At 43.2% G+C, this 72,089-nt stretch overlaps 1 protein-coding gene across 1 annotated transcript; it reads right to left on the reverse strand.

Moving 5' to 3' along the window:
* Window positions 1–10,766: 10,766 nt before the first annotated feature.
* On the reverse strand, window positions 10,767–28,010 carry lyplal1 (lysophospholipase like 1). The gene is made up of 5 exons (XM_084336287.1): window positions 27,909–28,010; window positions 23,746–23,845; window positions 22,308–22,477; window positions 17,212–17,327; window positions 10,767–13,537 (listed from the first exon to the last, which is right to left on the reverse strand). The coding sequence occupies exons 1-5, from the start codon at window positions 27,991–27,993 to the stop codon at window positions 13,307–13,309; spliced, it is 702 nt and encodes a 233-aa protein (XP_084192413.1). The 5' UTR covers window positions 27,994–28,010; the 3' UTR covers window positions 10,767–13,306.
* Between the last annotated feature and the right edge of the window lie 44,079 nt (window positions 28,011–72,089).

The following is a 72,089-nucleotide window of genomic DNA, read 5'->3' on the forward strand; positions in this document are numbered from 1 at the left end:
TAGAAGTACAGTATATTATCTTTTTACAGTAGAAGTACAGTATCTGTTTACAGTAGAAGTACAGTATATTATCTTTTTACAGTAGAAGTACAGTATAGTATCTTTTTACAGTAGAAGTACAGTATAGTATCTTTTTACAGTAGACATACAGTATAGTATCTGTTTACAGTAGAAGTATAGTATAGCATCTGTTTACAGTCAAAGTACAGTATGGTATCTGTTTACTAACCAAGCTAACCTGAACCAAGCTAACCTGAACCAAGCTAAACTTACCTGAAATAGTCACTGCAGTCACACAGGAGGGCCTTGTGGGCATTCAACTCAGTGCTGTTGACTTTAATAACCACATCACAGAACCTTCCCTCCAGACGCAGCTCATTAAGGATTGTACAGGACATTGTTTCCTTTACCATGTGGGGATTTTAAATTGTATCTACAGAATATACTCAAGCTTACAGACAAGTAGCCGGAAACACCAAGTGAGAGAGATCTGAGATCTGCTGAGAGAATTGTTGAATATATACTGTACACAAATGTTCTAGAATGTTCTATTATGACATCATACTGTGACATAACAAAAGTTCTAGAATGTTCCATTATGACATCATACTGTGACATCACAAATGTTCTAGAATGTTTGATTATGACATCATACTGTGATATCACAAAATAATGTTCTAGAATGTTTGATTATGACATCATACTGTGACATCACAAATGTTCTAGAATGTTTGATTATGACATCATAATGTGACATCACAAATGTTCTAGAATGTTCTATTATGACATCATAATGTGCCATCACAAATGTTCTAGAATGTTCTATTATGACATCATACTGTGACATCACAAATGTTCTAGAATGTTTGATTATGACATCATACTGTGACATCACAAATGTTCTAGAATGTTTGATTATGACATCATACTGTGACATCCAGTTATTATTAACGGCGTTAGTTTTTTCAGTAACGAGTAATCTCGTATTTAATGTTGCCCAGTTGTGGCCTGTTGAGGGGCAATACATATCAAAAGTTCCAAAACATCTATTGTGTTTGTATTTGTATGATCCACATACATGGCATTTGATTGGAGGCTAGTCTCACTTTGTCCCACAGCAACATTAAAATAGTTTAGATTTGTGTATCTTGTTTATGTAAAACATTTACTTGAAAGTAACGCAATAGGGGGCGCCCTCGTGGCGCATACCATAGTGCCTCGCGCACCTACGCGGCCGACCCGGGTTCGATCCCAGCTCCTGTTGTTATTTGTCGCATGTCCTCCCCACATCTCCTCCCGTTCGCCCTCTCCTCTGTCGGTCCTGCGTGACCAATAAAGCTGTAAAAATGCTAAAAATTATAAAAAAAATTTAATAAAAAAAGTAATGCAATAGTTACTTTCTGAAGTAACTAGTTACTTTTATCATTTGTAACTGAGTAAGTAATTTAGTTACTTTTAGGAAGAAGTAACTAGTAACTGTAACTAGTTACTTTTTAAAAGTAACTTGCCCAACACTGGTGACATCACAAGTACATTATATTATCTTTTTAGAGTATAAGTACAGTATAGTATATTTTTACAGTAGACACACAGTATAGTATCTGTTTACAGTAGAAGTACAGTATAGTATCGGTTTACAGTATAAGTACAGTATCTGTTTACAGTAGAAGTACATGATAGTATATTTTTACATTAGAAGTACAGTCTAGTATCTGTTTACAGTAGAAGTACAGTATAGTATCTGTTTACAGTAGAAGTACAGTATATTATCTTTTTACAGTAGAAGTACAGTATATAATCTTTTTACAGTAGACATGCAGTCTAGTATCTGTTTACAGTAGAAGTATAGTATAGCATCTGTTTACAGTAAAAGTACAGTATGGTATCTGTTTACTAACCAAGCTAACCTGAACCAAGCTAACCTGAACCAAGCTAAACTTACCTGAAATAGTCACTGCAGTCACACAGGAGGGCCTTGTGGGCATTAAACTCAGTGCTGTTGACTTTAATAACCACATCACAGAACCTTCCCTCCAGACGCAGCTCATTAAGGATTGTACAGGACATTGTTTCCTTTACCATGTGGGGATTTTAAAATGTATCTACAGAATATACTTTTTGGAAGAAGTAACTAGTAACTGTAACTAGTTACTTTTTAAAAGTAACTTGCCCAACACTGGTGACATCACAACGGAACATGTTTGAGTTCCATTTGAATAATTTAAATAATATGTTCACATTCAAAAAGAACAAATAAAATGATAACAAAAACTACATAAAACAATGATACAAATTATAATAAAATATTTAAGTAAAATGTATAGAAATAAAGAAAAATAAGACAATGAAATAAAGATGATAATTAATATAAAAGCTATTTTAAAAAGGTACGTTTTGAGCACTGCCAACCGAGTCTGATGTCCTAACAGACTTGGGGTCTGTAGGGTAAGCACTTATTCCCTCCGCCCTGAACATTTATGGAGATGTATGGGCCTTTTAAGTCAGTGATAAAAGTGTCTTTCAAGGATAAGTGAGCTCCTGCACTGATTATTATTAATATTCAATATTTGATCACCAAAACCCCCGCAAAAGCATAAAAAGGCCCCTCCCAGCCCAAAAATGGCCCCCAAAAATAGCACAGGCCGAGTGCCCTTTTCAGCCTTTGAGCACCTGCCCCTCTAAAGTCCTGTGCACGTCCCTGCTTAGCGTTGCTAAGATGTAATTCGGTCAACATGATTTTTTTCCGTAGTCGTTCAGCAGGAACTAGAGACGTCTGCAGGACAGGAGACAAACTAGAGACGTCTGCAGGACAGGAGACAAACTAGAGACGTCTGCAGGACAGGAGGTAAACTAGAGACGTCTGCAGGACAGGAGGTAAACTAGAGACGTCTGCAGGACAGGAGACAAACTAGAGACATCTGCAGGACAGGAGACAAACTAGAGACGTCTGCAGGACAGGAGGTAAACTAGAGACGTCTGCAGGACAGGAGACAAACTAGAGACATCTGCAGGACAGGAGACAAACTAGAGACGTCTGCAGGACAGGAGGTAAACGAGAGACGTCTGCAGGACAGACAGGAGGTAAACTAGAGACGTCTGCAGGACAGGAGACAAACTAGAGACGTCTGCAGGACAGACAGGAGGTAAACGAGAGACGTCTGCAGGACAGGAGGTAAACTAGAGACGTCTGCAGGACAGGAGGTAAACTAGAGACGTCTGCAGGACAGGAGACAAACTAGAGACGTCTGCAGGACAGGAGGTAAACTAGAGACGTCTGCAGGACAGACAGGAGGTAAACTAGAGACGTCTGCAGGACAGGAGGTAAACTAGAGACGTCTGCAGGACAGGAGACAAACTAGAGACATCTGCAGGACAGGAGGTAAACTAGAGACGTCTGCAGGACAGGAGACAAACTAGAGACGTCTGCAGGACAGGAGACAAACTAGAGACGTCTGCAGGACAGACAGGAGGTAAACGAGAGACGTCTGCAGGACAGACAGGAGGTAAACTAGAGACGTCTGCAGGACAGGAGGTAAACTAGAGACGTCTGCAGGACAGGAGACAAACTAGAGACGTCTGCAGGACAGGAGGTAAACTAGAGACGTCTGCAGGACAGGAGACAAACTAGAGACGTCTGCAGGACAGGAGACAAACTAGAGACGTCTGCAGGACAGACAGGAGGTAAACGAGAGACGTCTGCAGGACAGACAGGAGGTAAACGAGAGACTTCTGCAGGACAGGAGGTAAACTAGAGACGTCTGCAGGACAGGAGACAAACTAGAGACATCTGCAGGACAGGAGACAAACTAGAGACGTCTGCAGGACAGGAGGTAAACTAGAGACGTCTGCAGGACAGGAGGTAAACTAGAGACGTCTGCAGGACAGGAGACAAACTAGAAACGTCTGCAGGACAGGAGACAAACTAGAGACATCTGCAGGACAGGAGGTAAACTAGAGACGTCTGCAGGACAGGAGACAAACTAGAGACATCTGCAGGACAGGAGGTAAACTAGAGACGTCTGCAGGACACGAGACAAACTAGAGACGTCTGCAGGACAGGAGACAAACTAGAGACATCTGCAGGACAGGAGGTAAACTAGAGACGTCTGCAGGACAAGAGGTAAACTAGAGACGTCTGCAGGACAGGAGGCGTGCTAGGAAATAACGCTTAGCAAATATCTTCACTAGGGATGTTCAATATTGGCTTTTTTACCGATATCCGATATACCGATATTGTCCAACTCTTAATTTCCGATACCGATATCAACCGATACCGTTATGCAGGGTTCCCCCCCCCCCCCCCCCCCCCCCCCCCCAAAACACAACATTATGCATACTTTTCACAATAAATAAAATACGAATTTGTTCTTACTTGCTTGCCTGGGTAAACAAAGCTTAAATAAATGTAAACAAAAATTAATAAAAAGATTTTTTATTTTTTTTAAACCAATACCGATCATTTCCGATATTACATTTTAATGCCAATATCGGACATCCCTAATCTTCACACATCCACTGAAGAAATGGTCACAGGCTGTTATTATGTCCAATCACGGGGTGTGGTGGTGGTGTCCCATACCAAAAACAACTAGTGGAACTACACACACACACACGCACCAATTATTATTATATACTTATTGTTATGTGTCGAATCGTTACACCCCTAATTGGTAGGGATGGTCAAAACCAGGGGCGGATTTTGGATTGTAGAAGATCTGGGGCTTAGGATTCTTTTTACTTCGACATCACAACCTTTAACTTATACCACCACCTTAAAGCAGACAAAAGGCACTAGAGAACACTTAAATTCACACCCTTTAATTAATGAAGCAAACTATAATAATTTATAATAATAATAATAATAATAATAATAATAATAATAATAATAATAATAATAATAATAATAATAATAATAATAATAATAATAATAATAATAATACACTGTGTTTGTATAGCACCTTTCATACAAGAATTGCAGCTGAAAGTGCTTCACAGCAGTACATAATATGAGCACAACATTGGCAGATCAAGAGCAATGCATAAAGTGCAGACATAAAGCATAAAATAGATAGCAGTAAAATAGACAAAGTCAAGGTAAGATATAGAACATTAAATCACATCGTTTTTCATATTAGGATCTAAGATCTAGGGTTAACTCGCCGAACGTTGAGCGGCAGGACCCCCGAAAACCAGAGTATAGTCGGGTTTTCTTCGTTGTTTCTTTTATTTGATATTTCCATTCATAAAGACATGCCGGCAGCCTGTGTTATCACATATCTCAAAAGCTATGTTTCTAAGGTGGAAGAATTATGTTTTTGTCAACTTGTTGATTGTGATTTAAAGCTTAGGTCTGAGTCTACCATAACACCAAGACTTAACTCACTCAAATACAGTTAGCAGCTGGATAGACTACAGATGGAAATTAGCTTCTGCTAAATCTGGTGCAAACATATTTTCATGTAACAATGATTAATTGTCAAAAAAAAAAAAAAAAAAAAAAAATAGATTCTGGGCTTTTCAGAAAACATTCGGGGCTTGAGCCCAAGTAGCCACCCCCTAGCCCCGCCCCTGGGGTCGGGATTAATGAAGCTGATAGGAGACTGCGTCTCGGCTATACGAATTAAAGCAACGATTGAAAATAATGTACTTCCTTCTTGACAATAGCATATACTATAAGAATAATACGAGAGTAGAACAATGAATCTCACTGCCATGTAGCCTATGTATAGCCTGCCTATGTGATCAATAAAAACACGCACTTGAATTCCATCATCATATTTATATGTTGTGTCTGTCCACTATGTTTGTTACTTTGTTATTTTTTCCCCCTATGTAAAGCGACCTTGGGTCTCTTGAAAAGCGCTATATAAAATGAAGCTATTATTATTATTATTATTATTATTATTATTATTATTATTATTATTATTATTATTATTATTATTATTATTATTATTATTATTATTATCACGTCTGTGCGGGAGCTCACAAATAGACTGTCTTAGTCTCAGTGAAGTTTCAACGGAGGTCATCTATTCTATTCTAACAAATTGAAGTAGAAAGTAGACCAATCTTATTTGGAAACATGACACACAAAATAATAGTATTTCGCTTTTTATTTTAAACAATATTTGATCGCGTTTGGAGGTGGGTGTTCTGCGTCTGCCCCCCCCCCCCCCCCCCCCCGTGCCAAACAAGCAGGCCAACCTCTTGTTCGCGCGTGAGCCCGTTATAATTACACTACTTGTGAGGGCTGGGTAGGACTGCATGCTGCCCAACGAGGGGGCGTGCCAAAGTGTCTTCCTCGCGCACCTGAGAGTGGTTGGCATTTAGCTCGTCGGGAGACTACAAATACTGCCCACTGCCTTCCACTCATTGCCAGGTCGTTCTGTATCTACCATCAACTGCCGCGCTCCTGGTGAGACATCGTCTTCGCTCTCCCACGGGAGGATTTCCTATGTTCTCACTGGGATACGTCGTGCCATCCGTTGCTACCATCTAGGGTGAGACGTCGTGCCATCTACTGCCTCCAACTCTCTCTCCGTGGGCCTCGTTCCTGGTGTGAGACATCGTCATCGCTCTCAATGTTTCCACGAGAGGATTCCTATGATCACACTCCGTTTCGGTGGGTCCCGTTTGCTGAGTTGCACGTCGGCAGTGTTCGGTGGTGTGAGGCATCGTCATCGCTCTCTAGGCTTCCACGGGAGGATGCCTATGTTCTCACTCCTTTTTCATGGACTCCGTTTGCTGTGTTGCCCGTTGGCAAGTGTTCTGGTGAGTCTGAACAGGACCAGACCCAGAGCTTTCATTTCAGTCATGGACTCTAGAAGATGCACCTGTGTATTTTGAGTTCTCCCTTAAAGGGACAGTGCCGCTTTTTTGTTGTGAATAAATTATGCCCTTGTTTTGGCTAACTCTGATTACCTGTCTGTGTCGTGCGATTGGGGTCGCATTACAATCCCTAACACTACTGTCACTATTTTACAATTAACTATAATGAATTACGGGTCATACCGCTGGGCGCCAGGTACGCATGCCCTGAGCTGTGCGTAAATATACGCACAAAGTCAAGCACACGTTCAAATTGATAAGTCACACACTTTGCTTAGAAATGATCGTAGTACGCACGGGTTACGCACATATCTGTGCGTACGCACCATTGATAAATGAGGGCCCAGGTCTCTCTCTCTCTCTCTCTGTGTATGTGTCTCTCTCTCTGTGTGTCTCTCTCTCTGTGTGTCTCTCTCTCTCTTTGTGCATGTGTGTCTCTCTCTCTCTGTGTGTCTCTCTCTCTCTCTGTGTGTGTCTCTCTCTGTGTGTGTCTCTCTCTCTGTGTGTGTTTCTCTCTCTGTGTGTGTCTCTCTCTCTCTCTGCATGTCTCGCTCTCTGTGTATGTGTCTCTGTGTGTCTCTCTCTCTCATGCTCTCTCTCTCTCTTTGTGTGTCTCTCTCTCTCATGCTCTCTCTCTCTCTGTGTGTGTCTTTCTGTCTCTCTGTCTGTCTGTTTGTCTGTTTGTCACTCTCTCTGTCTCTCCCCCAATGAAACTGTCCTACTCTACATCACCAGCATGTTTCGCAGCAAGTCACTTGTTCCTTCCTCTACTAAACAGGTCTGTAATTTTCAAATATTGTTCTGCGTCTTTTACTAGCAATTTTTGTTTTTTTAATTCTAGCTTTTTCAGCTCCACCATTTTTTTTACAGGGGCCAATTTCGAATTGCATATCATTCTTGGTTGACACTGAAGTTAGTAAAATGCCATCTGAATTATGAAAAAGCTTTCTTGATGGAGAAACAGTGTATCAAAAATCTGAAAGAAGGAAAGATAGCCTACTGTTTGAAATTCTCACAGTTGTTAGATTACTGCTTCCCTCTGCTGATCAGCTCTTCCACCTTAGAGCTATATCTCCAGGCAGCCTCACGTTGTTCACTAAGCACAACATTTGACGACACAGAAACTAATCTTAGTGGCCCACACACCGACTCACACACTGGCCCACACACCGGCCCACACACTGGCCCACATTAGTGGCCCACACACCGACTCACACTGGCCCACACACCGACTCACACTGGCCCACACCGGCCCGCCGTACAGACCATGTAGCCTGGGAGATGACTGAAATCACTGCAAGAGCTAGTAGGCTATTTTTAAGCATCTTTCTGTGGCCATTTTCATTTTTACATCTAACTTTTTCACTTGGATTATGTAATTGGTTTGTCATGACAAACTAATAAAAAATCGTGATTTACCCGGTGGCTACAACAACACACAGTGACTACATGCATCATTGTTTACAATGAACGGTGGGGCTAATCTAAAGGACTGGACACGGACGCGTTAAACTAACCTAAAGTTAGTTGTTCACCAACAATCTACAGACACAAACAAACACAGAACCGGACTGTTATATTAAATTAATTGATTGCTGTTTAACGCGTCCGTGTCCAGTCCTTTAGATTAGCCCCACCGTTCATTGTAAACAATGATGCATGTAGTCACTGTGTGTTGTTGTAGCCACCGGGTAAATCGCGCTTTTTTTATTAGTTTGTCATGACAAACCAATTACATAATCCAAGTGAAAAAGATAGATGTAAAAATGAAAATGGCCACAGAAAGATGCTTAAAAATAGCCTACTAGCTCTTGCAGTGATTTCAGTCATCTCCCAGGCTACATGGTCTGTACGGCGGGCCGGTGTGGGCCAGTGTGAGTCGGTGTGTGGGCCAGTGTGAGTCGGTGTGTGGGCCAGTGTGAGTCGGTGTGTGGGCCAGTGTGAGTCGGTGTGGGCCACTAATGTCTTTACCATGCTTTTTGTAAACTTTATGTACATTATACCTGTTATGTCTCATTCTATGTCTTATTCTTATTTTTATTACTTGTATTATTGCACAAACCCGCATTTCACTGTATGCTTGTATGCCGTGACAAATAAAACTCTTGACTTGACTGACGTGGCAGCGCCTCCCTGACCTCCTCCTGCTGTTCCTCCCTGACCTCCTCCTACTCCCTGACCTCCTCCTCCCTGACCTGCTCCTCCCTGACCTCCTCCTCCTGCTCCTCCCTGACCTCCTCCTCCTGCTCCTCCCTGACCTCCTCCTCCTCCCTGACCTCCCCCTCCTCCTCTCTGACCTCCTCCTCCTGCTCCTCCCTGACCTCCTCCTGCTGCTCCTCCCTGACCTCCTCCTACTCCCTGACCTCCTCCTGCTGCTCCTCCCTGACCTCCTCCTACTCCCTGACCTCCTCCTCCCTGACCTCCTCCTCCTGCTCCTCCCTGACCTCCTCCTCCTCCCTGACCTCCTCCTCCTGCTCCTCCCTGACCTCCTCCTCCTCCCTGACCTCCCCCTCCTCCTCTCAGGGATCTACTAGTTCATTAGATGGGGCGGGTGTCTCCAGGAATGCAAGAGTGACAGACAACAAGGGACATTTATCAAGTCAGCGCTTCATCAATAACCTCCGTAGGGTCTCTCTCATGTCGACAGACAACAAGGGACATTTATCAAGTCAGCGCTTCATCAATAACCTCCGTAGGGTCTCTCTCATGTCGACAGAGAACAAGGGACATTTATCCAGTCAGTGCTTCATCAATAACCTCCGTAGGGTCTCTCTCATGTCGACAGAGAACAAGGGACATTTATCCAGTCAGTGCTTCATCAATAACCTCCGTAGGGTCTCTCTCATGTCGACAGACAACAAGGGACATTTATCCAGTCAGTGCTTCATCAATAACCTCCGTAGGGTCTCTCTCATGTCGACAGACAACAAGGGACATTTATCAAGTCAGCGCTTCATCAATAACCTCCGTAGGGTCTCTCTCATGTCGACAGAGAACAAGGGACATTTATCAAGTCAGCGCTTCATCAATAACCTTCGTAGGGTCTCTCTCATGTCGACAGACAACAAGGGACATTTATCAAGTCAGTGCTTCATCAATAACCTTCGTAGGGTCTCTCTCATGTCGACAGAGAACAAGGGACATTTATCAAGTCAGCGCTTCATCAATAAACCTTCGTAGGGTCTCTCTCATGTCGACAGAGAACAAGGGACATTTATCAAGTCAGCGCTTCATCAATAAACCTTCGTAGGGTGACCTCTCTCATGTTTATCTAACTTTCAGATCATCGTTAACAATTGTCACTCATAAGAAGCCCCCGGCACCCAGAGAGAAGCATCCTGAACACCAACGCTAACAAACCACTTCCTTCCAATAACCATTAATGATGTGATGTGTGTTGGGGAGCAGAGCCACTGAGCAAACACAGCACACCTCCGTCCAGAACACATGGTCAACACATTTCCAGCAAAAAACCTAATGGAGTATGAAAAAAAAGGACATAGGGAAAGAGAGAGAGAGAGAGAATAGCAGTACTTCCCAACTCCAGCCAATGAGTTGGTGCCAAAGTGGACCAATTAAATGTACCCCTGCTACTGGGGCAGCGTTGACTCTGGTGCTGTTAACCTACTCTCAGTCCCCCCCCCCCTCCTCTCTGGTTCAGAACAACAGTCTATGGCTACGTTCACACTGCAAGCCATAGTGCTCAATTCTGATTTATAGCTCAGATCAGATTTATTTCGTTTGGCTGTTCACATTCTTTAAAAAAATTAAATTATTTTTTAAATGTGGCCAATATCAGATTCCAGTGTGAACTGATCACGCTCCTGAACTGACCCGCATGCGCAAATGAACAATAACGATCATGGACGTGAAAACATGAAGGACATTGAAGTCACAGTTTAATTTATTAAGTTCAATGCAAAAAAATCTGACCTGTATCGGATTTAGGACCACATCCGAAAGTGGCCCAAATCATAATAGAAAACATCTGATTTGTGCCGTGATCTGAGTCACATATGATTTGTGCCGTGATCTGAGTCACATATGATTTGTGCCGTGATCGGAGTTGCATGATTTGTGCCGTGATCTGAGTCACATATGATTCGTGCCGTGATCTGAGTCACATATGATTCGTGCCGTGATCGGAGTCACATATGATTCGTGCCGTGATCGGAGTCACATATGATTTGTGCCGTGATCTGAGTCACATATGATTTGTGCCGTGATCTGAGTCACATATGATTTGTGCCATGATCGGAGTCGCATATGATTTGTGCCGTGATCGGAGTCGCATATGATTTGTGCCGTGATCTGAGTCACATTATGAGCAAAATAACATCTGATTTGTGCCACTTCTACCTGCAGCTACAATGGTTTTACCTGCTCCACAGAAACCCAGCGCTGTTCCGAGACTGAAACATAGGCTTCTTTTGTTGAAACCAAGAAACAATGAACCCTAACAACTAGGGATGTCCGATATCATCGGCCTACCGATATTATCGGCCGATATTGGCATTAAAATGTGATATCGGAAAATATCGGTATCGGTTTTCAAATTTTTTTATTATTTTCTTTTAAATTTCTATAACCTTTATTTACCCAGGCAAGCAAGTAAGAACAAATTCTGATTTTATTTATTGTGAAAAGTATGCATAATGTTGTGTTAATTCCACAACAAGAGATATGTAATGTTAATTACCTGAAATTATTCCGTTTTTTGGGGGGGGGAAACCCTGCATATATCGGTATCGGAAATTAAGAGTTGGACAATATCGGTATCGGTAAAAAAGCCAATATCGAGCATCCCTACTAACAACCAATCGTCACTATGTCACTTTTTTTTTTTATTATTATTTTTACAGCTTTATTGGTCACGCAGGACCGACAGAGGAGAGGGCGAACGGGAGGAGATGTGGGGAAGACATGCGACAAATAACGACGGGAGCTGGGATCGAACCCAGGTCGGCCGCGTAGGTGCGCGAGGCACTATGGTATGCGCCACGAGGGCGCCCCCTATGTCACTTTTATATCGAATCTATACGGCTGCTTTACAGCCTTAGTGTTGTATATTAACTATATAGTGATGTATAGATCAGCAGAGGCCGACTGCTGCAGAGAAGGTACTTGTGGAAGCAGAGGGGGGGGGGGGGGGGTGCTGTCATAACTGACACTGTGGAGCTTGGAGAGTGTGAGTGGGGGGGCCTGCGCTGCTCAGGGGGGGGGGAGAGCGGTTTGGACGCACTCCTCTGTCACATTCTGATTCCGGAGGAGGTCGGACCGCACACAGCTGTTTCGTGAGCGAGCGCAAAATGCCATATATATTACACAAACATGACACATTTATTGACAAACTCAAAAGGGGGTATTGCGCCCCAAAGCAAGGTCTATAAATTACAGAGGTTAACAACAACCCCTGGGGTCGTCATGGGAACTGTGTGTTCTACAGCGGTAGTTTTCAAGCTGGGAGTCTTTCTTCTAAAAAGAGACGGTTTCAAAGTGAAAACGATAACCTACTAAAAAAGGACCCACGTTTATTTCATGTTGCGATGTTGTTTGTTAAAGCAATAACTGACAGGAAATACAAACTGTTCCCTGGTAACATAATTCCTGTGAAGCCACCTATAGATGGCTTCTACTAAATAGATGGTATAGATGTCTTCTACTAAATAGATGGTATAGATGCGTTCTACTAAATAGATGGTATAGATGCCTTCTACTAAATAGATGGTATAGATGCGTTCTACTAAATAGATGGTAGAGATGGCTTCTAGTAAATAGATGGTATAGAGATGCTTTCTTCTTGTGAAATAATGACTATTTGAAGTCTGTATATATTATATATTTAATAATAATAATATATATTTAATAAGTATAATATCGCTGCCGGCGGGGACAAAACCTCATAACCCCATTTTTTCTTTTATATAAATCAACTCCGTAGATCATCCTCCATATGTGTGTGTGGGTTTTACAACGTTTAAACAATGGGAAAGCATTAAACCAATCATCTGTCTAAACCTCCTAACTCCATATATATATATTTTTTGTATCAACTCAGTAGATCATCCTCCATGTGTGTGTGTGGTTTTACAAAGTCTACACAATGGGAAAGCATTAAACCAATCATCTGTCTAAACCTCGTAACTCTATTCGCCCTCAAATCTGTGTTCGTTTTTTTCATCTGCTGAAAAGTTGGGTTTTTTGGAGTTACGAGGTTTTGTCCCGCCAGCAGCGATATTATACTTGAGCATGATGTTGGGTGACGGACATGCATCCATCCCTCTGGTTTCAGGGGCCATGAACCAAAAGGGTAGAGAACCAGTGTACTTCAGGGAAAGGGTGCCTGCTTGACCCCCTATCGTTGCCGAACATCCAATGTCTTGGATCCAGGCTTGTTTTGTTGTCATCGTTTTTTAGACCTCTGTCCTAAAGGTGGTAAGAGTCTGTGGTGCAGGATGCAGGGTCCTAGTGGGTTTCATCAGGGAGGGGGCAGCTTGGCGACGATCCAAGCCCTCAGAAGCTCCATCTCACCGCGGGACAGCTGGTGGTAGATTCCTGGGAGGGAGTGAAAGGTGGTGGTCACGCCTGTCTTCTGAAGCCGCGCTGCCGTGTCCTCGCCCCACTGGTGGAGCACCAGATCGTCTTTGGTCCCGTGGCACTGGAAGAGGTCGGGGAGAGACGCTCCGGCTCTGACCCGCTCCTCCGCAGCCTGCAGGTAGAGACAGAGAACAGGGTGTGTGAGAGAGAGAGGCAGCCTGCAGGAGACAGAGGACAGGGTGTGAGAGAGAGAGAGGCAGCCTGCAGGAGACAGAGAACAGGGTGAGAGAGAGAGAGAGGCAGCCTGCAGGAGACAGAGGACAGGGTGAGAGAGAGAGAGGCAGCCTGCAGGAGACAGAGGACAGGGTGAGAGAGAGAGAGAGGCAGCCTGCAGGAGACAGACAGGGTGTGAGAGAGAGAGAGAGGCAGCCTGCAGGACACAGAGGACAGGGTGAGAGAGAGAGAGAGGCAGCCTGCAGGAGACAGAGGACAGGGTGAGAGAGAGAGAGGCAGCCTGCAGGAGACAGAGGACAGGGTGAGAGAGAGAGAGAGGCAGCCTGCAGGAGACAGAGGACAGGGTGTGAGAGAGAGAGAGGCAGCCTGCAGGAGACAGAGAACAGGGTGTGAGAGAGAGAGAGAGAGGCAGCCTGCAGGAGACAGAGAACAGGGTGAGAGAGAGAGAGAGGCAGCCTGCAGGAGACAGAGAACAGGGTGAGAGAGAGAGAGAGAGGCAGCCTGCAGGAGACAGAGAACAGGGTGAGAGAGAGAGAGAGGCAGCCTGCAGGAGACAGAGAACAGGGTGAGAGAGAGGGAGAGGCAGCCTGCAGGAGACAGAGAACAGGGTGAGAGAGAGGGATCGCTCCGGCTCTGACCCGCTCCTCTTCGCAGCCTGCAGGAGAATGAGGAACATAAAGGTCACTTTAAGGAAAGAACCGATGTGGTTCTTGTATAGTATAGTTTAGATATAGCATAAGTATAGCATAATGACAGAGTTAAAACTGTATATTGTATAGTAGTGTACATAGGTCCCAGTGCCTTCTCAGGAATTTAGCATGTCTATTTTTTATCATGCACCTCTTATGTCTTCTTATTACCCTTTTTTTTACGTCTATTTTATTATTAGTATTATTGCACAATCGATGCGGGCATGGCCACCCGCATTTCACTGTATGCCCTGGTATGTATGTGACAAATAAACCTCTTGAATCTTGAAGACAGAGAGTACGACTGGGATGAGTCAGTGTGGTCATGAAACCACTCAGAAATGTCTTCTCCTTTACTACTGGCCCGATCTCACTTAAAATATATAAATAAAGTCAATAAATCAACCACAGGAAAAAGGTACATAATGTACGTTATCTTATAGCCATAAATAATATATTTACGTATTGTATCGAAAATGTAACATGTGTATGTATTTCAAGGGGATCGAACCCTAACCTTAACTTTATGTATTTTTTTTTTTATTGATCTTTTTCCCCCTCCATTTTTCCTCCGATTTTCTCCCATCCCAATGTTAGTCGTTATGCCAATTCCCAATCCCCTTCCTGGTCGCTGCGCACTTACCCCCCACAGTCGGTCTGGGAGAGTGGAGGCTATCACGTGCTTCCTCTGACACACGTCTAGCCAATCAACCGCTTCTTTTCACCTGGCAGCGCAGACTTTCACTGAGAGGGCGTAGCGTGTGGAAGGATCACACTATCCCACTTAGATCCTATCCGCGCTTAGCAGGCGCCCCGACCGAACTGTAGGAGTCGCTGTTTACAACGACCCGGACCCACCCCGCCAGCTTCTCCCACCCTCTAATACTGCCAATTGTATTAGTGTGAACGGCCAGCCAAGCTGGTGACAACCCCGGAGCTGTGAGCTGGATTCGAACAGGCGAATCCTAGCGTCTCCAGGGTTGGTGACGAACGCAATCTCCGCTACGCCACCTGACCGCCTTTAACTTTATGTCTTAACCATAACTATCTATCTATCCATCCATCCATCCATCCATCCATCTATCTATCTATCTATCTATCTATCTATCTATCTATCTATCTATCTATCTATCTATCTATCTATCTATCTCTCATATTATTAGTATTGTTATGTGTGTTATGCGTCTTATCTCTTCACTTTTAATTTAATACATTCTTCCACTTTACACTCATTACACCCACACTGTGATGGTTGTAAATCAGATCTATTTCACTCTTGTTGTGCGAGAGCTGGCGGAGGAGATCCAAAAGTGTTTTCTGACCGAACGGGGACGGTTTTAAACTGTGTGAGTCATTATATTTAATGTTCTTACCTGCATTGCTTTTATTCTGTCTATTTTATGTCTATTTTTACTGATGTGAAGCACTTTGGGCTGCAATTCTCATAAAGCTGTTATACAAATAATAATAATAATTATTATTATTTTCAACTATTTTATAGGACTTCCTTGAATCCGTTGAACATTTTTTTGTAAATAATCTAATTGTAATAATTATTTGTTTTCCAGCACCTCTTCTCTGTGTTGAACACATGTTTTTTGGTTGGTGTAGCAACACACCACGTTTTACATGTAATATTTCCTTCCTTGTGTGTCTGCCCCACGTTTTACAAACTGTACATTAGGCAGGTTGTGTTCCTGGCTCCAAAAAGCATTGCTAATTGATTAAATCTATTTAATAGTATTAAATGAAATTGTTTGATTTATTTGACCCCGACAATGAGCAATAATTCTGAACAGCTTGTTTAGGCTCATCAATCTGACTTCAAACCCTGGCCAAACGGCAAGGAGCACATATGACATTTATCCACAGCGCCTAAATAATTTCAGACTGCCAAATCCATACAAAGACTAGGCAAAACACATTTTCCATAATAATGTGTCCCAATTAATGCACTGACATTCATAATGTCACTCATATGTACATACCAACAGCTCAGTCATTCCTATTCTAATTTATTCTTTTAAAAGGAGGTGTATTTCTATTATTGGGGTTAACTTGTGGAACAATGCTGATATACAGTTAAGAATGAGTAATTCGCTTTTGGTTTTTAAGAAAATGGTTTGTAAAGCTATTTTTGAAAACTACAAGGGTGAATAATACTGTTTTTTGCTATTTTCTTTTAGCACTTAAAGGTGCTAAACGTACGCACTACCATGAGAAAACACTGCATCTCAATATGTGGAGTGAAACTGTGGAACAGTCTTAATGTGGTGTTAAAGCAATGTCCAAACATGAGACAATTCAAATTGATGTATAAGGAAATTATGTTCACAAGGTACAGGGATGAAGAAGGGACTTGATATTCACAGGTGTTTACATTTTTATTTTGTTTCTATTTTATTTTATTTTATACATATATAGTTTTTGTTTTTTGTTTTGCATATATATATATATATTTTTTTTCTTTTCTTTTCTTTTCTTTTTTATGTTTAAAATAGTACACTCATTTGAGTAGTGGAAAAGGGGTAGGATTAAATAAGTGTATACTTCTTCCTACTCCTTTTCGAACATGCAGATTGAGTTGTTTTTCTTTTTTGTTATTGTTTGTTGTATTCATTGCATGTTCGAAATAAAGACTTCAAATCAAATCAAAATACTGTTTTGGAGTCTTAATTTTTGTTAAGAATATAGGACAGGCACGTATAAGCATTCTGCTTCAGTCTGTACCTTTTCAGTCACTGTAAAATCAAATATTGTTAAATGATGGTGTATATTGTATTGTGTGAGACGATGACTGAATAAACTACTACTACTACTACTTTTGTAGTGGTGCAACCTGATAGTTTACAGTACATTTTGGATAACATATAGGGCCTTTAAAACACATGGCGAATGACATCACAATGGGTTCCTTATTTACCTGAAATGCAACAGAGTCCTTATTGAGGAAGCTGGACAGGGCGAAGACTCCTGCTACGTCAGGGTGGTAGCGGCATGCCAGGTGGAGCGCCATGGCTCCGCCCATGGAGAAACCCCCTTCGATGAGAGACATTACATTTTTGGTTGGTTGGAGATTTTAAGTATTAAATCCTATACTGAATAAAGCGAAAGGTAAATATAAATACATTAATCTCCGTATGAGAGAAACAGTAGCTTAGTCATGGCTGTCTCAGCGCACAGAGGTGGAAAATACTCTCCGCCTGGACTTGAAAAAAAGAAAAAAGAAAGAAAAAACATTAAAATGAATAGAAGTCCTTAGTTCCACATCATCAGCTTTTTTTTTGCTCCTTTGGAATGGGCACCGGCTCCTCCGCCTGTCCTTAATCTCACACATCTGGGCACATCTGGGCACGCTGTGTACATCTGGGAAAGTCTACAAGTAGCCATCATTCTGTCAGAGGGAGGGGGGAGGGATGGAGGGATGAGAAAGGGATGGAGGGAGAGAGGAGGGATGGATGGAGGGAGAGGAAGGAAGGAGTGGAGGGAGGGAGAGATGAGAGGAAGGAGGGATAGAAGGAGGGGTGAAGAGGGGGGAGGGATGGATGGATAGAGGGAGGGAGGGAGGGAGGCAGGGAGGATATAGGAAGGAGGGGCAGAAGGAGGAGGGAGGGAGGGAATCTGCACGCGTAAAGAAAATCAAGGATTGTCCTGTCTCTACCTGACTCTGCCTTAAAGGAATACGTTGATATTTAGTTGCTTATTGTTCATAATTTTTGTCTCGCGGAGAAAGGTGTCAACATGTGTCCCTCCGTTTCCCTAAGATGGAATGTATGATGTTTGAACAATTAGGGTCAAGCACTGAAACCATAGTAGCTCACCTACTGTAGCGACATGCTGCGCACCACGGTTTCAAGTGAGGAATGCTACATACAGGAATGCTAACAACGCTAACATTCCACTTTAAGGGAAATGGGGGCGCAAATGTAGACACTTTCCCCCACAGTGTGCCCCTGGTGTCTGGTGGAGAACGATAACCAGTTCCAAAAAAAAAAAAAACATTTCTTAAAACCTCTTTAAGCTCTAATACACAGCCTTCTCTGTGTTGGTTAGCTGAGCGGTCCGTGTGTGTGTGTGTGTGTGTGTGTGTGTGTGTGTGTGTGTGTGTGTGTGTGTGTGTGTGTGTAGGTGTGTGTGTGTGTGTGTGTGTGTGTGTGTGTGTGTGTGTGTGTGTGAGAGAGTGTTTACATATGTTTGAGCCAGTTTGTGTGAAGTCATGAGAGTGTGTGCGATTCGTTTCCCGTGGATCAGTGCCTCTTACAGAGAGAAAAACATCAACACAAGTCTCTTGAAAAACGTTTCCATGGAAAGTCCTGCCGCTTGTCAGTCTGTCAGCCCTGGAAGTGGACTCTGGGTTCACTGCGTCTCTCTCCAGCACGCCGACCGACTCCAATGAGTATTTATAGTTAATGACAAAATGTTATGATTTAGGAAGATAATATTTCAGCAGTCTCTCAGGACCATGTGTTTTTTGAATCACTTTCTCTGGAGCGGAGTTCAGGGGCTTTTCTGGCCTTCTGCGTGGAGATTTTCACACAAGCCCCCAACTATTTCTGTATATTTATATATTTCAGGGCTTGTAGGTTAACCCTTTCCCACTACTCTCAGTGGTTTCCTCTTTCATACGCAGCGATCATTCTCCGTGTTACAGAGACATTAAAAAGCCATGATGCCCCCCCCCCCCTCTCCTCCCCCCTCCACCTGATTTCCTGTGGGAACTCTGAACCGGGTTCAAATCATCATCATCATCTTTACGGCACTCAATCTGCACTGTTTCATTCCGTTGTTATTTATGTGAACTTGATAACCACAGTATTTGAAGGAGAAAGCTTTTTTTTTGGGTGGGGGTGGAGGGGCTGAAATACTTCTTTAGTTGCTAATTGGCAGCATATGAAAGAACGTGGTAACCCGATAAGATGCATTCTTCATTTTATATCAGAGACATGACAGGGGGAGTTTAGAACACCAGGGTTAACATGGACTTAGGCGAGTGTGCGTATGTGTGCGCCTGTGTCGAGTGTGTGTGTTGTGTGTGAGTTGTGTGCATGTTGTGTGTGTATGAGAGAACAAGAACAGTAGGAAGGAGAAGGAGGGGAAAGAAATACAAGATGGAGGGGAAAAAGCCAAGGATAAAGTGAGAGAGAAAAGAAGGGAGTGAGGAAAAAAAAATAAAAAGACAGACTGGTGGACATAAAAGACCAAATAAAAGGGAAAGAGAACGCAAAAAGCTGCTAGCTAGCTATAACACAAAAAGCTGTTGTATACATAACATACCCTCCTACCTAGCTAATGCAAAAGGCTTCTAGCTAGCTAATGCAATAAGCTGTATATATATTACGGCTGTAATGGTACACAAACCACTCGGGGGTGATGTAGCGTGGAGTTACTGTTAACACATTGACGCCCAGGCACGGATATATCCGGCTTTCGAGTCCATGCGTTGTGGACAGAGGCACGGATATATCCGTGGGAAGTTGTTATTGCTTTTATTCCATTTTAATAACCTGTTCAAGGTTGCCGAGCGGCACTGCAGACTTTCCCTACTCTATGAATTCGTGTGCAATACCGGCCAGATCCTCTTAGGGGCGCTATCGCGCTACTGCAATGTGCCCTGTGGGCGAACGGATCAGTATCTTTGTTTTCTTTCTTTCAGATTTCAGTAGCACGATTCTGGATCTGCAGCCTGTAGCTTGGATTACGTTTCGAATCGCAGATTTCACCATGCAATAAGGGGATTTATCATCAGCCAATGGACATATCGATCTACCAGATGGCGATCGATAACGGGGAAATGCTCGGGGGGATCCCACCGGCTCATGGTAAGATCTTTTTCACGTAAATTACAGCCCGATCAGAGCTTGCTATGATACTCAACCAGCCGACCAGCGTATGTGGCTACTTAGACGAACACGGTTATTGGTAATCAATAATAATAAACGATGTCCCCCGCCCCCCCTTTCATGCATACATGCTTTGGGATCGTGCCGATCATATGCAGTTTGAGTTATTTCTGTAGCATCTGTAAAACGGAAATGCCATTGGATATAACGTTAGCAGCTATTAGCTCTATAACTAGCCTTCCAGAAAATATACTAGACCAAATCCGCTATAATGCTTATATTCACGGCGCTATAAAATCAGAACCTATTGATGCATTTTTTTTCTTCTTTAAGCCATTTTTAAGGGACGGTTTATGGACTCAATTGACAATGAGAATGGACAGATAGCAATACTATAAAGTATAGATTTAGCTCTACAAAAAGCCCCACGTTTGTTTACAAAAGCTGGCCCTCAACCATTATATTAGACGGGCCCCAGTGGCCGCGAAAGTGTTAAGTAGGGTCAACTGTCAACGAATATTTTATATTCTTTTTAATTAATAATCGGGAAAAAAAAGATAATAAACTTACATTCAACTGTGAAAATGTATATTAGATTGTGAAAAAGAAAAATAGAAAACTTGCGTGGGCCTGAATGCACTGCATGATGGATAGGAGACACACAACGTCACTTTCATTGAGCTGAAGAATGTGCCAGTAACAACAACAACAACAACAATTCAGAACCCAACTCGGTTGCGAAGAAAGTGATTTGCACACTGAGCAATCTAAAAGTCCCGTTCGGCGCGTATTGAACTCAAGGTCCCGTACCGAAATGGTTCTGTACAAATACATATACCGTTACACCCCTAATATATAACATACCCTTCTAGCTAGCTAACACAAAAAGCTGTTGTACGTATAACATACCCAACATAAAGATGTTGAACAGTTAATTTATAATTGTAACAGAAAACATTCATAAAGTAACCCCCTCAATCCTGCCGATAGCAAGTTTAGTTTGAATTGAGGACTGAATAGACTTCTCCATGTACAAATATATGAACTGTTAGAGCCAGTATTTTGATTTTCATAAGAAAGCCACTTAATTGTGACGTCTGTAGTCAACGCACTACAAATCCCACAGCGCCTTGCGCTAAAGCCTCAATGAAGGCAACCTGTTTGAGAGACGCGGTCGGGAAACAGTTTTTAACCGTTTCATATCGTTTCATACTTTTTCCTACCTTTTCATAACTTACCTTTTCGTATTATACGTACATACAACTTGTACAAATACCCTTTAAGTTATAAAGTTATATAAGCATTACCAAGAAAGAAAGAATACCTAAGTTTGTTATTTTCTTTGAGTTTTGCATATTTTCTTTTGAATATTGTAAAGGCCTATTTTCTTTGTTGCATGTGCAAATGTTTAGTACTTTATTTTGAGCAAACACATCGCAACATCATCGAAACCATCAGAGGCCAAGCAACACTTCGAACTGTGAGTAATCTATGGAAAGAAACGAGTTAGAACTGTCTGTTTAAAGCGTCTAGTGGCTTGATGGAAAGATTGATTGATTGATTGATTGACAATGGAAGGAAGCCACGACATGAACTAAGCAGGTAATTTAGAGGTTGATCTACAAGATCCCCATTGCTGGTCTGATGGAATAAGGACCATGTTGACTCAACCACTAAATGCCACGCTTATTCCATGTAATTGTACACGGTCAAGTCTATACGGTCCTCACTTCAAATAATTGAACATTCTTACTAAATGCATCTTTGAGCCAGACTGGGAGCTCCAGATACGGTTAAAGGAACACTCCAACATTATGGGGAATGCACTTACTGTCTCCAGAGTCAGACAAGAAGATAGATACCAATTTAATCTCTGTGCGTTCAGTAGAAAGCTATCCAGCTGCAAGCTAGCCTAGCTTAGCCCAAATGAATGGAAGCAGATATGGACCAGCTAGCCTACTGTAGCTGTTGTCCAAAAACACCTCTCGTGGAGTTTTAAGCTGGTATAGCTTGCAGGCCATCTTGCAGCCGGATAGCTTTCTGCTGAACGCACCACAGAGAGGAAATTGTGGTGTCCATCTTCTTGTCCGACTCTGGAAAAAGTGCATCTTCCCATAATGTTGGCGTGTTCCTTTAAGATAAGAACACAAACGGAGAGCTATTGGTGCAACACTAGTACCGATGAGTAGCCTGTGTTTGGGCACGCCGGCGCTGACCTCCTCCTCTATGACGGCTCCCAGGGCGCCACACATGGCGTCTATGGACTCCCGATGTTCAGGGCAGTCTCGCGAGATCTTGTGACGGTCAAACCACACAGTGGACAGCGCCCCTCGCATGGGTGTGTATGGCCTAGGCAGAATGGGGAAGTTTACTTTCAAAATATAATCTAATACAGGTTACCATCTTAATCTACTGGAACACTCAGTAACGTAATCTAATTACATTCAACATTCAGTTACTTGTGGATTGCTATCATTCTAAAGCCAGTGGTCACCAACCTTTTTAAGCCCAAGATCACCTTTTTTTTTTTTGTGAAGGCAAGATCTACCTATTGAAGCGTTGAGAGAAAAATACAGCCAAGATTGTACTTTAAACTAAATTACTTTTATTTGCCTGTATTCTAATTACATGCAATGCTTTGGTCCAACATTAAAACGTCAAAGTAGAACTGTAATGTGTACTTTCTCAGTCAGTGCTAAGTGCAGTTATCTTATGCAGCATCACTTTTCACATCAAAACAAAAGTAGAACTGTAATGTGGACTCTCATATTATTAACATTATAAAATGCTAATTGTAAATATGTTTGTCAAAGTAGAACTGTAATATGTACTTTCTCAGTCAGTGCTAAGTGCAGTCATCTTATAAAGTTATTATTATTATCTTATGCAGCATCACTTTTCACATCAAAACTAACGGTTTTTTTTTTTTTCAGGGAAAGATCTACAGGGAAAGTCTCAAAGATCGACCAGTCGATCGACGGGTTGGTGACCACTGATCTAAAGTTGAATACTTCAATCAATACTTTGACCCATTGTGAAACAATAATGTATTTGATTGGATTGTATTCTAAACAATCCAATCAAATACATTATTGTTTCACAATGGGTCAAAGTATTGATTTTAGTAGGCTATAAAGACTAAATGTATTTTTCTTCAGACATGCTTTTGAATAAAGTAAGCCATATCACAAATTATTATTATGATGCTCTGTTTTATTATGATGCTCTATGTTTTATGATGTCTGTCCATGTCCAAAATCAGGGACCATGATGGAAATAAGTGCTTGCACTTTCTCATGTTTTTATCCCTTGGATGCTGTCTTTTACTCCACAATAAAAATCAATCAATCAATCAATCAATCATCCCTCAAAATGACTGTAATTTGATCACTACATTTTTATTGTAATCACAACAGATTAGGCTTCTTTGTGATCAGAGTAATGCAATCCCATTACATGTAACCCAGTCATCCCAGTCTCTCACACCAGAGGGACCAGCACAGGACAACAGTACGATCCACAACATAGTCATTTTGTCAAATGTTCTTATTTACTGTAAGTAGTAGCCTACTGTATTTTATTTGCAAGCAGCTTGTGGAGGTGTGCAGACAGCCTACCTGGCTGGAGCGGTCGGATAAATAACTCTGATATGGTCGAACGCCAAATCTGGCATCATCACATCTCGAACCCAGGCCCGAAGTCCCTGCCCCGTGTCTCCTATAGTTCAAGATTAAATGTAAATTACATTTTATTTTCATTTAGTTGCACACATGGTAATCATCAGCCATATAATATAGCCTATATATATGCCAACAGAAATAAGCTTATTTTTGGTGAATGTATCACTTTGATTCGGTTAAACACGGCATGCTGATTTTGAAGTTTCTTGTTGTCACATTATTGATTCGATTATATTCAAATGTATTGTCATCATTATACAGCACAAAATACAGCACAACTAACAAATAAGTTTGGCATCCACTCAGAGTGCAAATGTAACAGAAAAGTGCAATAGTAATATACAATGTACAGGTGATTAAACTGGGTATAAAATACATTAGTACTACTGAGTGTGGTGCTAATCAGATGTATGTATTGGCTACTGTAAGTTACGCATTTGAACAATATATAGCCTATAATCAAATGTTTTATCTCAGATCCTTCATGGCTACTGTACAAATGCACAGTAAGCTATAATAGGGCAAATAGGCTCATGCTGTAAGGCTGTCTGTTATAATAATACCGGTTAGGGCTGGGCGATAAAACGATAACGATAAATATCGCGATAAATTATTTCCTCGAAATAAACATGAAACGTGGTCGCAAAGTTTCGATATATCGATTTTCCAAGTTTGGCTCCGTTCAGCCTCGGCTCAGCACACTCACCACTAACAACCAACGTTACGTGATGACGTCCTTACGCACCACAGCTGAGCTCAGGACTCAAGGCTGCTAGGATACTTAGCTTGCACGTCGCTGTTTTTATATATTTACGTGCCGAGTATGTGTGTGGCGAGAATTCTGATGCCACGGTTATAGTAGTGTGTGATATACGGTGGACGTCGTTGCAATGTATTGTGGCGGAACAGAGTATTTTAGGGATATTTACTAGTACATTGTCATGGAATACATCGCTTGTAAACGAAGCTGGCTAGGTTAACTAGCTTGCACGTTGCTGTTTTTATATATTTACGTGCCGAGTATGTGTGTGGCGAGAATTCTGATGCCACGGTTAGAGTAGTGTGTGATATACGGTGGACGTCGTTGCAATGTATTGTGGCGGAACAGAGTATTTTAGGGATATTTACTAGTACATTGTCATGGGATACATCGCTTGTAAACTAAGCTGGCTAGGTTAACTAGCTTGCACATCGCTGTTTTTATATATTTACGTGCCGAGTATGTGTGTGGCGAGAATTCTGATGCCACGGTTAGAGTAGTGTGTGATATACGGTGGACGTCGTTGCAATGTATTGTGGCGGAACAGAGTATTTTAGGGATATTTACTAGTACATTGTCATGGGATACACAGTACTGCTCGCTCTGGCTAACGTGCGCGGACTGATGACGACATCAACTCGAGACATTCACAGCAGAAAAATAAGTCTATTAATAGCCCGTCCATCGGCGCCGGGCATAAAAAGTTAATTAAACTTGACAGACATTATATCGACGATAATTATCGATATCGAGTTATATGAAAATAATTTTATAATTTTATCGCGATAACGTTTTTGGTCATATCGCCCAGCCCTAATACCGGTATGTGTGTTTTCTCTGAGTAGAAAGAAAGCTTCAACTGTCCCGTCAAGGATGTGACTTCCAATCCCTACCATAGCACAGTGGAACCAATGTACAGTTTCTTCGTCAAATGTATATACTCTCTTTTTTCAACAATTTTTGTATCACAAACAGTACTGTATTTGTAAATCTGGTATGTCATAACATTTTAAATGTATAGATGTAGCAGTACTGTCTATCTGTATGTCATGTATGTTATGATGAATTGAAAATGGGGGACCCTCCCTGATGATGTTGAGCTGTACTAGTCTGTACCCATTCTGCAATCTGTTAATACAGTTTTCAATCAATCAATCAATGTCCCGTCAAGGATGTGACTTCCAATCCCTACCGCGTGATTTTTTTTCGTGTTCAAAACATTACCCGTCTATATAATTTGTTCCTCAACGTTATATAGACAGGTCATGTTTTGTAAACTAACGTTATATTTAGAATGGAATGAATACATGGGTCGGGAAAGATAGTTAGCTCAAAGCTATTCCGGCCAGTTTATCAACTTCCTGTCATTTAGAAATATGATTTTATAGTGAAAATCATTACCAAAACGTCCGGAAAAACCTCACGGGAGCATTATAGACGGTCATACAAATGTACAAATGCTATAAGGTGGCAAGAAATGCACTATAAACAATACTTTATGCATCGGCAAAGATCCTTAGCTCAAAGCTATTAAGGCTAATGCTGGCTAACAAGAGGCTAGCGCAAGAAACGACGCCGCAAAGTATTGTTTATAGTGCATTTCTTGCCACCTTATAGCATTTGTACATTTGTATGACCGTCTATAATGCTCCCGTTAGGTTTTTCCGGACGTTTTGGTAATGATTTTCACTATAAATCATATTTCTAAATGACAGGAAGTTGATAAACTGGCCGGAATAGCTTTGAGCTAACGGATCTTTGCTGATGCATTCCATTCTAAACGTAACGTTAGTTGTTCAAAACATTACCCGTCTATATAATTTGTTCCTCAACGTTATATAGACGGGTCATGTTTTGTAAACTAACGTTATGTTTAGAATGGAATGAATACATGGGTCGGGAAAGATAGTTAGCTCAAAGCTAATCCGGCCTGTTTAACCACTAGCTTCTGTTAGCTAATGCTGGCTGAGCAAGGAAACTAACAGTAAACGTTTTTACATGAAATACAGCCCAAAAACCCTGCTGACAAACGTTTGCTTATTAAATACATTCTATACTATAATAATACAAACGTTTCATTGCCTCTCTGTGACGACAAAGTTGTTTAAATAAGGGGAGAAAAGTAGCTAAAACCAATGGATGTGGATGGGACAGGAAGTGCCATAGACCACTACACTTCCGCGTTACATTGAAATCGGGGAGGAGATTGCGGGGGGTGCATATGAATGAATGTGGACGAGAGCCGTGATGTAAGTGGTTGCCGATACGGCTGTGGGGGTGCTAGAGACATGATCGAATAGACGTTTATGCGCCTCGCTCTCCTGAACACGGCGTGACCCATAACTAATCGATCAGAACTAAATCGGCAGAGAAAAAGCCCATTTTAAAGCACCTATTCCGCATGGACATGCGCAGAGTGCCCATGGAGTCTGGACGACGCGAGATGACGCTCGAATGAATGTGGACTGTTCTATCAGAGGGGGGAGCTTCGGTGGCCAATGTCCTTTCAGCCGAACAGGATAATGAAAAAATGATCCCACTAAATGGCCAGACGCGTCTTATGGCGACATCTACAATTACCTCATTGAGTCTCCAGGTAGACTAATATTTATATTTAAGTGCAGCGGTCTGTAGCCACTTACATGACCATCGAAGCTCCCCCCTCTGATGGAACAGTCCACATTCATTCGAGCGTCATCTCGCGTCATCCAGACTCCATGGGCACTCTGCGCATGTCCATGCGGAATAGGTGCTTTAAAACGGGCTTTTTCTCTGCCGATTTAGTTCTGATCGATTAGTTATGGGTCACGCCGTGTTCAGGAGAGCGAGGCGCATAACATGTCTATTCGATCATGTCTCTAGCACCCCCACAGCCGTATCGGCAACCACTTACATCACGGCTCTCGTCCACATTCATTCATTTGACCCCGCAATCTCCTCCCTGATTTCAGAATCCCGGAAGTGTTACGGTGGTCTATCGGCAACCGGAAGTCAGCCGGAAATGGCTACTATGAGATTGTGCAAGTGGAGAGCCGTACTGTAATTTGTACCCAATCTGCAATCTGTTAAATAAAGTTTTCATTCATTCATTCATGCTGCTGGTCGAGGCGGAAATGGGCGCGTCACGCGATTGGGCGCACATGTCACATGACCAGGAACGTCAGTGGCCAATCAGAGAGCGTCGCCGCAAACTGCGGCTACGAAAAAGAAATCACGCATCCCTAGTAGCACAGTGGTACAGAGGACAACAACAACCCTGCCCGAATATCGTTTGCAAACTATAGTTATGTATATGCTTCGCTTGCTAAAAGGCATAACAATAAAGATGTGTAAGCAGCACCTGAGCCGTGCAGGAAGATAATGGAAGCGGAGTGTCTCCCCGTCGGAGCAACAACACACTTGTGAAGCTTCTGCACGGCAGCCATGATGACTGCTTCCGGGTTCCACACGTAGCGCGAAAAGAGAGTGGGATTTGCACGGACGTCGATGTGATTGGATAAACGGAGCGCGCGGATCACGTGATCATGTGATTGGTCTTTATGAGTGACTTTATTATTATGAATTATACTATCCCTTTATTTAAAAGATCAATGAAACAAGACAGCAAGCGCGCCTACAATGTTTTTCCAAACGACATAGGCTTATTTTCTGAGCGTTTTTATTAATTATTATTTTTATTATTAGTATGTATTCTTTTCTTTTTTCCCCTTCTTTTTTATGTTTATGTGTATTAAATGATCCCCATTAGAGACACACGAAAGAGCCTCTAGTCTTCCTGGGGTCCTGGACAAAACAAATACAATACAAATGTACAACAAAAAATACGAATAAAAAAATAAAAACAAAACACAAATAAAAAATGAATACAAATATACAAATTCACATTATAAAATCTAACATTCCAGTCAAAGAAAAAAAATTGTTGTCTTGTCATTTGTGCTGAAATATAAGTATGTTATGGGAGAGAAATGAATGATTTGATACATTACAACCCCGATGTCAGCATGTCAAAGAATTAGTTTATGTTCCATTTATTTAGCATTTACTTAGGCACAATATTCCACACACCGCTGCTATTTTGGGACCAGTGGATCGTTGTGTGTGGAGCCCAGTCCCGGCTCCCATATCTGATGTGATCTAATAATGGAATGTCTGGACCTGGATATCAGTTTAAACACATTTTAAGGTCTTATCTTCTATAAACACAGCCCTCTTCAGCTTGGATTCTGCTCATTTTCACTGGCCTTACACTCAGAGGACCACACAAACAGCCCCCCCCCCCCCCACACACACACACACACAAAAAGATGTGATTGAAGGGAGAAGAGCTAATTGGCTCTTAAGGAAACTTTGACCAAACCCAGTCCATGCATTTTTTTGTTTGGAGTAGGCTAACCTGCATTAGTATGAATGCTAAGTTGTACCCATGTTGTTTTGTGCCTTATATGATCTTAATTGCACCCTGTGAGATGGCCTTAAGGGCAATTAGCCTACCTGGAAGCCTACTGCAGACCTCAATGCTTTGGGTACCACCATGCATGCCATTTGTATTTATTTATTTTTACTCTGGGCTTGCTGACCGTGTATCTCTATTTCTGCTCCACACTCATACAGTTACATACATTCACAGCTGGGAGCTCATTAGCAAACTAACAACATTATTTTGTTTTTTTTACATGTTTAATCGATTGGCTCGGAAATTAAGGAAAGGAAACTCTTTATTTGTGAAGTATACATTTACTATATATAGTATACTATTTACATACACCAGGAATGAATCCTCTGCATTCAACCCAGTATTGTATTGTATTGTATTGTATTGTATTGTATTGTATTGTATTGTATTGTATTGTGGACCACAGTCAGGTAATGTAGTATTGTATTGTGGACCACAGTCAGATAATGTAGTATTGTATTGTGGACCACAGTCAGATAATGTAGTATTGTATTGTGGACCACAGTCAGGTAATGTAGTATTGTATCGTACAGTCAGGTAGGAGCAATGTCCATGTTAATAATGTGCCATGTTTTTGCAGCCGCATTAGAGGGAACTACAGTAGGTGGTGAACCACGCTGCTTGCATTCCTCTCAAGGTGACAAGTATCTCACAGGTTTATCAGCAGGCTGTGTGCACACAGGGCATGTATATCTCATCGAGCAACCAACGGTAGCTCTCTCTCGGCTCGACTCTGTCCTCACCTGACATCTGGATGTCATAACGGCTGCTCCCCTGCCTCCCTGAGATAGCAGTATACCACCAGACATGTGATAACAAATATGTCTGTTTCTGCAGGTTAGGCTACATCCTGGAGAGAAACAAGAGATCACATGAGATTAGAGCAGGCGTGGGATGAAACAAGAGATCACATGAGATTAGAGCAGCGTGGGATGGTTAGGGTTAGATGGTTCCTTTGACAAATGTAATCCGCTACGCGTTGTTTACAATCGCAATCGTTAAAATAATCCTTTTGGGATACTCGCATTTTGTAATCTGACGTGGTTTCTTTGAGATACTTTTGGATTACTTTGCCTTCAACATCTACAATATACATGTCGTGAAATAAACTATTTGGTCCAATTTACAGACTGCAATTTGATTATTATAATCATCATCATCATCATCATCATCATCATCATCATCATCATCATCATCATCACTTCTGCAATTATTTACATCCATCTCATTACTGTTAATTTGTGAATGCGGGTCAGTTCAGGAGCGTGACCAGTTCACACAGGAATATGATATTGGTCACATTAAAAAAAGATTTTTTTTTTTTTTATCTCATTCATTCCATATAATCTAGAATACACATTACAGACTTTTTTTTAATATGGTCCATTTGCATGTTCTTGGTATCTCATTCTAGGGACATCTATAGTTCTCAGGGAATGTATTCCCACTGTCAGAAATACTGTGTCTGTTACTAGGCTTGAGTAAATTGTAATGAACCAAAGGAGAAGAATATCAATTAAATTGTTTTAATCTTTGACTGTGAATAACACCATGCAGGCACGTGCACACATAGAGCCCAAGGGGTGCTTGAGCACCTGCCTTTTTGAGCCTCATAAAAAAAGTGCCCTTTTTGAAAAATAAAAGAAAATTCGTTACGCATATAGACTGCCCTTCCAACTGAAAATGTCAGGATAGAATCAAAATATTAGGTAAAGAGAGAGAGATGCCCCATATTCCATTGCAGTTTGCACGGCCTCCTCAGCGTGCCTCTCCGCGGACCTATATTTTATGCATAGCGTGGGTGGTGATGATAATGATGATGATGATGATGATGATGATGATGATGATGATGATGATGATGATGATAGAAACCGCTGTGGCGCATACAGTTGAATGCTGGTATTACACTCACTGAGGGACACGAAGAAGTCAAGTCCGATGGGATTTGGGAATCTCAAATACAAATCGGGATTGGAATAAAAAATGCATTTATATTAAACAATACAGAATAGACAGCACTTCTTGGGGTCTGTAGGGTAAGCACTTATTCCCTCCCACCTGAACATTTATGGAGATGTATGGGCCTTTTAAGTCAGTGATAAAAGTGTCTTTCAAGGATAAGTGAGCTCCTGCACTGATTATTATAGTTCAATATTCAATATTTGATCACCAAAACCCCCCCAAAAAAAAACCAAAAAGCTACGCGTGCTCGGTTAAAACACACACAGGTATAGTGCCCTTTTCAGCCTTTGAGCACCTGCCCCTCTAAAGTCCTGTGCACGTCCCTGAGTGGGTGTGTATCTGTTAGTGGCTTGATGTGATGGAAATTAGTCAGAAGGATTACGACAAACATCTGTATCTCCAGTATGCACCCTCCCAAGTGATGATGTTTGGACGGCGCGGAGGAGATGTATTATAGGACACGAGTGTCAGCTTCCTCATGGTTGCATTGATCCATTGGTGGACTGTTTCCAACATGGTGGACTTGATCACCTGCAGTGATGTAGACATCCTTGTCATCTGGGAACTGTCCATCTGTTAACAACTTATTTGACAGGAATGAGAAAATGTCTTGTTACACCTGGCGCAACTAACTCCTCGTCAACAGAAATATCTCTACTTGACGTGTATTGTGTCTATCACAATAAAAGCTTTCCCATAGAGCTCTGCATGATGTTTGAAGTGCTGCATTCTCAGCTTATTTGCTGTCTTCTTCTGTGTTTTCTTCTCATGGAACAACAGTAAGTTATTTCGCTTGATCGGTGCTGTCAGAAGTCTGTCTGCTAGCTTCTGACAGCTCGTAGTAATCAAACATTTATCAATGAAACCCCACACAGGGCGTCTCCTCTCAGCCCAACCCCAAAACCAACCTCCTTAAAGTGACAGTGCCCCATCAACACATCAAAACAATACCATGGGGAATTATGTCTCTATAGAACCCACTACAATATAAATATTATATTTATTAAGAAGGTTATTTATTTATTTGCATTTCAGATATTGATAGAAGAGGTGTGTTTCTATATGGGTGACATGTCCCCATACACAGGGCATTCGCATGCAGTCACCAGGTCTCCACCCAATCCAATGCCTATATAGATTTCCCACGACCTGTTAAGACGGCACTCTCTTACGTTAAGACAGCACTCTCTTACACCACCATCGCCAAAACACCAAAAGAGCATCAAATCACTGACCTCTAGGACCATCATTCAGGTCATAGTACCAGTTAGATTAGATTATATTGAAATGTATTGTCATCATACAGCATAAGTATATTACAATGAAAATAGGTGGGGCATCCAACCCGAGTGCAAATGTAACAGTAAAGTGCAATAGTAATATTAATATAGTGATTAAGCTGGGTATAAGATATATACATTTGTTCTACTGAGTATAATGCTAATCACATGTATGTACAGAGTTGTAATATATTTAAATGTTTAAAAAATGTTCGTATGTACCCCAGTTGCTATTGCATGCACATATTTGTCTTTTATTACACGTACATGTACATACATACCAACTATTCGCCTGTTTTATTCTCCACCCATCCATAGCAACACTATTATCACCGACATCCAAGAAGGGGGATCCCCCTTTGAACGGCCCTTCTAAGGTTTCTCTCCTCCACATCGCCTGTGGTGCTTTTTTCCTATTGCTAGGTTTTTCCTTACCTTTGCTGGGGTATGTCTGGGAGTGTTGCATTTATTACTTTACATTTATTTTGGATTTCATGGTGGGTTTTTTGTTCTTGATTTATTGGGATGTTTTTTCTTGAATAGTTTAAAGAAGACTTGTCCGGCCCATGGGGACATTAACTTGTGATTTCGGGCTTCACAAATCAATTTGATTTGATTTAATATGCATTTATATGTCCAGTGATACAGGTATAAAGACACTGGCGCTGCTGTGATGGCTGCCTTTCTGATCGCTCCGACGAGACTGTGCTTTATTTTGTTAATTTTTATAGTATTAGGAGTTTTATTTGCACCAACTGTTGGTGCATTATATGTGTATGACCGTCAGTCAATCATTGACATTGGATTAAGAAAAACTTACCGTTTGGATTGCTCTCTGGATCGGATCGCTGAACAGCAGAAATGGCCTGCCGAGATCCTTTGTTATGCCGGCCACGGACAAGACAAAAAGCCGCCGCGAAGACGAGGAAAGAGAGCCGGGGTCCGGAACAGACTGAGGTCCAAACGACACAGAACCACATTGCCCAGCATATTGTTGGCCAATGTGCAATCGATAGGAAACAAATTGGACGACATCAGAGCAAGGATCCAATTCCAGAGGGACATTCGGGATTGTAACGTCCTCTGTTTCACAGAAACTTGGCTGAGTCCAGATGTCCCGAATCATGCAATAGAACCTGCAGACCACTTCTTCGTTCTACGAAAAGACCGGACGGCATTAGAGTCACTAAAGAAGAAAGGAGGCGGCATTGCCTTCATGATAAACAAGGAGTGGTGCGATTTAGGCAACACAAAGGAAATGTCTAACCACTGCTCCCCAGACCTGGAGTTTATCACGATAAAATGTCGACCCTTCTTCCTCCCAAGAGAGTTAACGTCCATCATCCTCATCGGAGTATACATTCCACCACACGCGAACACTGAGGTCGCACTTTCAAAACTTCACGACGAGGTAAACAAACTCCAGGCAGCTAACGTTGACGCGGCCATTTTGGTCTTGGGGGATTTCAACAGCGCGCGTCTTAAAAAGGTGCTGCCGAATTTCTATCAGCATGTGACCTGTCCCACCAGAGGCGAGAACATATTAGACCATGTATACTCGCAATTTAAGAATGGGTACAAGTCACAGGCTCTTAGTCCATTCGGTAAAAGCGATCACGCAGCAATTTTTCTTTTGCCTAAGTACAAACAGTGTCTCAAGCGAACGCCGGTGGTCTCGCGAGAGGTTAAGCGTTGGACCGTGACGTCAGTAGAGTCACTCCAAGCAGTGCTGGGAAGCACAGAATGGAGTGTACTCCGTGATAACACAGCCAATATTAACGAATACACCGAAACGGTGATTGACTATGTCTGTACTCAGGTAGAAGTAATAATCCCCACCACCAAAATTAATATCTACCCAAACCAAAAGCCCTGGGTAGACAAATCCGTCCGTGAGGCTCTGAAAGTGCGCACATCAGCATACAACACCGGGCTGGTGACAGGCAACATGGAAGAACACAAGATGGCAAGATACAACGTCAGGAGAGCAGTAATAGAGGCAAAACGGCGTTACAGGGATAAAGTTGAACTTCAGTTTGAACAGGCTGACTCTAGAGGCATGTGGCAGGGCCTCAGAACAATGACAGACTACAAAGGAACCCCCCTCAAACTGAACAGTGACATCTCCTTAGCAAATGATCTCAACTCCTTCTATGCGAGGTTTGAGGCTGTGAATAACAACACCAGCCTACAAACCACGGCAATGGGGGGGGGGGGGGTCTGCTGATGGAGACTCAGTGTTCAGGGTAACAGAGCATGAGGTGAGACGGATCTTTAAAAAAGTGGATATCAGGAAGGCAGCAGGACCGGACGGCATCCCCGGCCGCGTCCTAAAAGTCTGTGCCGACCAGCTGGCCCCGGTATTCACTGACATCTTCAACCTGTCCTTGGAACAGGCCGTCATCCCCACCTGTCTGAAGAAGTCCACCATCATCCCTGTACCCAAAAAATCTACGCCCGCTTGCCTCAACGACTACCGCCCTGTAGCCCTCACCTCCATAGCCATGAAGTGCTTTGAGAAGCTAGTGAAGGGCTACATCTGTTCCTCCCTCCCCATCAACCTGGACCCTCTGCAATTTGCATATCGCCCCAACAGGTCCACGGAGGACGCCATAGCCCATGTGCTGCACACAGCAGCATCACATCTGGACAAGAGGAAGGGGAACTATGTGAGAATGCTGTTCATCGACTACAGCTCAGCATTCAATACCATAGTCCCCTCCAAACTCATAGCCAAGCTCAGGGACCTGGGCTTGAACTATGACCTGTGCCAGTGGGTCCTGGACTTCCTGACGGGCAGACCCCAGGTGGTAAGAGCCGGCAACTGCACCTCCTCATCCATCACGCTCAACATAGGGGCCCCCCAGGGCTGTGTTCTGAGCCCCCTCCTCTACTCCCTGTACACACATGACTGCGTAGCACAGCGGAACAACAACACCATCATCAAATTTGCTGATGACACAGTAGTGGTGGGCCTGATCTCTGCCAACGACGAAAGGGCCTACCTGGAAGAGGTAGAGAACCTGTCACAGTGGTGTCAGGAGAACTGCCTCTCCCTGAACGTCAGCAAAACAAAAGAGATGATTGTGGACTTCAGGAGGTCGGGGGTCAAGGACTACAGCCCCCTCAGCATCGACGGGGCACCAGTTGAGAGAGTGAACAGTTTCAAGTACCTCGGAGCCCACATATCCGAGGACTTGACATGGACCACACACATTGACAGTGTTGTGAAGAAGGCACGACAACGCCTCTACTTCCTCAGGCACCTAAGGAAGTTCCAAGTCAGTCAGAAGATCCTTAGGAACTTCTACTCATGTACAATAGAGAGCATCCTGACCGGCAACATCACCTCCTGGTTTGGGAATAGCACTGCACAAGACCGTAGCAGACTACAAAGAGTGACACGTTCAGCCGAACGCACAATTAGAGGGGGGCTTCCCACCCTCCAGAACATTTACAACAAGCGGTGCAAGGGGAAGGCTAAGAGAATTATTAAGGACTCGAGCCACCCGAACAACTGCCTCTTTGAACTGCTGCCGTCAGGCAAGCGATACCGGAGTCTTATGGCGAGCACAGAAAGACTCAGAAGGAGCTTCTATCCCCAGGCCATCAGGCTGCTAAACGAACAATAATCGCTAAACGAACAATAATCACTATGCAACAACCACCAAATGCACACAGCACACACACCCACACGCACACACACACTCACTCAAACAAACAACACACTGCAGCACCCACTCTCCACACTTTAGATCACACAAACACACTTACACTTTATATTTATTGATAAAGGATTTGCACTACAACTCGTACACCTACTGTGAATTGTACCTAAACTGCACCTCGTCCATTTATGCCTTGCACTATATAGTATTGTATATTAGTACACTGCACAGTATTGTATATTGTATGGTAACTACGTCTACGAACATTGTACATATGTCTAAACTGAACACTGTGACCTCTTTTTTTTTTTTTTTTTTTCTCTTCTAATTTTTACTATGTTTTTATTTCATACTTATCTTGTCATGCACAGTCTCTGGAGCGCAACAGTAAGAAGCATTTTGTACAAAAGTATTCTGTACTTCTGTATGACAACTATTAAAGAAACTTGAAACTTGAAACTATGGTCAGGCACTCTACTACTGGCCCCTGAGCAGCTAACACTGGAGCGGTTAAAGCTGAGGTGCCTTGCTCAAGGGCACAGCGAGCAGGCACGTGCACACATAGAGCCCAACGGGTGCACAAGCACCTGCCCTTTTGTGCCTCATAAAAAAGTGCCCTTTTTATGCCAATTATTTTTACCATATTTTCTTTTTTACCTCCATATAGAGAGAGTGATCTGCTTGGGTTGGGGGTGCAATTCCTAACAGGCTCAACCATATGGATAAAAGTTCCCATATTATGTGCATTAGACAAACTAAAAACAGATATTACATTACATTACACAAACTAAAAACAGATATTACATTACATTACACAAACTAAAAACAGATATTACATTACATTACACAAACTAAAAAACAGATATTACATTACATTACACAAACTAAAAACCGATATTGTCTGAATTACTAGAAGAAAGAAATGCACCACCTTTGGCTGATAGTAATTTATTAATTTCTTAGGATTTCTTTTGGTCTAATAAATGTTTAAGGTTCTTAGATGGATCCCCTGCTGCCTCCTCTTCCTCTTCCTCCTCCTCCTCCTCCTCCTCCTCCTCCTCCTCCTCCTCCTCCTCTTCCTCCTCTTCCTCCTCCTTCTCCTCCTACTCTTCCTCATCTTCCTCCTCCTCCTCCTCTTCCTCCTCTTCCTCCTCCGCCTCCTCCTACTCTTCCTCATTTTCCTCCTCCTCCTAATCCTCCTCCTCCTCCTCCTCCTCCTACTTTTCCTCATCTTCCTCCTCCTCCTCCTCCTCCTCCTCCTCCTCCTCCTCCTAATCCTGCTCCTCCTCCTCATCCTCATCCTCCTCATCCTCCTCATCCTCCTACTGCTCCTCCTCCTCCTGCTCCTCCTCCTCCTTCTCCTCATCCTCCTCCTCATCCTCCTCCTCATCCTCCTCCTTCTCCTCCTAATCCTCCTCCTAATCCTCCTCCTCCTGCTCCTCCTCCTCCTCCTCATCCTCCTCCACCTCCTGCTCCTCCTCCTCCTCCTAATCCTCCTCCTCCTAATCCTCCTCCTCCTCCTTCTCCTCCTCATAATCCTCTTCCTCCTCCTCCTCCTCCTCCTCCTCCTCCTAATCCTCCTCCTAATCCTAATCCTCCTCCTCTTCCTCCTAATCCTCCTCCTCCTCCTTCTCCTCCTCCTCCTCCTCCTCCTCCTCCTCCTCCTCCTCCTCCTCCTCCTCCTCCTCCTCCTCCTCCTCCTCCTCCTAATCCTCCTCCTCCTTCTCCTCCTAATCCCTCTTCCTCTTCCTCCTCCTTCCTCCTCCTTTCTCCTCCTCCTCCTCCTCCTCCTCCTCCTCCTCCACGGGGAGCAGCGTACTGGCTCATGTTAAATGGCAGGCCATGCATTACGCAGCAGCTTAGGCCATAGCGCTGGGTCTTCATGTCCTCGGCTACAGTCCACCTGTCGCTGCTCTGGTCATAGCGATCCACGTCGGAGATGGGGAGGTGGTGAATGAGGCCTCCGACCACGAAGAGCAGGTCGTCCATCACCGCGATGCCAAAGTGGGTGCGGCGGGTGAGCATGTCGGACAGGGCGCTCCAGGAGTCAGTCAAGGGGCTGTAGGCCTCCGCGCTACGCAGGTCGTTTACACCGTCAAACCCTCCCACCTGAGGACAGGACACATGAGAGGAATGTTTTAGTGTGTGGCTCAGGCAGGCAGGCAGGCAGGCAGACACTGTATTAATCCACTTAGGGAAATGAGGGCATCACAGAAGCATTGAAAGTCAAATGATACATATCTATAGAAATATCTAGTATAAAGCATTTGTCTCCGTGTGCACCTACCGCATAGACATGTCCTCCGTATGCAGCGACTCCCACTCCGCTACGCCTGCTGCTCATGGGGGCAATCAGAGTCCACTGGTCGGTGTCTGGGCTGTAGCACTCAGCTGTGAACAGACGCTCTGCCCCGTTGAAGCCACCACAGATGTAAACCTGTAATAAGAAAGAATATTCTAATTTAGTTTATATATTCCATTTGATTTCATTCTACTTTAATTGTCTGTTAATGTTGATGCACCAAAGGACCCAGACACATCTTTTGTATGTGCAAGCTTACTTGGCAATAAAGACATTTATGATTTCTGATCTAACGTTCCTTGTGTTCATCTAGCACCCTGTGTCCCTCAATTCCACCCACCTTGCCCTGGAGGGCTGCTGCCCCGGCGCCGCTCCTGTGCTCCAGCATGGGTGAGATCACTGTCCACTGGTCGGTTTCAGGCTCGTAGCGCTCGGCGGTGTTCAGGTCCACGTCTCTGTCCTCCCCTCCCATGGCGTAGATACAGCCGTCCAACGCGGCCATGCTGAGGTGACTGCGGCGTGAGTGCATGGGAGCCGCCTGCAGCCAGCTGCGAGTGACAGGGTTGAACCTGCGCACACTGTTGAGAGGCTGTATGCTATCCCAGCCACCGACACAGTAGACCAGACCGTGGAGATAAGCGGTGCCGTGGAAGTAGGCCCGGGGACTCTCCCCCTCAACGCTCACGTCCATCCATCCACTGGCTCGGATATTGTAAGCCTTCATGCCAACCCAGCCTCCTCCGATGGCCAATAGGACCTCCTGGGGCCGGCGTGGGCGGGTCAGGGGGTTTGGGAGCCTGTCGGAGCCAGGGGGGTTCAGGACGCTGAGGATGAGGGGCCTGCAGTCGTGGCTGTCCCTCACCACAGGGTTGTTCTGGACGTTGCTCCTGAAGTAGTCGGGCCTCATCAAGCCCATGCGAACCTGGGAAGAGACAAGCAGACAGCGGGTACAACTCAGACATCGGTTGTAGACGGTTTCTGTTGCTAGGGAACAGTTTGGGCCCAAATGTTTGAGAACCACTGTACTAGGGAACTGTGAAGTGTCACAGCCAACTAGTGACACTGGTTATTATGACATCCTGTTCTTATGTTAATTATATATGATTATGAGGAATGTCTGTATATTCTTTCTCCCACTTGTGTAAAAATATATCTGTTTTAAATCTAGGCATATGTTACTGTATGCGTCTAGATGTGATAGGTATGTATATATATATGTATATATATATATATATATATATATATAAGCATATAAGACTATTCATGCAGGAAGTGTATTCATGTATTCATGTACACAGGCCATTCTCTTCCATCTCAATACTGCAGGGCCTTTTCCTAGAACATGCAGTAAGGGAGTTACCCTTAAGAATGTGACCTTGAGAGACAGCTCCGAGCGAGACGAGCACAGAGATGAGAGCAGAAGAGAGAACTGGCCTTAAACTACAAAATACATATATGATGTGTGATCAATCAGTGTTTAAAGTATATGAGTACTGTATTGTACATATGTATGTATATCTGTATATATCTGTATATGTATGTGTTAGGCTATGTACTGTATATTACGGCAGTCTGCCTCGTCTTCTTCTCTTACTGTCAGAACGAGAGAGGCCCATGTAGTAAGGGAGTTAACCCTTGCAGTGAGGAAGCAGAACAGACATGCATACATGTTTAAGTGATGTAATGGGGTTTTTCCCAGAAGAAAGTAATCTGTTACTTCTCCAGTAGATGTAACGACTAGAAGGGGAGGAGTCCATCCTTACTATGTGTGTTGTGTGTTGATTGGATGGTAAAAATGACATCACAGTATTTAGACCAATAGAAATATGATGCCGGATCGATATAAAAATGACTGCTCCTACTTCGAGAGCTCAGAATTTCAGATTTTGCTTGCAGACACTTTCTTCTAGCGGCCGATACCGTAAGGAACGGAATCGGTCTATTTTTCAAAGTAGAGTCCCCCGGACAAAGCTTTGTTTTTTAGCTCATTTGCTCTTTTGCTCAAAATGACAAAGAGAGTTTTTTGCTATGAGACAGATTTTTCAGATGTTCGGATTTTTCCATTTGTTACTTTAGAAGACAAGATGCAGGATTTTTCTTTGGCAGGCACAAGCCGTGTTAGGCCTTTGCGATCTTAGAGATGAGATGTTTTGTATTATATAATCTTTTAAACTGTAATGGATATATCCAATACAGTCCTTTTTTGTAACTTCATTGAAATAAAGATTACTTTTTTTCTAATTATCCATTGAATCCTTGGACTGATTTCTGCCAGCAATGTGCCACGATGCCGGCCGCCGCCCTGATTTCCTATTGAAGGTGACTATAATGTACTGTAACCTAATACAGATTGAATCAATTGACTGGTTAATGCTTTTCAGCTAAAAGTTATATATTATATATATATATATGCTATGTACTGTATAAATACTATACATGGCAATGTTTGTTGTTTGCGGATTCCGGTACCACGGATCGATGGATCTGTCGGATTGACAGGAGGTACTGGGGCGTGCAAACAATGATTACGTGTTAGTACGCTAATGTTATATTATTAACAGTGGTAATACTTATTAAAAAAGTAGTAATACAACCAAGCTTTCAAATGAGCAGTATTACAAGCCCTTTCGTAAAATGATGATAATGACGATGATGATGATAATAATAATATTATTTTTATTACAGGCGATAATGGTTGTCCTAGACATACATTCGGTTTATTACAAACAAGAAGAGATTAACAACTCTTCATGCTTACATTTCATATCAACTGGATATTACTAGACCAGTGACTTGAAGTAATCTTGACAGAAATAGTAATTGACTCGAGAACTTGGCGAGTTTAGCACCTCGCTGGGGGATATCGAGCGGCCAAAGGGTTATATCTCAAGTAAGTGATCTGAGATAATTAGAGACAAGCCCATCGGCTCTTAACAGGAACCTAGTGTTGTTTTAATGTAATGCACAGTAATACAATTAGTTACCTTGGGCAGCAGCAAAGGGATGTGTGTTTTACGCTCCTCACGGGAGTGGTCGATCCAACGGAGGACGGCCTCGAACACTGTCTCCTCGCTCTTCACGTTCAGGTCATCCCTCTCGATGATGTCCACCAGTTGCTGCGGGGACATCTCCACAAACTCCTGTGAGACGTACAACATCTCTTCAAAGTGGCACACGATGCAGATATGGGCCTTGCGCCTCAGGTCAGAGCAGCAGTAGATGTCCGCAAACCTCCAGATGCCGACACAGTTTTCCAGAGACAGCTGGCCTTCTAGGAAGTCAGAGCACACTCCTACTATGCCAGTGACGCGAAGCTGGTCTGCAGCCACCAGAAGCTCTTCCACGTTCTCTGCTGTCACCAGCACAAAGCGTGTGTAGGAGTACTCTATGATGAGCTGCATCATACCCGGGGACACCCCAGGGATAGTGTAGACTGCTTTCTCTGAGTCGCTCCAGCGAGTGAAGAGGGCTCTGTGGGACGCAGAGTATAGAGATATCTGATGAGTAAACAGTAAGCAACATTCTGTCCTGTGTAGTAATCAGAGCATGTGAGCGAAGCGGAGCGGTGGATTTTAAAGTGAGCGTGGAGTGGGTTTTAAAATGGGTCTGAGCGACTCCGGAGCGAGACCTCTCCTTTGCTCCGAGCCGCTCCCAGCCGCTCAGTGCACACGATCACACAGAAACTGATGTAATATACATGTAGTACAATGCCAAAGCAATAGGTGGCGATGTACAAACATGAAGGCCATTTTCAACCAATGAGAAGACATTTATTTTCAGTGAGAAACAAACAAAGTGCAATAAAAAAAAAAGGATACATTCACTGTGTTCTGCCTCATTTATTAATGAAACGAAACCAACTAGCTAGCTACCATAGCATAGTACAGCTAGTTGATAAACGTTATTTAACATTACAGAATGGGTACAATACAATACGGCTCAATACAAACAGTTGTTAAGGGGCCCAGGGGGTGCAGAGTCATCAACACAATGTACCACCAAGAGCGGAGTTTAGTCTTACAAAAAGCGAGAGACTAAAGGTAACGCTGTTGTTGTTAGCTTACATGCTAACGTGAATGGGATCTGCCATAGCATTGCGGCTAGGCTAGCTACCATAGCATAGTACAGCTAGTTGAATGGATAAACGTTATTTAACATTGCAGAATGGGTACAAGACAATACGGTTTAATACTGCTTTGCACTATATAGTATATTGTAATTAGTATATTGTATAGTATATTGTATGGTAACTCAGTTACTTCTACTCTGCATTGAACATTGTACATACACATACTGAACACTTGTGTCTACGTACGTGACTTCTATTTTATACTTGCTATACTTATTTTATTTTATACTTATCCTTTTGTCTAGCACAGTCTCTGGAGCGTAACAGAAAGAAGCATTTTGTATAAAAGTATTCTGTACTTCTGTATGACAACTAATAAAGAAACTTGAATACAAACAGTTGTTAAGGGGCCCAGGGGGTGCAGACTATTGTAGTTTGGTCAAATCAAGCTAATTTACATCATGCTCCAAAAATATTCTGCTGAGTGGGCTGTGGAGCGGGGAGCGCTTGATGCGCAAATGAAGGTGAGCGGTGAGCGAGCGGAGAGCGACTTGGGGGGGGGGGGCCAACATGAGCGAATGAGAGCGGAACCAGACGTTTAGAGCGAAGAGCGGATTTCTCGGCCGCTCCGCGCCGCTCACATGCTCTGGTAGTAATTAGGGCTGACCCCTATTAGTCAAATAGTCGACTAATTGGTCGAAAGGAGCCGTAGTAGACTGCCAACCTCTTAGAAGCGTGGCTGATGCTAATGGCATGCACACCAGAGGCCAACTGCCTAAGAAAACAGGCACAGAGGCACTGAAAGAGGATTTCACCATCTAATGAACACACTAGACTAGACAAATATCAAGATGTATCCATCAGTGGACCAATTGCATGCTTTTGCAGAGGACAAGAAGCCTTCAGTCGACTCCTTCAGACATTAAGCACCCCCCACAGCCCAAATGGAATGATACAAAAATATTTTATACTTTTTTATTTTTTTATAGTCGACTAATAGTCGACTAATGGCAAATTTTGGCCAATCATAGTCGACTATCCAAATCCTTAGTCGGGGACAGCCCTAGTAGTAATATATTTTCACTGTAGAAGTATAGGGTCTTAGCACAGTAGAAGTATAGTATCTTTTTACAGTAGAAGTACAGTATAGTATCTGTTTACAGTAGAAGTACAGTATAGTATCTGTTTACAGTAGAAGTACAGTATAGTATCTGTTTACAGTAGAAGTGCAGTATAGTATATGTTTTACAGTAGAAGTACAGTATAGTATCTGTTTACAGTAGAAGTAGTATAGTATCTGTTTACAGTAGAAGTACAGTATAGTATCTGTTTACAGTAGAAGTAGTATAGTATCTGTTTACAGTAGAAGTACAGTATAGTATCGGTTTACAGTAGATGTACAGTATCTGTTTACAGTAGAAGTACAGTATAGTATCTGTTTACAGTAAAAGTACAGTATGGTATCTGTTTACTAACCAAGTTAACCTGAACCAAGCTAACCTGAACCAAGCTAACCTGAACCAAGTTAACCTGAACCAAGCTAACCTGAACCAAGCTAAACTTACCTGAAATAGTCACTGCAGTCACACAGGAGGGCCTTGTGGGCATTCAACTCAGTGCTGTTGACTTTAATAACCACATCACAGAGCCTTCCCTCCAGAGGCAGCTCATTAAGGATTGTACAGGACATTGTTTCCTTTTCCATGTGGGGATTTTAAATTGTATCTACAGAATATATTCAAGCTTACAAACAAGTAGCCGGAAACAACAAGTGATATCTTCACTTGGTCTTCTGAGATCTGAGAACTTCTGAGATAATTGTTGAATATATACTGTACACAAATGTTCTAGAATGTTCTATTTCGACATCATACTGTGACATCACAAGTGTTCTAGAATGTTTGATTATGACATCATACTGTGACATCACAAATGTTCTAGAATGTTTGATTATCATACTGTGACATCACTAATGTTCTAGAATGTTTGATTATGATATCATACTGTGACATCACAAATGTTCTATAATGTTTGATTATGATATCATACTGTGACATCACAAATGTTCTAGAATGTTTGATTATGACATACTGTGACATCACAAATGTTCTAGAATGTTTGATTATGACATCATACTGTGACATCACAAATGTTCTAGAATGTCTGATTATGACATCATACTGTGACATCACAAATTTTCTAGAATGTTTGATTATCATACTGTGACATCACAAATGTTCTAGAATGTTTGATTATGCACTATATAGTATATTGTAATTAGTATATTGTATAGTATATTGTATGGTAACTCAGTTACTTCTACTCTGCATTGAACATTGTACATACACATACTGAACACTTGTGTCTACGTACGTGACTTCTATTTTATACTTGCTATACTTATTTTATTTTATACTTATCCTTTTGTCTAGCACAGTCTCTGGAGCGTAACAGAAAGAAGCATTTTGTATAAAAGTATTCTGTACTTCTGTATGACAACTAATAAAGAAACTTGAATACAAACAGTTGTTTACGGGGCCCAGGGGGTGCAGACTATTGTAGTTTGGTCAAATCAAGCTAATTTACATCATGCTCCAAAAATATTCTGCTGAGTGGGCTGTGGAGCAGGGAGCGCTTGATGCGCAAATGAAGGTGAGCGGTGAGCGAGCGGAGAGCGACTTGGGGGGGGGGGCCAACATGAGCGAATGAGAGCGGAACCAGACGTTTAGAGCGAAGAGCGGATTTCTCGGCCGCTCCGCGCCGCTCACATGCTCTGGTAGTAATTAGGGCTGACCCCTATTAGTCAAATAGTCGACTAATTGGTCGAAAGGAGCCGTAGTAGACTGCCAACCTCTTAGAAGCGTGGCTGATGCTAATGGCATGCACACCAGAGGCCAACTGCCTAAGAAAACAGGCACAGAGGCACTGAAAGAGGATTTCACCATCTAATGAACACACTAGACTAGACAAATATCAAGATGTATCCATCAGTGGACCAATTGCATGCTTTTGCAGAGGACAAGAAGCCTTCAGTCGACTCCTTCAGACATTAAGCACCCCCCACAGCCCAAATGGAATGATACAAAAATATTTTATACTTTTTTATTTTTTTATAGTCGACTAATAGTCGACTAATGGCAAATTTTGGCCAATCATAGTCGACTATCCAAATCCTTAGTCGGGGACAGCCCTAGTAGTAATATATTTTCACTGTAGAAGTATAGGGTCTTAGCACAGTAGAAGTATAGTATCTTTTTACAGTAGAAGTACAGTATAGTATCTGTTTACAGTAGAAGTACAGTATAGTATCTGTTTACAGTAGAAGTACAGTATAGTATCTGTTTACAGTAGAAGTGCAGTATAGTATATGTTTTACAGTAGAAGTACAGTATAGTATCTGTTTACAGTAGAAGTAGTATAGTATCTGTTTACAGTAGAAGTACAGTATAGTATCTGTTTACAGTAGAAGTAGTATAGTATCTGTTTACAGTAGAAGTACAGTATAGTATCGGTTTACAGTAGATGTACAGTATCTGTTTACAGTAGAAGTACAGTATAGTATCTGTTTACAGTAAAAGTACAGTATGGTATCTGTTTACTAACCAAGTTAACCTGAACCAAGCTAACCTGAACCAAGCTAACCTGAACCAAGTTAACCTGAACCAAGCTAACCTGAACCAAGCTAAACTTACCTGAAATAGTCACTGCAGTCACACAGGAGGGCCTTGTGGGCATTCAACTCAGTGCTGTTGACTTTAATAACCACATCACAGAGCCTTCCCTCCAGAGGCAGCTCATTAAGGATTGTACAGGACATTGTTTCCTTTTCCATGTGGGGATTTTAAATTGTATCTACAGAATATATTCAAGCTTACAAACAAGTAGCCGGAAACAACAAGTGATATCTTCACTTGGTCTTCTGAGATCTGAGAACTTCTGAGATAATTGTTGAATATATACTGTACACAAATGTTCTAGAATGTTCTATTTCGACATCATACTGTGACATCACAAGTGTTCTAGAATGTTTGATTATGACATCATACTGTGACATCACAAATGTTCTAGAATGTTTGATTATCATACTGTGACATCACTAATGTTCTAGAATGTTTGATTATGATATCATACTGTGACATCACAAATGTTCTATAATGTTTGATTATGATATCATACTGTGACATCACAAATGTTCTAGAATGTTTGATTATGACATACTGTGACATCACAAATGTTCTAGAATGTTTGATTATGACATCATACTGTGACATCACAAATGTTCTAGAATGTCTGATTATGACATCATACTGTGACATCACAAATTTTCTAGAATGTTTGATTATCATACTGTGACATCACAAATGTTCTAGAATGTTTGATTATGCACTATATAGTATATTGTAATTAGTATATTGTATAGTATATTGTATGGTAACTCAGTTACTTCTACTCTGCATTGAACATTGTACATACACATACTGAACACTTGTGTCTACGTACGTGACTTCTATTTTATACTTGCTATACTTATTTTATTTTATACTTATCCTTTTGTCTAGCACAGTCTCTGGAGCGTAACAGAAAGAAGCATTTTGTATAAAAGTATTCTGTACTTCTGTATGACAACTAATAAAGAAACTTGAATACAAACAGTTGTTTACGGGGCCCAGGGGGTGCAGACTATTGTAGTTTGGTCAAATCAAGCTAATTTACATCATGCTCCAAAAATATTCTGCTGAGTGGGCTGTGGAGCAGGGAGCGCTTGATGCGCAAATGAAGGTGAGCGGTGAGCGAGCGGAGAGCGACTTGGGGGGGGGGGCCAACATGAGCGAATGAGAGCGGAACCAGACGTTTAGAGCGAAGAGCGGATTTCTCGGCCGCTCCGCGCCGCTCACATGCTCTGGTAGTAATTAGGGCTGACCCCTATTAGTCAAATAGTCGACTAATTGGTCGAAAGGAGCCGTAGTAGACTGCCAACCTCTTAGAAGCGTGGCTGATGCTAATGGCACGCACACCAGAGGCCAACTGCCTAAGAAAACAGGCACAGAGGCACTGAAAGAGGATTTCACCCATCTAATGAACACACTAGACTAGACAAATATCAAGATGTATCCATCAGTGGACCAATTGCATGCTTTTGCAGAGGACAAGAAGCCTTCAGTCGACTCCTTCAGACATTAAGCACCCCCCACAGCCCAAATGGAATGATACAAAAATATTTTATACTTTTTTATTTTTTTATAGTCGACTAATAGTCGACTAATGGCAAATTCTGGCCAATCATAGTCGACTATCCAAATCCTTAGTCGGGGACAGCCCTAGTAGTAATATATTTTCACTGTAGAAGTATAGGGTCTTAGCACAGTAGAAGTATAGTATCTTTTTACAGTAGAAGTACAGTATAGTATCTGTTTACAGTAGAAGTACAGTATAGTATCGGTTTACAGTAGAAGTACAGTATAGTATCTGTTTACAGTAGAAGTGCAGTATAGTATATGTTTTACAGTAGAAGTACAGTATAGTATCTGTTTACAGTAGAAGTAGTATAGTATCTGTTTACAGTAGAAGTACAGTATAGTATCGGTTTACAGTAGATGTACAGTATCTGTTTACAGTAGAAGTACAGTATAGTATCTGTTTACAGTAAAAGTACAGTATGGTATCTGTTTACTAACCAAGTTAACCTGAACCAAGCTAACCTGAACCAAGCTAACCTGAACCAAGTTAACCTGAACCAAGCTAACCTGAACCAAGCTAAACTTACCTGAAATAGTCACTGCAGTCACACAGGAGGGCCTTGTGGGCATTCAACTCAGTGCTGTTGACTTTAATAACCACATCACAGAGCCTTCCCTCCAGAGGCAGCTCATTAAGGATTGTACAGGACATTGTTTCCTTTTCCATGTGGGGATTTTAAATTGTATCTACAGAATATATTCAAGCTTACAAACAAGTAGCCGGAAACAACAAGTGATATCTTCACTTGGTCTTCTGAGATCTGAGAACTTCTGAGATAATTGTTGAATATATACTGTACACAAATGTTCTAGAATGTTCTATTATGACATCATACTGTGACATCACAAGTGTTCTAGAATGTTTGATTATGACATCATACTGTGACATCACAAATGTTCTAGAATGTTTGATTATCATACTGTGACATCACTAATGTTCTAGAATGTTTGATTATGATATCATACTGTGACATCACAAATGTTCTATAATGTTTGATTATGATATCATACTGTGACATCACAAATGTTCTAGAATGTTTGATTATGACATACTGTGACATCACAAATGTTCTAGAATGTTTGATTATGACATCATACTGTGACATCACAAATGTTCTAGAATGTCTGATTATGACATCATACTGTGACATCACAAATTTTCTAGAATGTTTGATTATCATACTGTGACATCACAAATGTTCTAGAATGTTTGATTATGACATCATACTGTGACATCACAAATGTTCTAGAATGTTTGATTGATACTGTGACATCACAAATGTTCTAGAATGTTTGATTATGACATCATACTGTGACATCACAAATGTTCTAGAATGTTTGATTATGACATCATACTGTGACATCACACATGTTCTAGAATGTTTGATTATGACATCATACTGTGACATCACAATGGAACATGTTTGAGGTCATTTGAATAATATAAATAATATGTTGACATTAAAAAAGAACAAATAAAATGATAACAAAACTACATAAAACAATGATACAAATTATAATAAAATATTTAAGTAAAATGTATAGAAATAAAGAAAAATAAGACAATGAAATAAAGATAATAATTCATTTAAAAGCTATTTTAAAAAGGTACGTTTTGAGCATTGCCAACCGAGTCTGCTGTCCTAACAGACTTGGGGTCTGTAGGGTAAGCACTTATTCCCTCCGCCCTGAACATTTATGGAGATGTATGGGCCTTTTAAGTCAGTGATAAAAGTGTCTTTCAAGGATAAGTGAGCTACTGCACTGATTATTATTGTTCAATATTCAATATTTGATCACCAAAAACGCCCAAAAAGCATAAAAAGGCCCCTCCCCGCCCAAAAAGTCAAGTCAAGTCAAGAGTTTTAATTGTCACGGCATACAGGTATACAATGAAATGCGGGTGGTCTTGCCCGCAACGATGTGCAATACAGTGGTACATATAATAGAATCAAAAGAAGAAACAACATTGTGCAGTAACAGATAGCAGGTAACATGGAGTGACATCTCGGTATCTGTACATAGTTATTTACAGCGCATGTGTGACATGCTAGTTAGCTTTGGTAGTGCAATACACTGTTCCTGTTATTCTAATTTAAAGTGTCCTTTCCTTTGGCCATAAGTGTGCGTGTGTGCGACATGAGTGTGTGCCCGCTCATGTTAAAGTGTTAAGTGGCTGCTCGTGTGTGAGCGTGCACAGTGTGCGTGTCGTGTGTGTGTTCATGTGTGCTTGTGTGTGGACAGTTCAATGTTCTGAGCACTCAATGTACATTGTTCATGGCTCTGATGGCCTGGGGGAAGAAGCTGAGCCTAAGCCGCTCTGTCCTAGTAGCTAGGATTTGCAGGCGTCTGCCTGACCTCAGCAGCTGAAACAGGCTGTTATTGGGGTGGTGAGGGTCTTTCATTATCCTGCAGGCTCTGGATTTGCACCTCTTGTTGTATAGAACCTGCAGGGGGGGTAGTGCAATACCCGTGGTACGCTCGGCTGAGCGCACCACTTTCTGTAGGGCCTTCTTGTCCTGTGCCGTGCTGTTTCCATACCAGGCAGTGATGTTTCCGGTCAGGATGCTCTCTACAGCTCCTGAGTAGAAGGACTGGAGTATCTTCCCCGATACTCTGAACTTCCTTAACTGTCTCAGGTGGTAGAGACGCTGTTTCGCCTTCTTTACTACTGTGCCTATGTGTGTTGACCATGTCAGGTCCTCTGAGATGTGGACCCCCAGGTACTTGAAGCTGCTCACCCTGTCCACGGTAGCCCCGTTTATCATCAGTGGTGTGTGTGTCCCCTGCTGTCCTCTCCTATAATCCACGATCAGTTCCTTGGTTTTGCCAATGTTCAGGAGCAGGCTGTTGTCCTGGCACCAGCGTTCCAGTACCTCCACCTCCTCCCGGTAGGCCTTCTCGTTGTTGTCCGAGATCAGCCCCAAGGGGGGACCCCAAAAATAGCACAGGCCCAGTGCCCTTTTCAGCCCTTGAGCACCTGCCCCTCTAAAGTCCTGTGCACGTCCCTGGTTACGCATATAGACTGCCCTTCCAACTGAAAATGTCAGGATAGAATCAAAATATTAGGTAAAGAGAGAGAGAGATGCCCCATATTCCATTGCAGTTTGCACGGCCTCCTCAGCGTGCCTCTCCGCGGACCTTATATTTTATGCATAGCGTGGGTGGTGATGATGATGATGATGATAGAAACCGCTGTGGCGCATACAGTTGAATGTTGGTATTACACTCACTGAGGGACACGAAGAAGTCAAGTCCGATGGGATTTGGGAATCTCAAATACAAATCGGGATTGGAATAAAAAATGCATTTATATTAAACAATACAGAATATACAGCACTTCTTGGGGTCTGTAGGGTATGCACTTATTCCCTCCCCCCTGAACATTTATGGAGATGTATGGGCCTTTTAAGTCAGTGATAAAAGTGTCTTTCAAGGATAAGTGAGCTCCTGCACTGATTATTATAGTTCAATATTTGATCACCAAAACCCCACAAAAAGCATAAAAAAGGGGGCCCCCCGCCCGAAAAGGGCCCTTAAAAATCTGGCTTGTGCGCTATGCGCGCTCGGTTAAAACACACACAGGTATAGTGCCCTTTTCAGCCTTTGAGCACCTGCCCCTCTAAAGTCCTGTGCACGTCCCTGCACAATATAGTCATGGTAGTCTCACACAGAAAGACGGTGAGTAATAATAATAATAATGAAAGTCTAACCAGGTATGTGAGGACATTGAACACCAACGATCCCGACTCAGCTCTAATGCTCACTGCAGCGGGGAACGAGAGGCGTGGAGAGACGACACTGAGGAGAGTATGTGTTGTTCACACGACAAGACGAAGCGAAGGCTGTGCCTCACCTGTGTTTTTAATCAAAGACGGACAGTGTCTCATTTGGGGGCACAGTTCACTTGATTCCCTATCATGTCCTGGATGATGTTCTGGTCTCACAGTGACCCACCTCTTCTTACCTGTCTCTCTCTCTACACAGTACAGTGGAAGTGCTGCTGTCTTCATTGACCCGAGTGTCCTGCCTCAACCCACGATACAGTGTGGAGCCTTGGCTCCTTCCTTCCAGATTTTATGGCTCCACATCAAAGCCCCCCCGTTTGCAGCTCTGCCAGAGAGCACCACATAACTCAGCCAACATGAAAGTACGGCCGACCATAAATTTTTATGGAGAGAAGGCCTAAGTAAACACACTGAACCTTTAACACGCCAGATAATGGAGGAACAATACCACCGCCTCCTACCCCATGTTCCGATGGAACGACTCAAGTCAGCTGTTCATCGCTCGACTCTTAATATCTGGTACTGTGTTTTCATTACGTATGCACTCTATAATTTCTTATACCTACAGCGTGGAGGCAGAAGTTTGGGGGTTTACAGGAATGCTCACGGGAGGCCAAGGAATTTTCTGGCGATAGCATTTTATTTTCAGGGTCTGACTTTGAAGTGGATGGATGTATTCTCTCCGTTCACCAGGAAAATTAGAAGCATACATGTCGGCACAAAGGTCAACGGGGGAGAGCGTAATGTTACAGAGCAGTTTCACTTTGCTTACTTGTCCCTGCAGTGAAAGCGCTGTATCTGTCCCAAAGCACGGTTTAGGAATAGAATGTTATCTTTATAGGACAGTTTTTGTGGGCTGTCAAGGGTCTCTCTCCTGTCCTCTTTAGCCCGAGCGGTCAGTGGCCATAAATCCATCTGTACAGACTGTATGAATTAATGGTGCGTTTTTTTTCTCAAATGTAGCCAAGAGTAAAGACCCTATAACCCTGTCAAAACAGCAGTCATAGTGTATATTTTCAGCAATACGTTTGTTTAACCTATAGGTTAAAGTGTTATTAGTGAAATATGAGTTTTGGAAATGTATTCAGAAACTAGCGAATGTCGACGTAAAGAAATGCGCACCGCCATTTTTCTTTGTCATATGAGGAGAGGAGACCCAGGACTTTCGAATGGCGTTGGAATTTCGAAAAACGACACTACCCAGCTCAAGCCAGCTCCTGTCAATCAAATGACTTGTGGATTAACTTTTTTATTTATCTTATATTTCGGGATTATCTACCACAAAACTGAACGTTATTGGCATAAATTAGAACACAGTTAGTTTATCTACCTTTCTGTGAACGTCTAGCAAAAAATGACGTTGTAATCCGATAAGAAATGGTGGAGGAATCTATATAATAAAAAAGTAACTGTACGTACAGTAGATTTCATTCACGGTTCTTGCTGCATGCCTGGTGATACTAAATCCATATTGAACTCTGCCATTGAAAAAAGAAGATTTGGCCCGATCCATAGATGTGCGACTTGGCTATAATAAGGTCATTTATAGGCCTGATATTCTATATTCTATAATAATATTTCTAATTGCATGTGTCCGGATGGCAGAATTCAGTACTGTATCTACAAAACCTTCTGTTTAATAATCTTCCCTTTATTCATTTGCTTCGATTTTCTGTACACGTGATCTCAAGCAGGTGTTATTCACTGTCAAAGATGGAAAAAAAAAATAATAATAATAGAATTGATATTCTCCTTTGGTTCATTACAATTTACTCAAGCCTAGTAACAGACACAATATTTCTGACACTAGGAATACATTCCATGAGATCCATAGATGTCCCTAGATACCAAGAACATGCAAATGGACCTTGTAGAAGTGGAGCAACCTTCCATTTATGTATTTCAGGCGGATTTTCTGAAAATAGGGCTAGGGCTCAAGAGGTTAAGCCGAGCTACCTCAGTAACCCTGCTGTCCCCGGTCCATACCAAAAATGTATTATCTTTTTCCCCCTTCTTTTTCCGATTTTTCTCCCATCCCACTGTTAGTCGTTATGCCAATTCCCAACCCCTTCTGGTTGTTGCGCACTTTCCCTACTGTTGGTCCGAGAGGCCGGAGACTGTCACATGCTTTCCTCCGACGCATGTGCAGCCAGCCGGCAGCCAGCCTGGCAGCGCAGATTCTCACTGGGAGAGTGTAAACGTGTGGGAGGCCGCACTACCTCCCTCAGATCCTACCCTCGCTGTGCAGGCGCCCCGACCGAACTGTAGGGGTCACTGTCCACAACGCCCAGGACCCACCCATCAGCTTTCCCACCCCCTAACACTGCCAATTGTGTTAGTATGAACGACCAGCCAAGCTGATAGCAACGCCGAGAGCTGGATTCGAAACCCAGCATCTCCAGCGTTGATGGCGAGCGCCTTGCCCACTACACCACCTAGCCGCCCCCCCCCCCCCCCCCCCCCCCCCCCCCCCCCCCCCCGGTCCATACCAGAGCCCCGTCTCTCCAACACGGCCACCTCTGTGTACATTTACCTGCAGTTAGCGCAGAATACCTCAAGGTCGAAATTAGCCTGGAGGCGCTGGTCCAGGGAAAGTTCTGCTGATTAGCTCACAGTGGCTAAGGTCAGACGTGGGGTAGGGGGAAAACTGATCCCGGACCAGCGCTCCTCAGGGTCGAACGTGTCTCCCCAGAGTGTTGGGGAAGCACCTGCTCTCTCCCCAGGCCTCGTGTTTAAGCATAACACACCGCTTCTGTGGTTCCACCGGCTTCAGACAGCTTTCCATTTGCACAGAAGAAAAGGGAAAGCAGTGTTTTCTGAGCTGTGAGCGCTCGCTCTCATTTTGCCTCCCCGGCTGCCAACTTCCAACAGTATTTTTGGAAAATAAAGGACCGGTGGAGCTGGTCGTCACAGCGTTTTGCACGGCAAAGGCTCCACTTCAGGGTTGATGTGGACAGAGGACAGTCCTCTGGAGCAGATCTTCTCTCTCTGTTTTGATGGACCTGCCATGGAGATGGCTGGGAAGCAGGAATTCAGAGAGGCATGAGAGAGTGAAATGAAGACGGAAAGCATGTGAAAATCATACAACATACACAACTTGTACGACGAATAAAAAAAAAAAAACGCTCCTTCTCACACATAACAATGGCCCTTTGTTTTTGTTGCGTGCAAAACTATTATCGATACATTTCAAACAATGGCGTTTTGAGTCCTATAGGAGGCACTGGGTTCATAGTTTTTTTTTTTGATCCACTTTTTCTCCCATTTTTCCATATTTTCCATATCCCAATTTCGTATCATCCAATTCAACCCTCCCCTGTCACGAACGCTGTTTCTTGCCTCCCACAAGCCGGCTGCAATGTGGACTAAGTCATACATAGCACAAGTCCCCTCCGGTACTTGATGGTAACAGCAGTCGCATCTTTTCACCTGCGCAGCTCGATCTCTCAGTGTCGAGGAGTAACGCGTGGGAGGCTCACGCTGCCCCCGACACTTCCTGATTCTACTGCGCAGGCGCACCAACCGACTTGTAGGAGTCGCTTGTTCACAACGTTCGATCCCCACCCTTCAGTTTTCCCTCCCCGTAATACGGCCAATGTGTATTACTGCGGACGACCAGCCAAACTGAAAAACAATGTGGAGAGCTGGATTCGAACACGCGAATTCTAGCGTCTCCACACTGGTGGCGAGTGCCTTGCCCACTACACCACCTAGCCGCCCACGCACTGGGTTCATAGTTAAAGGAACACGCAAAGCATTATGGGACATGCTGCGCTCACCGTCTTCTCCAGACTCCGTCCGGCTGCAGCCTATTTTAGCACAATTGAATGGAATCGGACCAGCAAACCTACAGTAGCTGTTGGCCGAAAACACCTCCCCGGAGTTTTAAAGGGGAACTATTTTACTATTTCTTTCACTATTTGGGCACTTTTACACAATTCCTGTGAGTCTATGGAACACCTCTGTAATATATATATTTTTTTTTATTCATTGTTTGTATTTCTAATCAAGTCCTCAAAAACAGCATTTTTCTACCTCAAGATCTCGAGCTGTTTTGCAGCCTGGGCTCCTGAACCACTGCACCGGGCCCTGCTGAGCGTCGTGTTCACCTGAACATTAACATGCAGCAGTGACTATATGACATCACATATAGGCACATTTTCAAACGACTCAGTTCAGTGAGGGTGAATATTGTGAGAGGAGAATTGGAAGAATGCGCCAATATGAGAATTTTGAGACATAGATCATATTAATATAAGTTCACATAGCTAGGAAACAATGCTAAACACTCAAAAAGGCCATTTATAAGATAGTTCCCCTTTAAACTAGGCTATAGTGGTCCGTATTTGGTTCCATTAATTTGTGCTAAACTAGGCTAGCTTCCAGACGGATAACTTTCTACTAAATGCACAGAGGAAATTGGTGTCTATCTTCTTGTCTGACTCTACGGTAAGTGCATTTTCCATAATGTTGGGGGGGGGGGGGGGGGGGGGGGGGGGGGGGGGGGGGGGGGGGGGGGGGTTGAGCAGGAACGCATTACATGTAACAGGATTACAGTAATCTTTTTTAAAGATTTATTTTTGGCGTTTTATCGCTTTATTGCTAGTAGAGAGTGACAGAGGAGGAATGGGAGACAGAGTGGGGGGAAGACATTCGGCAAATAACGACGGGTTTCGGGAGTCGAACCCGGGTCGGCCGTGTCGCGGCTGAGCGCGCTACAGTATGTGGTTCGCCACTGGGGTGCCCCCAGGATTACAGTAATCTAATATTGGTAACTGCAGTTACTGACAAACATTTAATTGTACTCAAAGTAATGAAAGTAGTAATCCAATTACGTTACTAGCACTCGATTGTTCCAGTGGATTATGTTGCTGATTACAGTTTTTCCGCGCAGGTAATCTCTAATCTCTGATGGATTAAGTTTTGAAAGGAACCCCCCCCCCCCCCCCCGGCCCTGGGAGGAGGTGAGTGGTGGGTGGGGTCACCGGAGGTCACGGCTTGATCTACAGTCTCTGTATCCAGGCGGATTTGTGATACGCACACGGTATGTGAAACCTAATATACTCCTGGGGACAAGAGGCTGGGCGGGTCCTGATCTAATTAGCCTCCTCTCCCTCCCTACCCTCCCTCCCCTTCTTCCTCTCCTCCCTCCCTCGCTCTCCTCTCCCTCCCTCCCTCCCTCCCCTTCTTCCCTCTCTCCCTCCCTCGCTCTCCCTCCCTCCCTCCCTCGCTCCCTCTCTCTCTCCCTCCCCTACTTCCATTCTCCCTCCCTCCCCTTCTTCCCTCTCTCTCTCCTTTCCCTCCCTCCCTCCCTCCCTTCCCCCCCCTCCCCTTCTCTCCCTCCCCTTCCCTCCCTCCCTCCCTCTCTCCTTCTTTCCCTCCTCTCTCCTTCCCTCCCTCCCTCCCTTCCCCCCCTCCCCTTCTCTCCCTCCCCTTCCTCCCTCCCTCCCTCTCTCCTTCTTTCCCTCCCTCTCTCCTTCCCTCCCTCCCTCCCTTCCCCCCCCTCCCCTTCTCTCCCTCCCCTTCCCCTCCCTCCCTCCCTCTCTCCTTCTTTCCCTCCCTCTCTCCTTCCCTCCCTCCCTCCCTTCCCCCCCCTCCCCTTCTCTCCCTCCCCTTCCCTCCCTCCCTCCCTCTCTCCTTCTTCCCTCCCTCCTCTCCTTCCCTCCCTCCCTCCCTCCCTCTTCCCTCTCTCCCTCCTTCCCATACATTCTGTTCCCACATAGTTAGAACCCAATGGGTCCTCCCGGGGGTGCCTAGCCACATCCCAGCCCTTCCTCTCACCTCGCTCTTTGAAATCAGACACACGCAGAAAGAGATGAAATTATTTGTTATTCTTCTTCCCTTTTTTCGCTTCTCCTCCACGGAGGAGAAGAAACGAGAGGTTTGAAGACGTTTCCCATGCTGCCTGATTAACAGAGCTGTCTCCGTCGCCTTTCGTTCAACTGTTCAGTCACTTGACACTGAAGCTGATCCCGTGATGTAATTGTCAACTGTTTGTTGTTCTTTGATGAAGGGGAAATTTGAATGAATGGGAGCCCTCTGAATTAAAACAGCCCTGTAGCTCAGTAAGATCTTTTCTTTCTTTTTATTTCTTTTTCCCTTTTTTTTTAATTTTTTCTTTTTTTACTTCAAGCAAAGCTCAAGCCTGCCAACTTTAAGAGGACATAATCAAAGACAGACCACTGAATAAGTGGACCCCAACACCCTTTAACGTAACCTTTAGACGTCAATGCATCATGGGTTGAACGCTCCTAAACACTGAAATACAAACATATTGGGTGACACTTTACGGGGGTGGAGCTAACAGTGCCTAGGAACTAGTGAGGAACTATTTGTGCGAGAACACATATTACGCAACTTAGTATGGCCATTTCCCAGTTTAATATTTTTATTTCCATTTTACAAACATTTGCATGTTTTATGGTCCTAGTCACCTATAGTTACAGCTGTCCAGGCTGCGTGAATATTTTCGGCAACCAACTTGTGTTTAGCCTTTCTCTGATTGGCCACTACGCCCATGTGACTGCGGCAGTGCGAGAGAAGCTGCAGCGCGGAAATAGAGCTGTCTATTGCCATTCTCTAAGACAAACTCTAACCTTAACCAGCTCCTTAATCAGCGCCTAAACTTAACCCTTCTAACCATAACCCAACTCCGAAACAATGCCTAACCTTAACCTTAACCATAACCAACTCCGAAAGAATGCCTAACCTTAACCTTAACCATAACCAACTCCGAAATAATATTGCCATTCTCTAAGACAAACTCTAACCTTAACCAGCTCCTTAACAGCGCCTAAACTTAACCCTTCTAACCATAACCAACTCCGAAACAATGCCTAACCTTAACCAACTCCGAAACAATGCTTAAAGTGAACATGCCTAAACTTAAACGGCGAAAGAAAACGGCACGTTAAAAAAAAAAATTAAAAAAAAATTGAAGGGAATCGAACTTGCCAGCAACGGACTGTAGGATTCACAGCAAGGCAGCGCTGCCAATTGAGCTAGTTCTGGATAGTAAAAAGGGGCGGATTACTGCTACATAATGCTGCCGCGCGACGAGCTCCGCGTGGCTTACACAAGTTGGTTGCCTTTAATATTTAGGCGTCCAGCGTATGTCACAGTTTTGGCTCCTGTCTCTTTAAGTGAAAATGAGCTGCTTCGTGTTCTGTGCCGCTGCGCTTCCTGTTTCACGAAATTCAGATCACAACTGTAAAAATGTGCGGTTGCAGATCAGATCCAACAATTGCATATTTTATTTATTGCATCAAATGTTGTTCAGAAGCATGTTTTATGAAAACAGTTTGGAAAAAGATAATGAAAAAGAGTTAATGGAAAACGGAAGTCAGAAGTCCGTTTTTAGAGTGAACTATTATGTTACATGGTGATGTAGATATTTAATGGAGGCTGGACAACATTTTTTGGCATTTCTAGTAGTTCCAGGAACAATGATTTATGTCAGAGAGAATAACTCCCTTTGGCTGGACTTTGTATTTTGTAACTCTGCAGACGTTCTACCATGAACCTCCAGCTATGGAACACACTAAAGGTAAGGGGAAAACACAGAAAGCACAATATGGCTTTCTTTAACTTTTAGGATCTGAGGTCTGCTCTGTGTCTGTAGTTCACTAGAGGACTTTTCCATTACAGTATTTCTACTTTTACTTGAGATAAAGGAATCAGTTACTTCTTCCACGGCTGCTCTCCAGGACCTGTTAGCACCTGCCTGGGATTCTATTTTCTGTCACCGCCAGGCTGTGGGTGGGGGGTGGGTGGGTGGGTGGGTGGATGGGTGGGGTGGGGGTGTTGAGAGAGGCAGGGAATCTTCCTGACAGGATATAAAAAGGGCACCCGATCCTGGCCCCTGGCCCCCTGCAAACAGGAGGGGCTTGATTTCAAAGACAGAAAGAGTGATGGACGGAATGAGTGAGGTTAGGGTGCAGAGAGAGGAGAGTGAGTTAGAGAGAGAGAGAGAGAGAGAGATAGAGAGAGAGAGAGAGAGAAGATGAGAGATGAGAGAGAGGAGAGAGAGAGAGAGAGAGAGAGAGAAGGAGAGAGAGAGAGAGAGAGAGATCAGACAGACAGACAGAGAGAAGAGAGACAGAGAGACAGAGAGAGAGACAGAGAGAGAGAGAGAGAGACTAGAGAGAGATAGAGAGAGAGCAGAGAGAGAGAGAGAGAGAGAAGAGAGAGAGAGAGAGAGAGAGAGAGAGAGAGAGAGAGAGAGAGAGAGAGAGAGGAGATTAGATGAGAGTGAGAGAGAGAGAGAGACGAGGGCAGACGATCATGAGAACTCAGACGATCAGGTTACAGACTCACGTCTAACGCTGAACGGCTCTCACCTCACTGACAGGCTGATGCTTCACCTAGAGACACAGACAGAATTCCAAACACTCTGGCCAAAGATGGTCGACACCAGCATGGACCAAGATAGTGGACTCTGCCCCTAACTTCCTGACATGGCCACGTCAACCCCTCGAGGTGGTGGGGGAAAACCCCCTTTACAACATCTATCAGGACCCAAGTTTGGACCGTGTTGTCCACGCAGGCCTGTTGTCATCCTTCTTTCCTGTGATAGAATGCAAAAAAATTACTTTGCTTGAGGGTGTTCAGTCAACGTATTCACATGATCTTGGTCGTAGCATATGCTATGAAAAGTTGTGCATCAATTTCTAGCTTTTCTGTGACTTTGCAGGTTGGTTAATGTTATAGTGAGGGTTAAGGTTAAGGTTAAGGTTAAGGTTAAGGTTAAGGTAGGATGATCATATTTTAAAATCCCCAAACCAGGACTTTAAGTGCAGCGCACGTGCGGCATGTGTACATGTAGGCTATGCGCTTATGCATGTGTACCCATACTGTAAGGCGTTTTCATCAGGATGGGGGACAATTATTTCAGCCCTTACCACCCATAGATATATATAGAACACTAGATAGCTTACCCGCGCTGCCAGGCCAAATGGAGAGCGACATCGTCGTAGGGCGTGCCATCTTGCCCCAGGCAGCTCAGCTATACTGATAACATTCATGTCTATGGTTGCATGTACTATTTAAATAACCATAGATTGCTCAATTCTTTACCGATTTTCAAACGGGTTGGTTTGCTATAAACATCAAAGATGTAGTTCTGATACTGCATACTTATACATTTTTATTTTTTTTTAAAGATGTTTTTTACAAACCGCTTGAATCATAGCCACGTTAATAATGCTTGTAATAAACCAAACCGTTTGTAAATCCGTCAATATTTCAGCAAGTTATGAGTATTTTTGTCTGTGCAGATCACTCACCCTCACTCAAGGCTGACTGGGGCAAGATGGCGGAGGTTGAGCGGCGGTGGTGACTCCGCCTTAAGCTATCTAGTGTTCTATATATATCTATGGTCACCACACCTACTGACCATCTTTGCCTTTCAGCACCATGGACAGTGCCTTTCAGCACCATGGACAGTGCTTGGCAGACATAAAAATTATGTTTTTTCTCTGAAAATCCACCAAAAACATAGTTGTTGAGTGGGACAGAACGCAATACAACGTCCATGTAAGTGCTGAAAACAAGTATATTATTATAATTATTATTTTAATGGTGGTGAAAACCAGTGAGTGTATATAGAGGGTCCAATCTTTGGAATGCAGCCGATCTATGCTGAGGAAATCTCCATCTCTGCTTATTTTTAAAGCAAACTACAAAAGATTCTCATATCCAAAAGCAGTAGATAGATAAATAGGTCATACATGTAGGTATGATTTTGGTTATGTGCGGTGGGTAGGTTTGTAGGCAGGTGGGTGGGTTTTTATATATTATTATGTACGCAGTATACAGTATATGCATGTATGTACTGTGTGTATGTATGTTTGTATTAACACGTATCTTTTTAACGTATTCTGGTATTTTATAATATGTATATTTTTGTATGTTTGATTTTATAAAACAGGGGAAGTTCTCGATAAGCCTCTAGGCTTCTAACTAGGGATGCTCGATATTGGCTTTTTTACCGATACCGATATACCGATATTGTCCAACTCTTAATTTCCGATACCGATATCAACCGATATCACATTTTTATGCCGATATCGGCCGATAATATCGGACATCATTTCTATAGAAATGTAAAAAAATAAAAAAATAAAAATTATATTTTTTTTGGGAAAACCGATACCGATATTTTCCGATAACACATTTTAATGCCGATATCGGCCGATAATATCGGTAGGGCCATCCCTACTTCTAACTTCTCCTTCACAATGGTTATAACTTATTATGTATTGTTTTTACTTTTGTTTAACTCTGTGTTAATAAATAAATACGAAAAGAAAATACAATACAAATGCTGTGACATCATGTGAGGAGTTGTTGGTTTCCAGTGCAGTGATTTTGCCACAGACAGGACGGTAGTGGCTAGAAGGCATCCACATTACAGACACCCACACAGACAGGACGGTAGTGGCTAGAAGGCATCCACATTACAGACACCCACACAGACAGGGACAGTAGTGGCTAGAAGGCATCCACATTACAGACACCCACACAGACAGGACGGTAGTGGCTAGAAGGCATTCACATTACAGACACCCACACAGACAGGACGGTAGTGGCTAGAAGGCATCCACATTACAGACACCCACACAGACAAGACGGTAGTGGCTAGAAGGCATCCACATTACAGACACCCACACAGACAGGACGGTAGTGGCTAGAAGGCATCCACATTACAGACACCCACACAGACAGGACGGTAGTGGCTAGAAGGCATCCACATTACAGACACCCACACAGACAGGACGGTAGTGGCTAGAAGGCATCCACATTACAGACACCCACACAGACAGGACGGTAGTGGCTAGAAGGCATCCACATTACAGACACCCACACAGACAGGACGGTAGTGGCTAGAAGGCATCCACATTACAGACACCCATGTGACGCCACGGAAGCTCCATGAATGATTAAATTAAATTCGATTCGATTCGATTCAAATTAGGGCTGTCAGTTTATCGCGTTAATTAGATTAATTAATTACACAGCAAATGATCGCGTTATGAAAATTAACTCAATTATCTCATTCATTCCATAAGAACGTAGAATACACATTTACAGACTTTGATTTTTTTTCTTTTTTTTTTAATATGGTCCATTTTGCATGTCTGATTCTATAGGGACATCTATGGATCTCAGGGAATGTGTTCCCAGTGTCAGAAATACTGTGTCTGTTACTAGGCTTGAGTAAATTGTAATGAACCAAATGAGAATATCAATAAATGTTTGTTTATCTTTGACTGTGAATAACACCATGCTAAAATTGACCAGACCTGAAAAATCTAAGCAAATGAATAAATGGCAGATGATTAAACAGAAGGTTTTGTAGATACAGTACTGAATTCTGTCATCCGGACACATTCCATTTGAAATATGATTATAGAATATAGAATATCAGGCATAAAATGGTTATGCGATTAAAATGCGATTAATTAGATTAATTAATTACAAATCCTGTAATTAATTAGATAAGAAAATGTAATCGCCTGACAGCACTAATTCAAATGTATGGTCATTATTATACAGCACAAGTACAGTACAATGAAAATAGGTTTGGCATCCAGTAAAGTGCAATAGTAATATACAAAGTACAGGTGATTAAACTGGGTATATTATTATTGAGTAATAATGCTAATAGGATGTATGTACAGAGTTGTAGTATTAATTAGGGATGTCCGATATTATCGGCCTACCGATATTATCGGCCGATATTGGCATTAAAATGTGATATCGGAAATTATCGGTATCGGTTTTCATTTACATTTACATTTACTTAACCTTTATTTACCCAGGCAAGCAAGTAAGAACTAATTCTGATTTTATTTATTGTCAAAAGTATGCATAATGTTGTGTTAATTCCACAACAAGAGATATGTGGGGGGGGGGGGGGGGGGGGCTGCATATATCGGTATCGGTTGATATCGGTATCGGAAATTAAGAGTTGGACAATATCAGTATATCGGTATCGGTAAAAAAAGCCAATATCGAACATCCCTAGTATTAATAGGTTCAATGATACAGGTATAAAGACACTATGGTAGTAAATCATACTGGCCAGCAGTATAACTACTAAGAGAGTAGGTAAGGGATAATGTACAGATATAGACATGCTACTAGTGGTTCCCGAGTCTAGATCAGTACCTAATGTGACAGCAAAAGTGAACGCCCACTTGACAGAGAGTCGTCGGACGTTACCACCAGCCTTTTATAATGAGGTCTACTATCTTCGCTGGGGTCCACTGTCTTTGCTCCAGTGGGCAGAGCACAGGAAGTGACCCCTAGTCAGGAGGAGGGAGAACGAACAGGCGGGTTACTGTGCGGAGGAGATGTGGTGCGGCGTTGTAAATCTCTCTCTCTCTCTCTGCCTGCCAGGGTGCGGGCTGTCGGGGAGTTTAGTTAACTATAGTGGAGGTCGCTGGGCTTGAAGGTGAGGGGTCATAAATCTAAGTTATCAACACAGCCGTGACATAATGTGGTCCTCCGAGACCTCCTCCGAGGTCGCTCAGCTGCGCCGGGGCAGGCTCGGCAACGATAACTCACGGTGGAAAAGTGCCAAGGTTGAAGGTTCAGGGGTCTCGTTAGTGAAAAGGTCGGGCCCAGCTGTGGCGCGGCAGGATTTGTGTGATCGTAGCTCATTATCGGCATTTTATTACAGTTGCTCTCTCGGCTTATGCAGTGCAGTGTGAATTTCTCTCTCAAGACGTGCAGTGATCCATTTGTTTTTTTTATTGTATTTACATTTCCAAGAAGAAATGCCTTGAAGTGGCGTTAAGTAGAACATATGTTTTAACACATGTATGTCCCCGGGTTACGTAATGATTTATGTGTAAAAGTGAAATGATGATTTGCAACACTTGTGTGAGTTACAGCGCGCTGCCAAATATTCTCAACGCAAATACAGTTGTGTTTGCTGCCATAGCAACTCGCTCTCTGCCATAGCAACCCAGAAGAATCTCACAAGATTTTTTATTTGGGTGTGTTTCCGAGGAGAGGTTGATGTGTCAGGAGTTCAGGGTAAACATGCGTTCAACAGCAGCCAGGCAGTGTGTGAGTTTAGAACCTGCATTTATACACGCTGTAAGAAATCACAAGTTAGCTAAACTTGTATTTTCAACCAGCCTTTTTTGCGTGGGGATTTATTTTAGTTCAATCAACCAATTGGAGAGAGTGAGTATTAAATATCAAGTTGACATCACTCATATTTAACTGATTCAACTATAAAAGCCAGTGTACAAATGTTACTTGACTTGAGGTGAGGTCATAAGGACTAGGTTGTCACAGGTTGAGATGATAAAGACTAGGTTGTCACAGGTTGAGATGATAAAGACTAGGTTGTCACAGGTTGAGATGATAATGGTTAGGTAGCTTTTTTTTTTCATCTACTTTTTCTCCCCATTTTCTATTTTTCTCCCTTCCCCAATTCTTCCCTCCCCTGTCTCGAACGCTGTTAGGCCATGCCTCCCACTAGCCGGCTGCAATGTGGACGAAGCCTTGCATCACGTGTCCCCTCCGGTACTCGAGGAGGCAGCCGTCGCATCTTTTCACCTGAACAGCACGATCTCTCAGCGGCGAGGGTCTGCGTGGGAGGGACACGCCGCCCTCGTTGCTTCCTGATTCCACTGCGCAGACGCACCAACCGACCTGTAGGAGTCGCTGTCCACAACGTCCGATCCCCACCCACCAGCTTCCCACCCCCTAATACTGCCAATTGTATTAGTATGAACGACCAGCCAAGCTGGTAGCAACGCCGAGAGCTGGGCTCGAACCCAGCATCTCCTGCGTTGGTGGTGAGCGCCTTGCCCACTGCGCCACCTAGACGCCCCGATAAAGGCTAGCTTGTAACAGGTTTAGATGATAACGGTGTACAGCCTGTAACTGGAATGTCTGGGAATTCGCGTCTCTTATCCAAATAACTGAAGTGGGAAGGAGTCCAATTGATGGAACTGTAACTAATAACTCTTTCAGATGAGAATCATCTGAAACTATCATTGTTTTTGCTATGGTAATTCCAGGAACGGCACTATGAATAACGCAGTGTACATAGGTTATATGATCAAATCCTAAAAAACTCAATTCTACCTCGTGTGATCTTTGAGGTGTTATTGTGTTAGATATCTCCCAGCCTGGGTTTACATACTGTAGGTGTAGAACTCTTGATATGGTCATGATGAATGGGAGCTGGTCTGGTGGTACTTCTATGAGAAAAACATGCGTCGGCAATGAAAGAAACCCATTCTGGTGGTAATGAATATGATGAATAATCTGGTGTGAACACCGTGCTGACTTGAGTTCCTGCTCCGCCTCTGTTATTTTCCATCTTTTTGAGGAATCAGAAAATGTGCAGAAGACATTCCAGACTGGTGGAAAATGTGTTGCTAAGTGATCGGACAGACACAGCTCTCATTCCAGAGTCATATAGAACATGATCCTCCGAGAGGGCCACAGGGGTGGGGGTGGGGTGACGGTTTTGCTGAGTTGGGGGGGGTGGTGGTGGTAGGAGGTGTGGTTTGGTGGGGTTTGGTGGTAGGAGGTGTGGTTTGGTGGAGGTGAGGTTTGGTGCGGGTGGTGGTGGTAGAAGGCAGGCACGTGCACACATAGAGCCCAAGGGGTGCTTGAGCACCTGCCTTTTTGAGCCTCATAAAAAAAGTGCCTGTTTTGAAAAAAATAAAATAAAAAAAATTCGAATTCGAATAAAAATATTAGGTAAAGAGAGAGAGATGCCCCATATTCCATTGCAGTTTGCACGGCCTCCTCAGCGTGCCTCTCCGCAGACCTATATATTTTATGCATAGTGTGGGTGGTGATGATGATGATGATGATAGAAACCGCTGTGGCGCATACAGTTGAATGCTGGTATTACACTCACTGAGGGACACGAAGAAGTCAAGTCCAATGGGATTTGGGAATCTCAAATACAAATCGGGATTGGAATAAAAAATGCATTTATATGAAACAATACAGAATATACAGCACTTCTTGGAGTCTGTAGGGTAAGCACTTATTCCCTCCCCCCTGAACATTTATGGAGATGTATGGGCCTTTTAAGTCAGTGATAAAAGTGTCTTTCAAGGATAAGTGAGCTCCTGCACTGATTATTATAGTTCAATATTCAATATTTGATCACCAAAACCCCCCAAAAAGCATAAAAAGGGGGCCCCCGCCCGAAAAGGGCCCTTAAAAATCGGGCTTGTGCGCTACGCGCGCTCGGTTAAAACACACACAGGTATAGTGCCCTTTTCAACCTTTGAGCACCTGCCCCTCTAAAGTCCTGTGCACGTCCCTGAGTGGGTGTGTATCTGTTAGTGGCTTGATGTGATGGAAATTAGTCAGAAGGATTACGACAAACATCTGTATCTCCAGTATGCACTCTCCCAAGTGATGATGTTTGGAGGGCGTGGAGGAGATGTATTATAGGACACGAGTGTCAGCTTCCTCATGGTTGCATTGATCCATTCGTGGACTGTTTCCAACATGGTGGACTTGATCACCTGCAGTGATGTAGACATCCTTGTCATCTGGGAACTGTCCATCTATTAACAACTTATTTGACAGGAATGAGAAAATGTCTTGTTACACCTGGCGCAACTAACTCCTCGTCAACAGAAATATCTCTACTTGACGTGTATTGTGTCTAGCACAATAAAAGCTTTTCCATAGAGCTCTGCATGATGTTTGAAGTGCTGCATTCTCAGCTTATTTGCTGTCTTCTTCTGTGTTTTTTTCTCATGGAACAACAGTAAGTTATTTCGCTTGATCGGTGCTGTCAGAAGTCTGTCATTTGATTCAAGCACTCTTCCTGAAATTGTTGTACTCGAGTTGATGGACAGATAGGACAGCAGCCGCAGACTCACACACCTTATTGTCTAATGTAACCAGGTCTTTACTGCCCTCCTCAAAGGGATTTCCATTGCTCAGCAACACCTCCATCAGGTCTTTGGCATGGCGTAGACATTGGTGCTGAGATGCAGATCCTTTCTTGTGATGAGGACGTTCTTCACAATCATCGTTTGTTCTTCACAATCAACTGTTGTTTACAGTTCTCATATCTAACTCTAGTTCTCCACATATTTATTGTCTCATTGTGTAAAATATCATATAAGATATGCTCCAATCATGTTTATTTTATTTGTATTCAATTACTCATTCATGAAAACCTAGGTACAGGCACCAACATCACCATTCTAGGATCAATAGAATAAAAGTTATGAAGCGTAATTCGAAATAAATACAGAAATTGCTTCCTCACACAGTATTAACTTAAAATAGCAATACAAAATTATATTACACAGCAATTGTGTGAACATTAAGACGTTCATGATTTCGATTGTGGCCATTTTGGATACATTTTTATTAAATTCAACTGGTTTCTTGACACTCAAGCCCAAATTGTTCTATAGATCCTTATCTTCAAATTAGAAGTGAAAACGAAACTTTCGCATACATTTTAAATGACATGAGTGTCCAGGCACCCCACTATCAGAAAAGTGTGTGGTTTTCTGGTCAGCAGGAGATGTGCATCTCTGGCAGCTTATGGTCAGTGGCATTGTTCGTCAAATAGTGTTGAACTTGCATAGTATAATAGACATATTAGCATGGTAGGTAGTAGTATACGGATAGTAACATAGTAAATAGTAGTAAGGTACTAGTAAAAGTCAGTTATTTATATATTATATTATTGTAGAAATCGTCGGAATAGAGAAACGCACAATTTCGATCAGTTGACAACACAAAGCCGTGTGTCATTTATTTCGCAGTAGCACAAGTGACAGCTGTCAGAACTATGCCGGGCTACCTTCTGACAGCTCGTAGTAATCAAACATTATCAATGAAACCCCACACAGGGCGTCTCCTCTCAGCCCAACCCCAAAACCAACCTCCTTAAAGTGACAGTGCCCCATCAACACATCAAAACAATACCATGGGGAATTATGTCTCTATAGAACCCACTACAATATAAATATTATATTTATTAAGGTTATTTATTTATTTGCATCTCAGATATTTATTGAAGAGGTGTGTTTGGGTAACATGTCGCCATACACAGGTCTCCACCCAATCCAATGCCTATATAGATTTCCCACGACCTGTTAAGACGGCACTCTCTTACGTTAAGACAGCACTCTCTTACGCCACCATCGCCAAAACACCAAAAGAGCATCAAATCACTGACCTATAGGACCATCATTCAGATCATAGTACCAGTTAGATTAGATTACATTGAAATGTATTGTCATCATACAGCATAAGTACATTACAATGAAAATAAGTGGGGCATCCAACACGAGTGCAAATGTAACAGTAAAGTGCAATAGTAATATTAATATAGTGATTAAGCTGGGTATAAGATATATACATTTGTTCTACTGAGTATAATGCTAATCACATGTATGTACAGAGTTGTAATATATTTAAATGTTTAAAACATTTTCGTATGTACCCCAGTTGCTATTGCATGCACATATTTGTGTTTTATTACACGTACATGTACATACATACCAACTATTCGCCTGTTTTATTCTCCACCCATCCATAGCAACACTATTATCACCGACATCCAAGAAGGGGGATCCCCCTTTGAACGGCCCTTCTAAGGTTTCTCTCCTCCACATCGCCTGTGGTGCTTTTTTCCTATTGCTAGGTTTTTCCTTACCTTTGCTGGGGTATGTCTGGGAGTGTTGCATTTATTACTTTACATTTATTTTGGATTTCATGGTGGGTTTTTTGTTCTTGATTTATTGGGATGTTTCTTCTTGAATAGTTTAAAGAAGACTTGTCCGGCCCATGGGGACATTAACTTGTGATTTCGGGCTTCACAAATCAATTTGATTTGATTTAATATGCATTTATATGTCCAGTGATACAGGTATAAAGACACTATGGTCAGGCACTCTACTACTGGCCCCTGAGCAGCTAACACTGGAGCGGTTAAAGCTGAGGTGCCTTGCTCAAGGGCACAGCGAGCAGGCACGTGCACACATAGAGCCCAACGGGTGCACAAGCACCTGCCCTTTTGTGCCTCATAAAAAAGTGCCCTTTTTATGCCAATTATTTTTACCATATTTTCTTTTTTACCTCCATATAGAGAGAGTGATCTGCTTTGGTTGGGGGTGCAATTCCTAACAGGCTCAACCATATGGATAAAAGTTCCCATATTATGTGCATTAGACAAACTAAAAACAGATATTACATTACATTACACAAACTAAAAACAGATATTACATTACATTACACAAACTAAAAACAGATATTACATTACATTACACAAACTAAAAACAGATATTACATTACATTACACAAACTAAAAACCGATATTGTCTGAATTACTAGAAGAAAGAAATGCACCACCTTTGGCTGATAGTAATTTATTAATTTCTTAGGATTTCTTTTGGTCTAATAAATGTTTAAGGTTCTTAGATGGATCCCCTGCTGCCTCCTCCTCCTCTTCCTCCTCCTCCTCCTCCTCCTCCTCCTCATCTTCCTCCTCCTTCTCCTCCTACTCTTCCTCATCTTCCTCCTCCTCCTCCTCTTCCTCCTCTTCCTCCTCCGCCTCCTCCTACTCTTCCTCATCTTCCTCCTCCTCATCTTCCTCCTCCTCCTAATCCTCCTCCTCCTCCTCCTACTTTTCCTCATCTTCCTCCTCCTCCTCCTCCTCCTCCTCCTCCTAATCCTGCTCCTCCTCCTCATCCTCATCCTGCTCCTCCTCCTCCTGCTCCTCCTCCTCCTCCTCCTCATCCTCCTCCTCCTCATCCTCCTCCTAATCCTCCTCCTCCTCATCCTCCTCCTCATCCTCCTCCTTCTCCTCCTAATCCTCCTCCTAATCCTCCTCCTCCTGCTCCTCCTCCTCATCCTCCTCCTCCTCATCCTCCTCCACCTCCTGCTCCTCCTCCTCCTCCTAATCCTCCTCCTCCTAATCCTCCTCCTCCTCCTTCTCCTCCTCATAATCCTCTTCCTCCTCCTCCTCCTCCTCCTCTTCCTCCTCCTAATCCTCCTCCTAATCCTAATCATCCTCCTCTTCCTCCTTCTCCTCCTCCTCATCCTCCTCCTCCTCCTCCTCCTAATCCCTCTTCCTCTTCCTCCTCCTTTCTCCTCCTCCTCCTCCTCCTCCTCCTCCTCCTCCTCTTCCTCCTCCTCCTCCTCCTCCACGGGGAGCAGCGTACTGGCTCATGTTAAATGGCAGGCCATGCATTACGCAGCAGCTTAGGCCATAGCGCTGGGTCTTCATGTCCTCGGCTACAGTCCACCTGTCGCTGCTCTGGTCGTAGCGCTCCACGTTGGAGATGGGGAGGTGGTGAATGAGGCCTCCGACCACGAAGAGCAGGTCGTCCAGCACCGCAATGCCAAAGTGGGTGCGGCGGGTGAGCATGTCGGGCAGGGCGCTCCAGGAGTCAGTCAAGGGGCTGTAGGCCTCCGCGCTACGCAGGTAGTTTACACCGTCAAACCCTCCCACCTGAGGACAGGACACATGAGAGGAATGTTTTAGTGTGTGGCTCAGGCAGGCAGGCAGGCAGGCAGGCAGGCAGGCAGGCAGACACTGTATTAATCCACTTAGGGAAATGAGGGCATCACAGAAGCATTGAAAGTCAAATGATACATATCTATAGAAATATCTAGTATAAAGCATTTGTCTCCGTGTGCACCTACCGCATAGACATGTCCTCCGTATGCAGCGACTCCCACTCCGCTACGCCTGCTGCTCATGGGGGCAATCAGAGTCCACTGGTCGGTGTCTGGGCTGTAGCACTCAGCTGTGAACAGACGCTCTGCCCCGTTGAAGCCACCACAGATGTAAACCTGTAATAAGAAAGAATATTCTAATTTAGTTTATATATTCCATTTGATTTCATTCTACTTTAATTGTCTGTTAATGTTGATGCACCAAAGGACCCAGACACATCTTTTGTATGTGCAAGCTTACTTGGCAATAAAGACATTTATGATTTCTGATCTAACGTTCCTTGTGTTCATCTAGCACCCTGTGTCCCTCAGTTCCACCCACCTTGCCCTGGAGGGCTGCTGCCCCGGCGCCGCTCCTGTGCTCCAGCATGGGTGAGATCACTGTCCACTGGTTGGTTTCAGGCTCATAGCGCTCGGCGGTGTTCAGGTCCACGTGTCCGTCCTCCCCTCCCATGGCGTAGATACAGCCGCCCAACACGACCACGCTGAGCCCACAGCGGCGTGAGTGCATGGGAGCCGCCTGCAGCCAGCTGCGAGTGACGGGGTTGAACCTGCTCACACTGCTGAGAAACTCATAGCTGTCCTGGCCGCCGCCGCCGCCGACGCAGTAGACCAGACCGTGGAGATAAGCGGTGGCGTGCCAGGCCCGGGGACTCTCCCCCTCAACGCTCACGTCCATCCATCCACCGGCTCGGATATCGTAAGCCTCCATGTCATTGGTCATGCTGCCGCGACTACAGCCGCCAATGGCCAATAGGACCTCCTGGGGCAGGCGTGGGCGCGTCAGGGGGTTTGGGAGCCTGTCGGAGCCAGAGGGGTTCAGGACGCTGAGGATGAGGGGCCTGCAGTCGTGGCTGTCCCTCACCACAGGGTTGTTCTGGACGTTGCTCCTGAAGTAGTCAGGCCTCATCAAGCCCATGCGAACCTGGGAAGAGACAAGCAGACAGCAGGTACAACTTAGACATCGGTTGTAGACGGTTTCTGTTGCTAGGGAACAGTTTGGACCCAAATGTTTGAGAACCACTGTACTAGGGAACCTAGTGTTGTTTTAATGT

Source organism: Notolepis coatsorum (genome assembly GCF_963971535.1).
Source record: "Notolepis coatsorum genome assembly, chromosome: 19".
NCBI classification, from domain to species: Eukaryota; Metazoa; Chordata; class Actinopteri; order Aulopiformes; family Paralepididae; genus Notolepis; species Notolepis coatsorum.

What these genes read in the sequence shown, in the direction of transcription:
- lyplal1 (XM_084336287.1), bottom strand. Translation starts at nt 27,993, where the DNA reads ATGGCTGCCGTGCAGAAGCTTCACAAGTGTGTTGTTGCTCCGACGGGG. An exon ending in TATCTTCCTGCACGGCTCAG is followed by an intron (nt 23,846 to 27,908) that starts GTGCTGCTTACA and finishes CTTGAACTATAG; the next exon opens with GAGACACGGGGCAGGGACTT. An exon ending in AGGACTCTGTTGCATTTCAG is followed by an intron (nt 13,538 to 17,211) that starts GTAAATAAGGAA and finishes CTCTACCTGCAG; the next exon opens with GCTGCGGAGGAGCGGGTCAG.